Source organism: Brachionichthys hirsutus, chromosome 16 (genome assembly GCF_040956055.1).
Source record: "Brachionichthys hirsutus isolate HB-005 chromosome 16, CSIRO-AGI_Bhir_v1, whole genome shotgun sequence".
Taxonomy (NCBI): domain Eukaryota; kingdom Metazoa; phylum Chordata; class Actinopteri; order Lophiiformes; family Brachionichthyidae; genus Brachionichthys; species Brachionichthys hirsutus.
In genome coordinates this window covers 8,261,876-8,313,263 of record NC_090912.1, presented here as the reverse complement: position 1 = coordinate 8,313,263, position 51,388 = coordinate 8,261,876, and the positions used below count along the sequence as shown (strand labels likewise).

Genomic DNA, 51,388 nt, shown 5'->3' with positions numbered 1-51,388 from the left:
CGGCCTGTGAGGCAGGAATGCAAAGCGTCCAGGATCCGACCGGACTCTTCTTCTTCCTCTGGTATCACTGATTTGGCTTCAGCGCAGCGTTTGCTGCCACCTAGAAGCAGTCGGGAGTTGTCCAGTCAAAATCAGAGCTTTCTCTACTTGTGTGCCGTTTCTCAAATTGTCCTCAAGAATGACTGCATTAATTGTTTTGTTTTTTTCCATCCTTTCTCAACGTGGTCTGGCCTGCATTTTAATTTTTTTTCAGCAGCACGTAAACATTTTCTCTACTTAATTTTGGAGTCGGTGTAGTTTCTTCCATATGATGCACTCGTGATTTTCTTTCTTTCTTCTCTGGATTCCTTCTTCTGCATTACACGGGCAGTATGTTAAGGAAATAATATTTACATCTTCCACACAAAAATTATCTCCATGTTTTTTTTTAATGCAACAGGGCACTCTCCCAGCCTGGTGCTTGTTTGGTAGTTACTTTTAATGCAGCGGGACACACATAGACCAACACTCACAGGGCCAGCTGAGTATCATGCACCTGTTTTGGGCTGATTTGCTGTCAGGCTCCTCCCCTCAGGTTTCTGTGCTCTCCTTAACGTGGAGATCGGGCATTTATTTTTCCCCAGGTCGCACCCTCCTCGAGTGCTGCACCGAGAGCCTTTTCTTCAGTCCGTGGTTTTCAGTCATTATCTGGTCTGTCGGACCATACTATGCAGAGCATCTTCACCTCGGGACACACACAGCAAGAGAACCCCCCCCCCCCCCCCCCCCAACACGAGACGGTTTCCATGCTCCCAAGTGTTCAGAGACTGTGATGAAGATGGTGATGATGACCCCCCGCCTCTGTTCGTGGATGGCACTCTTTTGCCTTTCTGGTTTACACTGTAGTGCAACCTTTATCAAAAGTTAGGAGTATTTATGATTGTGAATAATAAGGGAAAGCTAGTGACACCGCAAAGAAGCTGCTGTTTCTTTTTACTTTGACTTTTTTTGTGTTTCTGTAGTCGGCCTTCTTTGGCTGGCCATTCCCTTGGTGTGTAAAAGTGAGTTTTTAACGCTAATCACAATGAGAATGGAACACTTGCTCTACCTCTTACTCCTTCACTCTGTTTACCACCTTTCATTGGGTGGAACTGACAAACTTGAACTATGGAACTGCAAAAAAAAATTAAAGGCTTTATTGTTCAGTATGTCAGTATTTATAGTTTTTTTTCCTTTGATGCTTACTGTAGATTTTGCAATTAGACCATTCCTGTTCATGGTTTATGGATAACATGTGAGAGAACTGCATTATAAAAGGGTACAGGGTATGAAAATGCCCAAACTGTCAATGACTCATTCCATTCACCAGCATTGCATGTTGCTTAATCCTCCATTGCCATTAACCCCGGCACAGGGAGTAGATTTCATTTCAGTCCGACTGACAGTACGGTCACTGAAGTCGTTGAAGAGCATCCACTGAGGATCATGAATATCTGTATTACATAGAATGTCATTTTTATTTTATTGTCAAATCGAAATAATGGCTAAAAGTTTGCCGCACACACCGTCTCACACTTTGAAGTCTGTACAAAACACACTTACAGACGTCTTTACAGGTCAGATGAGATTGATATTTAATCAGTGAATTTGATCCTGAAATGTAAAAGTTGTTTTCAAATTGATTTATTTTAAAGAATCTCAACAAATGAAATGCCATTTCTGTACTGGCATAAATATGTCTGGGCTATATATATATTTTTTAAACGTCTTCAATTTAATAAATGCTTACTTCAGCTTTTTCTATGTGGTCCAAATTCATTTCAAGTACCTCCTGTATGGAATTCATTTGTTCCTCTCCGTTACTAAAAGTTCTGACCGCGAAAACCCACAGACTGTGAGAACATATTTTTGGCACAGGATAGCCTTTATTTCTTCATTAAAAAAAAAAGGTGCAAATGGCCATTCTAATTGAGACGCACGATACCGGAGCTGACCGGTTCAGCTGATAACAAAATGTCGAGCCTTTGGGTTTCCAAACTCTCTCCCTTTTCCCCATCACGTGATTCTGTACAGAAGGTGTGCTGGCATGAAAGCGTGACTGAAGGAAGAGATGGAAACAGTACACCTGGACCTTCGTGGAGGATCTGAGGTAACTCAACCCAACATCCTGGGTAGATGCTTTATCTTCTGTAATTAACAAACCTGCACTCCTCACAATTTTCTGCAAATGATTACAACAAAATAAAAAGTCTAACCGTTTCCAGTGCAGCCCAGACTGTATATATCATTTGCGCCTGTTCCTGCTGCTTTAGTTTCTATTTGTGGAAATATCTTTATGTAAGTGCACAGAAATGAACGTACACTTCATGAAGAGATTCTCCAGTGTATGTGATGACTAAAGTGGTTTTTTTTCTTCTTTTTCTTTTCTGACTGGTAACAGCTGAGGTGAACAAAAGTGCCCTGAAAGACCAATGAGTTCATGCCAGAATGAGAAAACTCTATGCCACCGGGCTGCAGGCGATTGTCTGGTGTTGAGTGCATAGCTGATTTCCAGTCAATCCTAATACTCTTTTTTTGTTTTTTTAGGAAAGGAGGCCTTTGATGAGGGCGTATGAAATGTCGCTCAATAGGTTGGTGTGTGAGTGAAACAACAGCCGATACAGTAGTTTGTTGAAGTACAGTCTCTGTTCAGTGTGGACTGCGATGTAGAGGTGAATCTCGACCTCTTTAGCTGCAAATGAGCATCAGCAGGCTAGCAGTGGAAATTAATGGTCACCAAATTACACATATAAACCCAGAAATACTGTACGCATGTACACATTGTAGATTTTTAAATGTAATTGTTTGCCTCTTTATATTTCCATTATAATTCAGTTCTATTTTTTTCCTGTAATTTGTAATTCATTAATCAAGATGTTACACAGAAAGCATGACCTGATAGAATATTGACACAAATGTGCTAAAAATAATCATCCTGCAGATAAGCTACAAAAGTAAAATACTGTCATAGATGGATCAGCAGTAATAATCCAATAATAATAGTACTGCATTCACTGGGAACATAATGACCTATATTTATTTACTTGAACTTTGTTTGCTTGATTTTTAAAAATCTGCTTGAGCTTTTATCGTCATTCTGGAACACACAGAAATCTGCATTTAACAACACGAGTCAGAGTGAAATAATTTCCCTAATCTAATGCCATCTTCGGATGTGTAACGGAGATCAGCACCAGTTGCACACCATCCAAGAGCTTCCCCTCCACATGCAGGGTTCCATGACAGCATCCCTCACTGCTGCCATCATTGTTCCCTTAGATGGGAGACCTTCAACCAGCAGAATATGTTGGTTGAGCATCTTTTCTGCAGGTATGATGCAAGATGACCTTTGGTGGAAAATTGGAAGGGGAGGAGTCTTTATGGAACTTGAAGCACAACCTTATGCAACATCCTGGGAGGTCTGAGATATTGACTGGCATCATCATTGACATGAGGCAACACCATTTAAAATTTGGCTTGCTTCAATAGTTTCCAAATTTGACATGGAAAATGTACCGGTACCCAAAATTGATATAAATAAAGCTAAAAATATTATATTACTGGGTGGCATCTACATGGGATGAGGTGGGCAAAAAAACAAACAAGCAATCAAGCCGATTCACGAATAAAAAATAATTTATTAAATGGTATAAGTCAAATATGTGCTTCAATGCAAACAACAGGCAAAAGCTGCTTCGATACACACTCTGTGTTTAGTGCTCCTGCAGTGTTAACTCTGAACCTTCTTCCTTCTATCCACAGCCTCCGAGGCAGTGGCGTTCTCTCCGATTCAAAGGATTGGGTGACAAAGCAGCGGGTAGACATGAATAGCTCTGGCTCTCAGAGGGCTACAGTATGAGGCAATTACATAATTTTGGCGGCATCATGAGGAATAATAAACGGGCCAGTGGCTTGTTGGGGATGTCTTATACTGTATTGTTTTTTTTTCTTTTTCTTTTCAGGCTTCTCAGACATCTTAACCCACTTGGCAGCAAGGATTACGGATTTGATACATCTGGGTGTGAGACACGAGGTCGCTATACTATCGAATGTAAAGCTAAATCTGGATTAAGCATTAAACAGAACCGGTCGGGACTACTTTGAAACACGAGTAGTAGCACCTGATCAGGAGACATACAGTACCTTAACCTTGTCAACATGAGAGGACGATGTTCCTCACACTGACAAAAAATCAACACAACTTTCAAAATCATTCTAGACCAATCGGAAATATGAATAGCGTCACGCCCTTACAGCACAATAGTTTATCTTCACAGCTTTGTGCCATAGCAGTGCTTGTATAGACATAGCTTCACGTGGGGGCGGCGGGGGGGACCCATTTGCTCAAAAAGCAAATGACAGCATATGTAAAGCTGGCGAGCGTGATAGATAATCTGTTTCTTGCACCAGTAAATTAGTCCCGGATCAAAAACGTTGAGTGACACTCTGACACTTTTAGAACCCTCCTGATTGCCAGAATATTTAGTCGCTCCTCGTGGGAAATAACGCCATAAATAGCTAGCATGATGGATTACAGTCACAACATTCAGAAGATCACACAAGCTGGATAAAGGGGGGGGTGGGTGCGTTGTTTACCACATGATCTAGATAGAACATTTAGACAATTTCCAAACACCGGTGAGCCAAAGAAGGTGAAATATAATATCTCCAAATCCATTTCTGGAGGAGAAGTGCTGTGGACTGATGTCAACACATAGAGCAGCTGCAGCGAGGCAAGACGCCCTCTCATGTCGAACCGTGGCGGAGAGCCGTCGCCGTCGCCATCTAAATCCGGATGGACGAATATGTACTTAAGATCTAATACTATTACTATTTTCTAAAAAAAAATCTAAAATAAGAACAGGATTTGTGTTTGTTTTTTTGACTCACGCTTCCATTTGCCTGATTACATAACGGTGTTTTCCACTGATGACCTCAGTGAAGAGAATATTGATCTACCAGTAGTGTAGGCAGGTTTGCAAATGAGCAGATAAAGCTAACGCCGCTCACGCCATCTCTACTAGAATATTGTTGAACAACACAGATGTGAAAGACATTTTGGAGCCTGCAGTCTGCACACACACACACACACACACACACACAGACACATTTTAAGCGATGCTATCAGTGTGCCTCTGTGGATAATGCCCGTAATTGATCTCTCTCAAACATGTCAACAAGTAGTGGATGAATTATCATAACCTTTGCTCCAGACTCGTCCACCTTAGAATGAAGTTTAGGCTTAGTTCACAAGCCTAATTTGCGATCTGCATCTGATCTTTTCATGTCAGTCTGAACGACACAGATCCGATATTTTCCAAACGCGACCCAGGCCTCATTGATATGTGGTCCTAAATCCGATACGTATCCAATCTTTTGCACTTCAGTTTTAATCTCCAGGTTGCATTTATCCAACCTACATGTTATTGAAACCCACCAAAATAGTAGTGTAGAAAATAGGGGAAAAGTGATTTCTTTTTTTTTATAATGTCTCCTTTAAAGTAAAAACACATTTTTAGCATTCTACAATATAACCGTTAAGCTTATGACCACCTGTTAGATCAGCAATTGAGTGCTTGTGTTTGCGGCATCACGAGTCTCCTGGTTTCTCGCGGTAGGGGGTGAAGCTGGGCGCGCGGGACAGGAGAAGCAAAGAGGCCAGCTTGCATAATGGAAACATGGCCCTCCCCAGTGAGAGCAAGTGTAGAGAGACGCTTCTCATCAAGGCTGCCTTGATGCAAGTCTGTGCCTGTTAATGCAAAACAACCTGGACTATAAAAAGACCAGACCACTGTGTGTGTGTATAACATTATAAATGTGGAAGTACTTGTGTTCCAATCATATGATTCCCTTGCAGGAACAAAGCCAGACAGCAGGTGCTGCTCCCAAGACCCGCTGGGGAAGTGATTAGTGTCCACAACCTCCAACAGGGCCCATTCGCTTTGTTTTTATTGTTATTTTATATATACTGGCAAATGGAATTTAATCGTCCTTCATGAATGAGAGGGGATTGTTCCGGAAATAGACTCGGCAAAAGCATTGGAATTTTGTCCAGATTATTTCCGAGTCTGCCAATATTTAAATGACACAAATAATCCCGACTTCTCAGTAAGGGATGATGCCGCGTGTTGCCTTGTCTCCTTTTGGAGTAATCTTAAAAGTTGGCAAAACAGGGTCAAGCCTCACACGTGCGCCGGGACTCAGAATGGAAACTCGATTGAAACACAAACGCAGTCCCAGCGGCTCCTTTATTCCGCGGTGGCTCGTGTTGCACATCCTGTCCTGAGATCCGCAGCTTGACTCTTAATCGGCAGGTCCTCGTGCTGCTCTCCTGGTGTTGTAAGTTACAAGGAAAAGTCCAGAGATCAGAACACAACACTGATTACCTGAGCCCGCAGGTGTAACACCGAGCTGCCTGTCTCTGGTGCAACGATGCCCTGGAGTGGAATGCCTCTCATCTCTTGTTACCCGTTCCTCTCAGTGGACGTGGAAAACTTGCACTGTATTCAGTGCTCCGCCGATGTCTTAGGTGGGTTCCGTTACACTGATGGTTCTCGTGCACTGCTTAATTAAACCACACAAAACCTGTTCCAGGAATCAACATACGCGTCGTATAACAAAAACTGTTTTTTTACAGACACTAATTTAGTTCTACATTACAGGTAAATAGCAAGAGGTGCTCACTCTTGCTATTAAGTTGATACATGCCACTCTCTCTCTTCCTCTTCCTCTCTCCTCGCTCTCTCTCTCTCTCTCTGTCACCCAAGGAGTTTCTAATCAGACATCACATGTCGTCTCCCGCAGAGCGTGTGCTGCATTGTTTCTCTATTGGCAGAGCGGCTTAATCTCAGGACAGACAGGACAGGAAAGAAAATTGTGTCGTGACGTCAGGAATAATCCTCTTGTTGGGATAAATTGCATTCTGAGAGGAATTAAGAAATTGCTTCTTATTTTTAAAATGGAGTTTCTGTTTGCTTTTTAAAATAGCATTTGTAGAATATTGTAGAGTATGTCCAGTTTTCTTTTTTCTATCCCTTTTTTCGATGCGTTCCACTTTTATTGGCAATGTATCACATTCCCATGCTTTTCATTTCCCCTCTTATGTGGTTTGAACTTTACTTCAATGTGAGCAGGGGGTGAGGCTCCCACAGACCTTCCTGGGTCCCACCCCCAGCCTGAGCGGTAACACCACCAACGCATCCGACATCCACCCACCCATCTGAAGCCACAGAGATAATCCCACCTTGAATAGAGAGAAGATAATGTCGACCATCTGCTACGTCTGGGGTGGATTTGATTTTCTTGCTGGAGCATAATAGAGCGGTGGGGATGATTGGACCTCCCTGGTGTCTCCTTCCACAGGGCGTCTGGCTCAATGTCGCCACTGATTGGATCATCCAATCTTGTTCTTGTGAATTCAATCTAGGAGGGTGAACACATTCACTTGCATTGTGCCCCAATTATTTGTGTGTGTGTGTGTGTGTGTGTGTGTGTGTGTGTTGCTCTCAGACACAGATTGCAGAGGATAAGGATAAGGACCTGTAACCTTGTCACCATTTCTACCTGACGTTAACAGTCATCCATGGAAGAATGTAGTCAGCAAACTTCTTCATCCATCTTTGGCTTCTGGATAAACAACACCAGTTTGGTTGGTTCTCTCTCTCTCTCTCTCTCTCTCTCTCTGTCTGTCCATCGTCTGGGGATCTCCACTGTGGGTCTGACGTCGTCAGTTGCTCAGATATCGTTATAGTAACCCTCCCGCGGAGGACCTTCTTGGCTGTGTATAGCTTAGAGGGCCGATGCGCCACACATTCAGCGGAAAGCCATCAGATCTGCTCATGAAAACCGATTCGCAACATCCATGAAGCAGGTTTTGGCTTTGGACACAGAACAGGGCCGGTTACTGAAGCAGGCCCATGGCCAACGTGAATCGCCCAGGGACGGCCGGGGATATGTGAGCAGGAAGGAGTAGCTCTCACCTGATCGCTTTCACACCAGTGACTAAACGACTGATGCGATGAGTCATGTAAAGCATGATATCACTGGAAGGATTCATTATATCCTCAACCTGGACATGCTGGTAGATAAATAAATAAACACCGCCCGGTTTGAGCCTTCGGTGTGTGAACCTGGCACCTGGGGAGGAGTACCTTTGGCAATTGTGTGTGTGTGTGTGTATAGCATCTGTGGCTGTTAGATTGGCTCACTGAATAATAGATAACACGCCGTTGTAGAACAGCAGATGAAAATGTGCGTTTTATTTGTACTTTAATTCAGATCCACCTGTTATTCTCGGCGGACGCTCCCTCTCCCCCTCCCCTTTTCGTCTGCGTGTGTGGGATGGATTATCTGAAGGAGGAGAGGGACATGGAATGTACAATGTGAGGAATGTGAAGAGGACGGGTGGGTCTGACAGCGTGAATGAACTGAGCTGATGTGGATTAACTCAGTAACTGTTAGCGTTTGTTGTACTCAGTGTAATTTGTGCTGCATTTACCGCCACCAAGGAGGTTATGTTTTCGCCGGCGTTGGTTTGTTTGTCTGTCTGTTATCAAGATAACTGAAAAGGTAACAGACAGATCTTGATAAAATATTCAGGATATATTGGGAATGTTACCAGGAACAGATTATTAAATGTTGTTGATTATCCAGAAGAGATCCTGGATTCTGGATTTGCTTTAAAATATTTTTGAATATTGCAGTCAATGGAGCTTCAAGATTTGTTCCTCAATATCTCGGTTAATTATTGACCAATGTTTATGGAATTTGACACCGTCATGTAGGGTGAGGACCTCTATCTCACTGGCAATTTTTAAAAAAATCCGAATCAGATCTAGAATGAGGTCAGGAAAAAATAATACATTTTAACATTGAAAGCCCCAAATCCGTTACAAACACACATCAACTCTGATTCACTTTTGCTTCCCATGCATAAAGATACCAAGAACAACTTAGAACCTCTTGATGATGATCCAGCCCACCATGTGGACGGTGTAAATCCAATTAGGAGGGGAATGAGCTGCTTGGCGGAGGTCTGCGCTCTGTGAGTGCTTTTCTAGTCTATTTTTATTCCAAAGATTTTTTCACCTTCATGTGACGTTTGAAGGGCCCAAAAAGAAAATATAAAAATCTAGCAGAGGTCAGAGGTGCTCTGTGTTTACGATTGTGCCTCATATATATAGAGGCAACATAGAGCCACACCACAGGGACGCTTCTCCTTCTCTGCAACAGGCTGCTGGTTTAGAGCCAACCATGAGCGTAAACTAGGGAACACATGTTTCCTGGCTTCGCATGCATCCGTCCAGCTCAGAGGAGCCAAAGCCAGAATGATAAAGGTCAGAGTCGCGAATAGACAAGTAGTCACTGACAGAGATGCAGCAACCTCATTGAGAAATTGTAAATGTACACCGCTCTTGTCACAGCATCAAACGGCGGCGACGCCAACGTAGGAGAATTTGCAGGAAAATGAAACGCAAAGCATGAACAGAGTAGCAGAGCATCAGCCGCACATTCACACAATCAGAGTTAAATCATGGGGCTTCAACGGTGTGCTTTAAATGTCTTTTTGTATTTACACATGTGACCGGACACACCCACTGTAAACAAATACTTACATCGTCTTTTAATAGGTTCAGGGAATGGAAGAATCCTGAATCGCCTCCAACATTTCCTAGCCGCTAGATTTGTCTACACTGAAAAAATCTGAGCCTTTATAAAAGTTAGATGCTTTAATCTCCTTTATTTTAACAGATATGTATGTGCTTTTAAAGCCTATGTAACTGTCCAATTCAATTTCTATTCATTATCCAATTCTGGTAAGCAATTACCAGCCACAGCAAAAAAAAGGTTGCGTGTCTGAATCCCGTCCCAAGGCCTTGTCTAGACTTTGCCTGTTCTCTCTGGGTTCCCATTGGGATCTCTGTCTTCCTCCCACAGTCCAAAAAACAGGAAATATGGGAAGGCTAAAGCCTCTAGATTCAGCTAAAATTAAGAATATCGTTTAAAAAGCACAAAAATATCAACCATAAATGAAATGAAAATTAAACTGTTGTTCAACTTCTTATCACAATGAAATAAAATTAAATTCAGCAAACACATTTTTTTAGTGTGGCCTTGCTTGTTATAAGACACTCGCTGTCAACGATAGAGCCGAAATGAGTTTCAGCAGGTGTGTTTTGTGTGTGTGTGCATGTGCATGAAAGGGAGGAAGTGTGTGTGTAAAAATGTGTGTCTGTTCAAGAAATTAAGTAATAAAGTTTATTGAAATACATTTATGTATAAATTGATTGTAAACTCCAAATATAAAATATTTTATACAAAAAAATGGAATTCTCCACAGTGAGGCAAGAAGGCAGATCAATGCAGGGGTTTCTTCATCACCAGCCAGGAACCCTCCTATTCACACGCGCACACACACACACGCACACACGCACACACACGTGCACACACACAGCAGATGGTGGCAGGTGTTTCAATAAAACTACTTTGTCCAAGTTAGTTGTGGACCTTTATGGGTTCAGCATATCGTTAAAATGACGTGTCACATCAGGGCCAATCAGCTCACCACAGAATTTCGTGGGATTTCCAGACGAATTGAAGCTTTTTAAGCGTAAGAAAAAGTGTATTTTTAAAGGCATAAAACTCATCAGAGTCCTGATATCTTCCTTTACCACATTAAGCGCTGTATGCCTCGACGTTGTGCGTCGGCATTCGTGGGCGCTGCTAGTAGCATGTAGGCTGGCCCACAGCTGTGGCATGTCAACAGCGTGGATGGCAACATGATCGGGCCTTAGGCTGCGGTCTGGAGGGGGTGTCGGCGTTTTGCCCTCTGTGCAATGAGGTCCGACCTCTGCAGAGTCGCCCCCCGTCAGACGCCCGGGGCAATATCTGTGTCATCAGAATTGTGCAATTACCTACTTTGTTCCCATTGCGCTCAGGTTCATTTCATTTCATTCCAGTTTAACTCTGCATAAGGCTCTAGAATAGAATGACAATACTGTAAGTCAAAAATAATGACTTATGATTGCATTATAAGTTGTGATTATGGTAGTTCTGGTCTAAAGTGAGATCAATAAAGGCCTCACTGACAACATAACATGCTCGTCAAAGTTGAAACCTCTGCAGCCTTCCCTTCCCCCCCACTTCCACGCCCATAGAGGCAAAGTGTGACTGGCGAACGTCACTGCTGGGGTCCAGCTTTGTTTCGCTGCCAACACGTCACGCTGCTTTCTCGGAAGTAACATAAAAGTGAGCGGCCGAGTGGAACGCCACGTCTGTCAGATGCCTAGAGCAAAGCCTGTGATGATGGGATGGATTTGCTCATTCCTCGGGTCAGGTTTGACTGAATGGCCTTTTCACACTCCTAGAAATGATTCTTTCCTTTCCTTATCTGATTTTTCCTGTTGATATAAGTTCTGACCTTAGCACCAAACATAAGACATACATTTAGGCCAAACACAAAGTTGGAGGCTCTGGACGTGCCCCACATAAGACTAGAGTCAGACATTTTTTTTTTCCTGGTTTACCTTTTCAAATATGTTCAGGAAGGACTGTCCAGGTTGCATTAAGCAGAATAATGATAAAACATGTCGAGTGTTTCTTCCCTCTTTGGATGTCAAGCCAGTCACTCGTTAATACGTTCAAGGGAATCCATCCCTGTGACGTCGTCAGCGCCATCGCCGGCAGCGCTATTGTCCAACGATGGCTGTCGATTTCTTCACAGCAGTGTTCCCAGAATGGAACGAACAGCCGCTGCGTCATTCCATCATTGGAGAAATTGGAAAGTGAAATTTAAGTGATTTTCTTTTCTTCTAAAAACTAAACAGACAGTTTTCACTCCACCCCTGAGCTTTTGTGGCAGTTTCATTGGCTAATATGGAAAAAGCCCGAAGGCAGCACCCACTTCCTGTATGTACAGCAGAATCACATTGGCTGATTGCCTTCCTGCGGACGCATCCGATCAATCCCCCCCCCCCCCAAACTGTGACTCGTACTGATGGAAACTAGCCAGTGACTTAATTTACAGACAGATGTGTCATTCTGTGAACCCATATTCACGTCTGGTATTGATCATTAATCATATCAATTACTTTAATGGCATGCACTCGCTGGAATAGGGGCTCCTGTGGGCCGGTGTGAGCACTGCAGTATTATGCAGTATTATGCAACCTGTGCAACCATGTGGTTTAACAGACAGATCGCCGCCACATATTTAGAATCTAAAATGCAATTTAAAAGAGGAATCAAATTTCACATAACCATAACGCACTTTAAAAAAATATTTGCAGCCTTGATGCATCTATTAGACTGTATTCTACAGCTTATTCTATACATTAACAATATCCATCCAGCTTGCAGGGTCCACTGATTTTCCAGTTTGCTGCTCTTTCCTTTGCTGTCTTTGGAAATGACTTCCAGCAGAGCTGACCGATATAGCAAGGTGCCTCTGTGGGCTTTCACAGAACTGGAGTTTGTTAAAATTAAAGTAAATCATGGTGAGATATGATGGCCAGCAGCACAGAATTGGGGCCAGAGCTCCAAAATAGAGGCGCAGCTAAAAGGTCTCCGCTCACCATCTCCAGATGGCACACATTTAGGAGTCAAAAAGAAAATCATTTGAAAACCTTTAGCAGAGGAGACTGCAGATGCAAAGATGGACAGATAGCTAGTCATTGCTAATCATTCCAGAAGTGTCACCTGTTGTAGGTGATTGTTTGCATGCAATCACCGGAACAACCTCATCGTGAATACTTTTTTCACACTTTTATTGAAAAAAATGGACATAACCAGTTTTCAGCAACTGCATGATGAATGTACAGTATCTGCATTATTATTCACATGAGATTAAAAAATACAAATCTGCACAGTCTCCAGTTTGTGCAAGAAGGTGGGAAGACCTTGGTAGAAAAATATAGACCCAAGAAAAGAGAGTTTTACTAGATGTTTTACCAGACAGGCGGTGCAGCAGTTCTGGCTTGCACTGGTGTCATCTAAGCATTAAGGTGCCAGGAATAGTAAATAAAAAAAGGTTTACAGCTCAATCATGTCTAAGACTGGAGGCGAGTGTTGCTACGGCTTCACGGGTTTTGAAGCTGAGATGTTCAGCAGACGTGCCAGGTGATGAAAAACAAAGCAAAGGCCCATTCAGAAATGGCAAATAACTTCACGAGACCTGCAGGAAGGGGGGGGGGGGGATCCAACATGTCTGCCAAGCCAAGAACATGATACTATAAAGCAGTGTTCACCATCCCAAATAATCCAATGCTTCAACAGCCAGCCGCTGTTAGATGAGGAAAAGCTCGGGTTTAAAACCAACCATCGGCCCACAGATCATTCATGATTTCCTCTTATCAATGTACACATTTGGCTTTGAGTAATAAAATAGTTTGTGCTGTTATGGGGGCCGTTCACAAAGCTCTGCAAAACACAGTGACTCAATTAGGCTAGTCTACATCTAGAAATAGTTGCATCTGCCATCAAAATAGATACTTTGAAAGAGAACTAATACATGTTGGCTCTGAAATTCTCTCTAAACATACAATATGCAACGTAGCAGCATTTATCAATTCACATTCATGACAACCCCCCCCCCCCCCCCCCCCCTCACAGAGATGAGCTTCCGTTCTGCCACTGATCTTTATTGCACATTATGAGGACCTGCAAGGAGTGGCAGAATACTGCACAGCGACTACACTTTCTGCAACATCCACTGCAAAACGTGAGAAAAGATGATAGTCTGAGGACCGTAGAGCAGAGTGCTTGTAATCTGTGTATTTTGCTAAGAGACCAGCTCATTAACAAAAAAAGAAAACTCTGTGCAGGTGTAGATGGTTTTTCAGTTGTTTTTAAAACAAGATTCTCAAGATATTTTTTTTTTATAATTTCAACTTATTGAAACCATTATGAATCATTATGACTTATTGGAGTTCCAATGTTGAGTCTTGTTTAGACCACAAAAAAGACTGGGAAGACGCACTTGAGTACATAAGAAACTACATTCATCTGAAAAACTCTCTTCCAAAATCAAAGTTATCCTTCATCCTTCTCACTCCTTCACCACAAACAAAGAAAGATGTCTGACTTTTCATGGTGTTTTATGAGTGAACTCCTGCATAGTGAACTTCATACTCAGAGCTCAATATTTTATAATCTGTGATGCAGTATAAACAACAGAAGCCATTTTTAAAACGCACCCCATGGTAGTATCTGAGCTTATATTTCTGATTCTGTTGTCAAAGGCCTTGTTTCTGAAGGTAAAGAGTCCAGATTGGGTTCAGAGTCTGACACTGCGTTTGCGTCCTCTAATGCTCCAAGCTCAACATCCGTCATTTCCCTGATCTCCTCTTCCTCAAACTCCTCCTCCTCCATCTCAGCTTTTCGGAGAGCCACCTCATTTTCGTAACAGAAGGAGTTCTTCGAGCCGGAGGATTCTGACTTCCTCTCGGCTAGCTCCCTGGCACTGCAATCGGGCGTGCTGGGCACCTCGTAGGTGTTGTCGAAGCGCGAGTAGTCCACTCTGTAGTAGTTCTTTTCCTCAAAGAGCACCGGCTCAAAGCGGTGTCCCCAGAGGACCTCGCTGGCTACGTAGGAGCTCCGACACTGAGTGGTCATGGCCGTAGCCTCGACCATGCCCTCCAGAATTACGACAATCTCAAATTCTGAGGTCTGCAACTCCCGCTTGTTCATCTCATAGAACGGACTGTCCTCATCGATCTCATGCACAATGGTGATTGGAGACACCAAGAAGATTCTGTCGATGCCGCTATCGAAGCCGACATCCACGTCCACCTGATCCAAAGGGATGAACTCACCCTCAGCAGTGGTGCGAGATTTGAGCAGCTGGGCCCTAACATGGGCCTCCACCAAGTGACTCTTCCGCAGGTTTCCCACACGCCACATCAGGCAAAGTTTCCCGTCCCTCATGGCCACTGTAGCGTAATGGCTGAACACCAGCGTCTCGTTCCTCTTCTTTGGCTTGGCCATCTTGGCCATGACAGCGCCGATGATGAAAGCATCGATGATGCAGCCCACAATGCTTTGGAAGACAACCATGAAGACGGCAACGGGACACTCCTCTGTCACATAGCGATAGCCGTAGCCGATGGTGGTTTGGGTCTCCACTGAGAACAGGAAGGCAGCAGTGAAGCTGTCCACATTGGAAACGCACCTCTGAGTCTCGTTCTCCAAGTCCCCGTAAGAAAGGGCCACCAGCCAGAAGACGAGGCCAAAAAACAGCCACGACAGCAGGAACGAAAGACAGAATAGAAGAAGCATCCATCGCCAGCGGATGTCCACGCAGGTGGTGAAGATATCGGCCAGGTACCGCTGGCCTTTTCCACTCATATTGATAAACTGCACGTTGCAGTGGCCATCTTTCCTGACGAAGCGGCTCTGATGCTGCCGCTCCGTGTGCACCTTATTCACATTGCCATTCCCGTAGCCGTTCGGGACGGCAATAGCGGCCAGCTTCATGGCGTCTTCCTCAGAGGACACGATGCTGTACCGGTGGCTTCGCACACTCCCCATCACTTCCGCCTGGGAGGGCTGGGCCGCTTCTGCCTTGGAAAACAGTCTAAGTTTTTGGTAGAAGCGTTGAAGAAACAGGTTTGAATGATGCCGGGGTCAAAATCAAGCCGAAAATGTGTACAACAGGGACTGGATCCTGCAGGATACCGGGTAACCGGGCAGGTCCTTTTGCACGCCTGCTGCGCACCTTTTGGCGACGACAGATCACACCTCCCTGAAAAAGACTTTGGACTTCATCAGTGAAGTGGCCTGTGGAAATGATAGACAGAGAGAATAAGGGTTTTAGGATAATTGTGAGGAACCAGAGCATAGATCAGAGTGTTGTGGGTGTGTGGTTACTTCCTGTCTAAATAATGCATTGTACACTCAATTTTGTCCGCACTAAACATATAGAGACAATATACAAATGGTGGAAGGCAAAAGCACATTGACTTTCATTGTCAGTACTAAATTAAAAGTATTATTCTAGAACTTTGACGGCTGAGAAAGTGCAATGGATGTTTACCCTGCTTGGAATAAGTATTAATTAAATGGGTCAGTCCTCAGGGAGCTGAGTCAAATTACAGATCAAATTCACGTGAATCCAGCGAGACACTGGAGCAAATACAGGTAGCGGGACTGTGCAGAAGATGTGTCTATACAGCCAGAAAGACAGAAAGAAACTCGCAAAGTTGTAACATTTGAATGTCTTTAACCCTTTAATGCCAGAGCCATGAAATAATTGACAGAAAAAGGAAAAAAAAAAAAAAACGAATTTGGGGAAAATAAAATCTTTATTGAACCGTCTGACAAATTTGTCAAATGTTTGACGTAGAAGTCTCAAAATCCCGAAAGTGTATCAAATATGATGCACTCGGCTTTAAAGGGGCAATATGAATAAACATTAATACATTTAATGATTGTGTGAGTTATTGAGTGAGCAGCTTCAACATTACATGGCTTAACATGCACAACCAAAATGTCATTTCACCATGAAAGAAAACCATATATTTAATATGGGAGGAGCTTCTGACAGCGACGCCAACCTTGCATCATAATATATTAAAAACGCACGGAGAGCTAGATTAGAACAGTTATTGACTTTGCGTGTGCAAGACCTGAAAGTTCCATTCAAATGCAACGCCACAGGCGACGTACGCTTCTGACTTGCCAAACACGCTCTGCTGGAAACAGACAACTTTAGCCTCCCCCCTTTTTTTTTTTTATCACATCTTATCTGAAAAGAGACTGAAAACGTATTCAATATAATCTAGGGCTCATTTTCAGCAAATACTCTGATTCTATTTTTGAACGAGTCAAAAAGGAAACATTTTGTTTGCAAAAGTAATTTTTTTTATCCCATCCTCTCATTTTCTTTAAACTGTTGCTGAAAGTAATGCAACTGTAATAAAACAAGCAGGGCCTGTCTCTAATCCGCCCTGCATCATATATCTTTGTTTTTCTCGACTCCTAATGTCACTGCTGGGTCAACTAGAAATAGCAACCTGTCACGCACACGATCAAGAATACGGGGCTCCAATCTTTCACATCTCTAAACCTGCCAAATAATTGTGTTTATGAGACTATATACGATATTGAAAATGTCGCATCCTTCCCTTCAGCACTACGATGTTTTATTATTCAAACATTCTTAGTGAGACATCATATTTAAACTTAGATCGTGTAAACAGTTTCACTGCAAGCACAGTATCCAGTTTCCCCTCATGAGCATGCTGGCAATTTAGACATCTCTTTGTTTAATTTTGGCTGCACAGAGGCAATGTTCCCTCTAAGCTGCGAGCGCGCGTAATTGCGCACTGCTGATGCGTTCTTTGCGCAGCGAAAATCTCCGCTGCGCACAAAAACAAAATCCAACCTGAATTGAAAATAAAAGAAACACGTACAAAATCATCCTGTGCTACTTATCAATGTGAGCCAGTGAGTGACCGGCGACCGGCTGCTGCAGCTAACGATGAGTCACGTGCGTTTTTACGCAGCTAATCGCCGTCCGCCGCCACAGGTGTTTGAGCGAACAAAGCGGCGTGGCCGATGTGGAGGGAAGACGCGCTTATGATGCAACGTGCTGCTGATGTCGACCCTTTATAATGATGACAAGACGAACGGGCGGTGACGTCATCTCAGCACGCCAAGAGTGAAAAGGAGATGCGATTCTTTAACACTAGAACTACCAAGGCATCCATTTTGACTGCTTTCAAAATTTGCAACGTTTTAACTTGGTTTAAAAAAACAACTCTGTACCAATGGGATCCTGACTTTTCCTAAATGTGTGTATACATGATTATAACATTGTTTTATTACTACCTCGAATGACCATAGCAGTCAAATTGACTGCATGCTTTTTACAGGGCGTGTCCTGCTTTTTCTCCTGCTCTATTGTCTGTTTGTTCTTTAGGCTCTGTGAAGCTAAAACCAAGTTATAGCTTCACTCTTAACCCAAAAGAGATGAAAATGACATGTAGAAATCAAATGAAAGTTATGGAGTCTTTAGCCTTGCTTCAGAGCCTTGGTGAGGAAGACTCTGATGGAGGGTGACCAGTCTTCCCGCATCGTGCGGCATTCCACAGCATTTTTTATCTCAAATCCGGCATCACGCAAATAAGCAAAGCAAATTGGCATCGCAACAGCAGAGTGTCTTCAGTTGGCTGGCCGCCCCCTCACAGCATTTTGTAAAGTTCATAATAGTTAATAATTATCACTGTTAAGGTCAAATGATGACACCAACCTGTTTTAATTGTTCATAATAGTAATAATTATCACTGCTAAGGTCAAATGATGACACCAACCTGTTTTGAAAGCAGGATACATTGTAAGAAAAAAGGACACTTGTGTCAAATGTCGCAAGGTGGTGCGTGGGAGCTGCACATTTGCTTTGTTTTTCACTGAGATAATTGTTGCAGTTGGAGTTGGCGTGCGTCATTGCAGAGACGTTATGTTGCGTCAATGAAATAAATAAAACACTCGATCATTATAGTTTTCATTTAGTGGCCTGGTGTTTTTTTTTTTTACCCATTCCTCCGAGTGTTATAGATGGAGCGCAAACAGAAGAAGAAACGGCGAGACTGGGGGAGATGTTTTCCTTTTTCTGCACTGCCTGAGAAGTGTGAGGCTGTTCTGCAGCACCCATGTTCTGGTGGTCATTAGTGGTCATTCTCAGTGGAGACATCAGTGAATGTGTTGAATTCAAGTGCATAATGAGGCTAAAGCTTAAACATGGGTCAATCAGCACCTTCTCAGATGTGGTGGCTGCAGCACTAAAATCTAGAAGCTTAAACATCTCCACTGTTTGTGCTGCATCTCAAGCATCCAGTGCAGAATGTGAAAGATAACTTAGTTTAATGAACTGTATTAAAATAGCATCCAGAAATGGTCTTGAAGTGTTTGGACCAGCCGATGCGTATAAAGTCAAAGCTGCAGGCAGGCGAGGACGCCAACCTGAACATCAACCTTTTTTATACTCTTATGCACTTTGAGGTTTGCTTTCAAATGTAAAGTGCGTTTCAAATAAAATGTATTGTTATGATGCTGCTCACATTTGTCCGAGGGTCTGCTCAGGGAGTTCGTGTGTTTGCTGGGACACATGAAAAATGAGAGGAAACATTGCACAGAGGCCGAGTTTAGATGGCACCACTGGAGAAACGTGGAGTGGCTCAGAGGGCATCCGGGCAATAGTTTGATCTCACATCTTTCTATCTGTGTGAATGACAGAGTGAATGACGTGTGAAAGCGTTGACGCACTGAGCATCACAAACCGATCCAAGCCCCCCCCCCCCTGTGCACTTTGGGTTTCTCCTTCTTTCTTGCATGATGTAAGGCTTCCAGTGGCTGCACAACCTGACTGTTTGTTTTGTATGGGGCGCTAATTAAAGTCAACCCCTGAGACAGATGGTTACATAAAGTTGTTCTATCGTTACACAAATCAATACTTAAAGCAAAAGCTTTCAGCAGGAGGTATCGCTTGATATAAATGTGACTGTGCTATTTTAAAATAATAATAAAAAATAATAAACAAATTATTATTATCATCATCATCATCATCTAGCTGTAATATGTTTGAAGCTGCATTGAAACAAGTAACACTAACAGCATGAAAACATCTTATTATTGGCGTCATTTTTTTATTCTTTATCCCATCCCTCTATTGTATTTTTATTTTTTTTACACCTACCTGTTGTTCTTGTGGTAATTCCAGTCCCGCGCACGCCGGATACTCCCAGCGCGTCCGCTTTTTATTCTCGCTGCCCTTTTATTACGGTCACTTTGTTTGCCATCGAGCGGCGCAACTTCGGCCAAAGGCCTCTCGCAGCAAAGATGAAGAAGATGTTTGTCGTTGCAAGGACAAGACTTTAAAACGCGAGTGCCATTCCCCGCCCCTGTCGCGGCGGCGGCGTCGGCGTCCAATGAAAAGCTGCAGCGTCTCTCCGCGCGTTGGAGTCCTGTGGGTTTATGATTCTGCGTCTGACAGGAGGCAAAACCGCTTTTCTCCAAGGCAAGCTGGCACGAATGAAAAAAAAAAAACCGCCTCCGTGACAAAAAAACGTCATCCGAGCTATGAGCTTAGTCAAATGAGGCGTAATTTGCATATCATCATTAAATAAGCCATAATTAGAGCTGATTATGAGTTTCCATTGTCTGTTTATGAATAAAACATATTTGTTAGTGTGGACCAAGGATGACTTTCCAGTGATTAGTGCTGCTGGTGATGCGAGTGGACTCCGTGTACACAGGGTGGCGATGTAGCGCTGCAGACAGGATACATTCCACACGGTTGTTTGTTTGTTTGTTTGTCTGCCTATTTGTCCATAAGATGTCTTCAGAAGTTGACACTGGATTTGGGTGTATTTTGTGTAGTAGTGGAACTTTTTTGAGGTTAAGATTTGATGTGGATGTAGTTACAGATGTGGATTCTGGATCACCTTTTCTACTTTTTTCATCATAACATAGAGGGCCTTTTATTTAGACTCATGTTGTTCCACTGTCATGTGTAATTGGATCCATATGAGAGATTATATATATATACAATATATGTGCGTCTGTGTGTCCCACCTCTCCCCCGTAGACTGCTGGGGTAGGCGCCAGTATTTTATTTTATAACACATGATTCTATGTCTCGGTTTTTTAACTGAATGATGTCTTTAGTTTTTGGACCAGTGTTATCACTGAAATTGCACGTTTGTAGCATTTTATCGGGACAATGCAACTTTTATTTGTGGTTGTGCATTTTATTCCAATAAAACATCAACTCTGTGTATAAAATCACAATCATAAATATATTTACACGAACATGGGATCATTCCGGTCTATATTATGACTCCATAAAGGATGCTACGCTTTCACTGCGGCCCTTGGTTAATTGGCTGGCTAGGTTTTCAGCCAGAAGCCTTGGTGGAAGGGTGGGCCTTTAGCCAGAGTAGACCTCACTGAATGTCGGTGCTGATCTGGATAAAGGGCCGTATCTGCCCACCATTAATGGAGGTATGCGCTCTGCCTATACTTTCAGCTACAGACAGGTTTGTTGCATGACCTCTCCAATGACATCAAGATTCACCTGGCGGATGTGTCCATTTCTCTTGATTGATGGAAACCGCGGGTTGTGAGACTGACTTTGCTCGGTGGGACGTTTCCCACTGTCAAACTCCTCCGCATTTAGCAGCGGCACTGACACCCACGTTGTCTCATTGAACAGAGCGTAGTCCACCTTATAGCGCTTCTTGGCAACTTTCAGCATGTCCTGGAAGCGCTGGCCCCACCGGATGTCTGCTGGTGTGTATGAGGTTCGAGTCTGGTGCAGCATCCCAGTCGAGTCGCCGGTATAGGTGAAAGACACCACCAGCTCAAAGTCACCCTCCAGCAGGTCTTCGGGGCTCAATCTATAGAGGGGGCTTCCGGGTTCTAGCTTGTGAATAATGGTGGCTGGGGTGGCAAGGACAATGTCTCGATTCTGGATGTCCAGGTCGTGGTATGACATCACGATCGACCCCAGAGGTTGCTTCACATAGCGCACCAGCACGGCCCTGACGACACCTTCCAGGATGTGGTTGCCTCTGAGGTCTCTGAGTCTCCAGGACAGACACAGAACCCCGTCCCGCAGGTTGACCACGGCACATTTGCTGAACCCCACCGTCTGAGCTCTCTTGCGGGCAGACGCCATCTTAGCAATAACAATACCAATGATAATAGTGTCGAGGAGGCAACTAAACACATCCTGAACCGTTACCACCACAATGGCTACCATGCAGTTCTCAGTCATGCCCCTGAAGCCGTAACCAATCGTCGCCTGGGTTTCCATGGAGAACAGAAATGCACCAGTAAAGCCACGCACGTTTTCCACGCAGGGTTGGCTACCTGCACTGCCCGCATCGCCGTGCACATGCGCAACGAGCCAATAGCAGAGGCCGAATGTGAGCCAAGAGAGAATGTAAGAGAGGGAAAAGATGAGGAGCATCACCCTCCAGCGGATCTCCACAAGCGTGGTGAAGATGTCCATCAGGTAGGGACTCCATTCTCCCGGGGCCTTCTGGAAGATCACGGGGAAGCGTCCATCTTTTTGCATGTACCGCAGCGGCCTGGGACTCTTCCGCTTGCCCAGCGTGTGGACGGTGGTGCGGTGGGTATCGATGATAACCTGCTCCTCCGCCTCTGCGCTCATTGTGGCCAGGGCTGCCTTTTTCTCGTCTCCTGGAGAATGACAGACACACGGTGGAGAATGTATGTATTAGGAAGACACTCTGGAGCTAAAGGTGAGGACTGGTGGACAGGAGGGACAGCGTCTTACTCATTACAGGTGACTGAAATGTAAAAGGCTCTGAGAGTCATTTGCTAAGCTGATGTTTGAGCAAGCAGCCCCGGTCGCTCTGTGCCTCAGGCTATCAGCAGCAAGTGACTTGAGCGGCGCCCGGCGCTTGCATGTGAACAATCTCCCTTCCTTACAGGTTGATTATTTACCAGGGGTTTCTTTGCACTCTGTGGCCACTGTGCAAAACAGGCGTGCTATTAAAGCTCTCTGAAACCACTTAAGGAGCTGCAATGCAACAAGATGTCATCATACTTACCCAAATACTAAAGAAGCGCTATTAGAATACTTGACTTTCAAGCATTTAAGCTTAATTTACAGTTGTGCTTGTCTCATGAAATCTGTGACGAAATTTAAATACTATTTCCACACACCAAGCATTAGCTATTATAACATGTAGCTTCTCTACAGACACATAAAGTAGCACAGTCGCGAATGTTGGCATTCATATTTATCTTTTATTTTTAGCTCTCCCTGCTGTTTGCTTGATGCTTTGCTTAATTAAAGTCTGCAGGCATTAGAACATCATGTTTGCATCCTTTATCGTGTTGTTCACTTTAATACTGAAAAGACTCATTTACACTCACTCGCTTATCACCTTTTTTGGGGGGGCAAAGTCTGTTTCTTTCCAAGTGTAATGCAGACAGTGACAAACTTTGTGTTAGCATCCAAGCAACATGTTTTTAAACCGCTGTGAGGCCAAAGAATTGTTATAATTGAAGTAAAATCTGCCAAAGTTATTATAATAATGCACTGCTTATCACAAGTTAAAAAGAAAAGAGTATGTCTCGGTTGAATAGGCAACCCCTCCACCACAGCTATTAACCTCATTTAGTCTTCATGGGGGTAAATTATTATCTTCTAACCACCTCTAACAGCCTTCTCCTCCAAATGTCAAACTTCAGCCACGCCTTCTTCTTTTCCGTGACGACGAATTCGGGAATTATTTTTTTTATTGGTTTAATGTCCCGACAGTGGCATAAAATGTCCCTGAAGAAAGGGAGGCTATCTTGTTTATATGTGAGCATGTGATGCTGATTAAACTCTCTGGTGTCTTGTACTGCTTTTATTGCTTAATTGAGTCACCTGCGAACATGTACCGGTAGCCCTTTTTTCTTTTATTATCTTAGTTTATGATTAATGAGTTTTCATTTGTGTTGCTGAACCACTGTGACTGTAAGCTTTATGTTGTTTTATTATGCAATGGTGTCAAGTGCACGCTTTCAAACGCAGTGTTCCTGTTGCTCACGTAAATGTTTTGTCCAAATAACATTTGAATGGTGTTTGAATAGACAGATGAGCAGGAACTGAGTATAAACAGCAGCCACAATCAAATAATATGCTAACTGTAGTTTAAGAAGTTTGTGTGTCAAGGTATTGAAATAACCAGAAAGCACAAGTCACCAGGCCTGCATGCAGTTCAGACTCACTATTAACTGCGTCACAGTTTTTAAGGCAGTTTTAGAATAATTTCAACTGGAGGCAAGAAGATAAAGGTCAGCGGGGCGGCCTGCATATTCAGCACACAGGGTCATGAAAGAGGCAGTGAAAATGAGGAAGGTGCTCACATGGTAATATTCCGTCAACTCATTCTTGTTTGTTTAATCTGCACTATTATCTCTATGTTATATTCAGATTCAACTTTCTCCTTTCTTTCTTTCGGTAACAGATGAGGGAGTTGCTATCTGTTGCATCTCATTCACTTCATATACATCCCTGTTTTTATTTACGAGGTTTATTCTGGTATATTCTTATCATAATTCTTACATTGAATCTAAATTAGGACCACACTGCATTAATCATGTTAATATTTACTAATATTTTAAATAAAGTCACTGCAAAACACCCCCCCCCCTGCCGTCATGTCTTTGGTTGTCCTATCCTTTAAAGGTAAACAAGCAAAAATATATATATTATCCGTTGTATAACATTTATAAATTATTTCAGGTCTTAACAAATCTTAAAAAAAACAACTTGTCTTCAACATATATTATTGATATACAACAACAACTGTTGTATATCAATAATATATGTTGTATATGTGGTGGGTATTCAGTGTACTTTGCTTTATATGCTGCTGTAACATCCATATTCCCCAGTTTGGAATTAATAAAGTAAATCCGTTATCTTCACGGCAACAAAAAAGACAGATTTCTTTCAATTTAAACTGTGAGGATTCTTGGTTATAAGAAAAAGGCACACATTAATATCTATCTCAATCTTCATCTTACCTTTGTGTATAGGGCTTCTCAGGGGGTCACGTAAGCCCATGAGTTCTCCCGAGCATTAAACTGTGTTGCCTCAGTGGAAGTCACCTCTGAGCGTTGGGGGGGCCGGCCTGGTCCTGAAGCAAAGTCCCATTTTCCTCTGATACCACAGCAATCACTCCCCTTTCCATCTTATTGGACAATCGTAACGGATTTATGATCTGTGGAATATTTCAGACCCCCCCCCCCCCCCCCCTCCCCGCACACACACACACACACTGGACAAAACACCTTTTCTCTTAAGTGTTTCCAGCTGATGAAATAGCTGAAATAGCCTTCTATAGACTGATAGAAACATGTTATTGCTGTTTTTCACCAACGTATATTTGAGTAATGCTCCTTTCTTTTAACAGAAAGTTAACCTTAGTGCCACCAGGTGGATATATTTTCGTTGGCTCAAGGGTTTTCTGTCTTAGTTGCCCCCACTCTCCTTCTGATAGGAACACACAGATCAGAGCTGAACCGCTGGGACATGCTCACTTTTATTGCAGTTCCAGCATCTATAGCTGTTGTAAAAAGATTAACAACAGGAAAACAGCCTTTGTTGTGTTGTTAAAAGTAGAGCACCAGCTCTTCTCCTCGCCGACACGGCCATGATAAAACACGTATTGTTTCATAAGGTGTGTGAAGACAGAGATAACAGACATTCCTCTGCAAGATAAGAAAAGTTCGTCATATACAAGAAAAGCAACTGTCTGATGACAAAGGAAACTGTTTTACTTCCTTTAGTGGAATCATACCCATAAACGGAACATGCACAGGACACTAGATTGACTGTTTAAATTGATTTGTTCTGACTAACGTGCCAATGCAATAATTTCCAATGACGAATTAGAATTAATATCAACATTTTCCAGCCTTTCCTACTTTCCAGACTTTAATCAACACAGAGATCGAGTGGAAGGTATTGTTTGGTGTATTTAGGAGTAGAAAGGAAAACCTCAGGCCTGGCTGACTGATTGATTTCCTGATTTTTGTTCTGTACTTTACTAAAACAAGTTCCTTTCATTCTATGAGAAGTAATAACAAATATGCAATATTATGCTATATTTTATTGCACATATTGTTTAAATTGATTCAAAGCTGATTAACTTTAATAATGCTAATAATATTAATACTAATAATATATTAATATTAATATAATAATAAGTATACTCAATTAAACAAGTTACACACAGAAAATGATATAATAAATAATATAAAGTACTACTGTAATATAAAATGTTGTTTTATTATGAGTTTTACTTTCAAGACAGATTAAGGAGGGTAGGAGAGAGAGTTGGACGGTACCTAAACACTTTTATTTTATTATATTTTATTGCTTTATTTGGTAGGAATGGATGTCCGCATCATGGTGCTTATAGCAGCATTTGTCCCTAGATGGGATTTTATAAATCACAGACATACACAGTCTTCTGATGTTTATTATATATATAAATATATATGATTCATGACTGTAAATTTTCATTTTCTGATTTACACATACAGGTAGATCCTGTCCTTTTCTCTCTGTTTACTTTCTTTACATTACACGCTACATTAGAATTTATGTGAAAAAAAAACTATATCATACTGATACCTCCATCATACCTTCATAAATGTAAAAAAAATAATAATCGAAGTTAGATCCTAATTAACCTTATATAATCTATAGAACTCTAGTCACATTGTTAAAGCGAAAAATAAAACCCTGAACCCATCATCCAGCTGTCAAAACAAGGTGTTTTCAATGCCTGTCCTCCACCGCACGGAAACCGGAGCAAGCCAGTCTTTGTCCAGCATCCATGTCTGGGGCCCCGCGGCTCCTAAACTCCATCTCCGGCATTCAGCTCGCCCTCCTGTGTTCCAGCCACGGTTCCCATTGTAATGCTGAGTAGCAAAGCCAGCTATGAGGACAAATAGCAGCTGGAGCAACTTGCATGTTGTGGCAGATAAACAGACAGGTTGAGTAATTGCATTTGTGTCCTGAGTGTTTACACGAGATCACTGAGGGATGGGTTGAACACTAATTAATCACGCACTGGTGTCCTCGCACACGATCGTGAGTCATAGTCACATTGTCTTGTAAGCGTGGCTTCATGGACAACCTGTGGTTAAACGTCACAGACAGGTCTATTTAAGAGTGCTGCAGGCTAGCTTGTAGGAATGGTAAAAAAAAAAAACACAAAACACATTTCCTAGTCACAAGTGAATTTATTCTCTTTCCTGCTGTCAGAAATGTTGAGATTTCCAACCTTCAGTCTGTTGAAAGCAGCTTTCGTATTGAGTCTGCTCACAGGAGGTAAGTGTATAAAAACCACGTTCTGAAAGGTACTAGATTGGAGGAAGTATTCCTGAAAATATTTAAAGTCCTGGTTCACATTTTCGTCTAATTCTAGGAGCTTCTGAATCCACCTGCAGGACCCGCCGGTGTTTGGCTAATATGCTGATAAAGAAAGATTCTTTGTCTCAGCCGCAGGACGAAAACTGCACCCATGTGATTAATGTACCATTCCTGGAGTACCAAACTCTGTCAGTGGTAAGTATCATGGATTACTATCGAACATCTAAAGGTTTTTTTTATTTATTTTTATTTAATTCAGAACATTTATATTTATGTGTGTATTTATTTATTTCTTTTTGCATGCTTTTGGACAAAATAGTGCAACATGCATGTTGCATTTTACTGATGCAAATGTTAAAGTCAACTTTTGATGAGTTAATGAATTCATTTTCCATGTAATCAAAGTAAAACAATATATATTTAAATGCATTTTATGGTAATTTTCTCTGCCAATAGAGAACGGATAATTAAATTCAGCAGAACAGGGGATACATTCAATGGACAGAAAGGGTATGGAAACTTGACGCAGTATAAGCCTGAGTCTATGTAAAGTGAAATGGATTTCATTTTATTTCTGTTGGTGATCAATTTACACTTGATGACGATGCAGGTACAAAACAAAGGTTAAATCTTTTTCATCTGAGGAATAGTTTGCACTCTCAGTTCAGTGTTGGTGTCGCACCCACAAATCTTTTTTTCTTCTTCTTTAAACAGGACACAAAGAAGCTCCTTCTGAACGTTCGAATGCAAGCCTCACTTGTGAGCTTCAACACAGTTGTAAATGCAGAGAGTGTGTGTTTCAGGCCGCTCATTTTGATCTTCAACCACAGGTATGGAGCGACCCTGATATGGCATGGAACAGATCAGAATACCAATATGACGAAGCGATGCTGCCGGTCATGAAAGTCTGGACCCCAGAACTCCATGTGACAAATGGGTCAGTCCAATCAGAGCCAAGCATAAAAGCGTCCAACTACCACCACAAATAAATGTAGTCTGTGCCTCCTCTTGTAGAATAAAGACAACCATGAAGCACGCCTCCCGCGATCTCCTGGCGTACTATGACGGCACGATTAAGCACACTGTGATCATCAATGCAGAGGTGAACTGTGAAGTCGACATGTTCAACTACCCCTTTGCTGCTGACGACTGCCCCGTTGCCCTCCAAGCCTGGACCACCGACGGTGAGCGCAGCAATCCTCTAAACACAATGATCATACATGATATGATGTAATCCTCTTACAAACAGCAGAACAATAGATTTGGGTGGTGATGACAGGATTCATTTTACAGTCCCGCTGTTAAGAATGCATTTTACTCTTAATTACTTATCCTGTTACTGTGCAACAGTGAATTTAGCATTTGTTGGTCAGCATTAAATCGCTTTGTAAAGACTCGTTGCTCTCATTGATACCCAATAGCTCACTGGGTTTTAGAGGGTTGGTGTCACTGACCAAGCCAGCAGCTGCAGCTAGTTGCCGTGGCTTCAGTGTCCTCCAGCTGAGATGCTCCACTGGGGGGGCAGCTGGAGATGGAGGTGATGGGGATTTTTTCCGGACGATAGACGTAAAGATGGAATACGCAGGATGCTTCATGTTTTCAAAGCTTAGTTGTAGCTTTGCCTTACGTGACGTTGCAAAAGGCAGAGCCAGCATAGGATCGAATTCTAAAAAAAAAAAAGAAAAGATTAACCGTCCATCGCGAGTGTTCATTTCTTTCAGAATGTGGTACCCAGCTGACATTGGGCCAATTGTGGATGATTGACGGTGCCCATGGAGACTGGCAAACTGAAAATGTGCAGTACCTGCAGAGCGAAGATAGGACTGACCGAAATTACATCCTGGTAGGTTCATGTGTGTTATAATTATCACAGCATTTAAACTGGAACGCCAGATTCTAACCTGTGCTCATTGTTTTCTAAAATGTTATAGACTATTGGATTAAATTAGGAAATAATTCACCCATTCGTTCCACTAATTTGCAAAAAGACATGCATTTTTCCGCTCGCTTGTTTGCAAGCTGAAACGTCTATCTTCAAGCGTTTTCTGTTTGTTGTGCTACGACTGCATGTGTTTGTGTGCCACACTCAGGTGTCATTGAGGATCAGATATATCAACCCCTTCATAACGCTACTGCTGCCCAGCATTCTGATCCTCTTGGCTGATGTGATCAGCTTTGCTCTGCCGCTAGCAGGAGGTGAACGCAATTGCTTCAAGGTCACTCTGGTGCTCAGCTTCACCATGTTCCTCGTTATCCTCAACAACGAGCTCCCAGGAGACAGCCACTGCAGTCCCATCATCCGTAAAGCATCTTGCATGCATTCACAAACCCATTTGTGTTTTAATCTGGTTAATCTGGACATAACCATCTCTCGCTCTCTCTCGCTCTCTGCTGCAGGAACCCACTTCTGTGTTTGTCTGTCCCTCTTGGTGTTGAGCATGTTAGTGTCCATGATGCTGACGGGGTTGGCCCATGATGGCAAATTCCTTTTCTGCTGGTGCACCACAGGGATAAAAAAACAAAAAAACAGAGAAAACAACGAAGAGCAAGAGGTCGAGGGTGAGTGAGACGCGATCATTTAACAAAAAAACTGCATGTTGAGAGTCTGTGCTGTGATATTTGTTTTATTCTGAGTGAGGTCGTTTGATGCTCTGAGTGTCTCTGTCACTCTAAACCCTGCAGAAGTCAAACCTGACATCAGCGTCATTCAGCTCCATCCCTCAGACGAGAACAATCAACTGCTCAGAAAGGTGGTCAGCTTTCTGGATGATCATGAGACACAGAAAAAGGAAACTCAGATAGATCATAATCTTGCCAACAAACTGGATAAGATATTTTTCTTTCTCTATTTCATTTTCGGCACCGTGTATTTTGCTGCAATGTTATATGTGATGGTCAATCACAATTGTGTCGTAAACCATTTTAATTTCTGGTACTAATAAAACAGGGAAACTGCATGCTGATGTGTGGCGTTACCTTCCAGGAACACCTGGCAGGTTCTCATTTTTGTGAATTTAACTATAAATCTGAAGACTGACTCTGCATATATTTATTAAATGTGCTTAACCACTTTCAAATGTATGTGAAATATATATACATACTGATTTATACTTCAAACATAGCTCATCTCTGGATGTTTGATGAAATTAAACATGTTTCTGATAATCAAATAAAGACATTCTTGTATCCAACGGTATATGACTCGATCATTTCTGAAAATGGGACATGTAGCCACAAGATGTTTTCAGACACTCACCAAGTATTTTTCGCTGTTCCTCTGCTGCCACCTAGTGCTGTAACTATTCCCTGCAGACTAACGAGTTGGAGGTGGGGGGATCTTGGTTTCAGTATTTCTATTTCATTTATATCCATCATTAAATTAAAGTTGCATAAGGGCAGCAGCTGTGTGGTGAAAACTGTGAATACATAAATATGTGGAATTTAAATACTCACACAAGTATGTATAAATATACCATTGTTGTACTGTACTTCTGATTTTTACACTTCTATACACAGAAAGTCTCAATAATATGATATCATTGGTTGTTTGAACATGCACACAAGCAGGAATAACTACTCAAAAACACATCCAGTAAAAATCGTTATAAATATAATTTATTTGTTTAGCAAAAAAGCAGTTTCTCCAGAGATCCTGCCCCAATAGGACAAAATGAAAACCAAGTAGCTTTCAATATTTGAAAACATTAAAACCAAATGTCGATTGCACATCTTCCCGTCATCTTCTTTTTAATACCACACAACAAACAAAAGCATCATCAAAATAACATATCAAAGTCAGTAGTACAAACCACGCGATCACAGCCCAAATTTGAAAAGACTTTAAAAGAAAAAAAAAAGGTCAATATGTATTCTTAAGAGCAACTGTTGCATTTTAACTGAAGCTCATCAGAGGAAGCAACTTAAACATAAGAAATGTAAATAAAAAAACTATCCAAAAAGTAATTGTTCATCCATCCATTTCACTGTGCTGATGCTTGTCTCCACAAACTCAGGGGCTCGCCGTTTTCTTCACCTTTAGTTAAAAAACAAAAGAAATCATTTCCAAAATGTAAAAGTCAGAATACATCATGTCATTAAGAGAGAAATAATGTTCACATACTTGATCAAAAATCTGGACACCGACATAGTTCTTCACCATGGTCCTCAGGTTGGACGTTCTACCCACCTTGCATCTGACGTAGCCATACAGGTTGGCCCCCTGCAGGACCAAACCCATCAACACGACAACCTGCAGGGCAAAGATCACCAATTAGCAGCCAATTGGATTGAATTAAACGGAACTTACGCAAACACTGAACTGACCAGCCATTTAATATTGAAAGACAAGAGGGCGCTGAACAACAAAACCACCCAGAGAAGAGGACACACGACGAGTCCAAGCCAGAAGACACTTGATTCCCCGCTGGAGGCTGTGTTCCGCCTCTGTCAAGAAACCCAAAAAAGATTTTATTTCATGGTGTTTAAAAGAAAACCTAAAGATAAAAAAAAATAAAAATATCCTTTGGAAATCCATTTCTAATGTTGCCATTGTGATGTTTCAAAGACAGGACACTTGTGCAGTAAGAGCATGCGGCTCCATGACGCTGCGTAGGGGCTTTCAATATGCTGCAAGGTGTGCTTGGTCTGTGCCTTTGTATGTTAGATCACATAGTCGTCGACAAGATCACATTTAACTAATAAGAAACACGATGGCGTGAAGACGGCATTTCAGATATGTGTCTTCCATGTAAGAAACCTGCTTTGCAAAGATCACTTTTTTTTTTACTTTGCTCGACTCAAAAAACCAGCGGCTCGTTCCATCTTCATCCACTCGATTCCACCACCGAAGGCCCACCAACAGCCTGCCAGATACATTCTGGGGGGAATACAAGGACCGGTTTTTGAAAGCCTGCCACTTTTGATTAGTTTCCATTACAAGTAGTAAATATAAATAACATACAAAGTAATACTTTGACACGCGAGTGTTCCGGGACACGAGCAAACCTGCGGCAGTAACAAAACAAAAGACGCACGATGGAGATGAAAAGCATGCAATTATCGATCAACGTGACAAGCGATTTGGCAGAGTACATCAACAATAAGTATAATCTTAAAACAGAAGTGGGTACTGTCACGTCAAAGTTTATGCAAGTGTACGTGTAAGGTACAAATACTCGCTCCTCCTCCACACCGCTGTTAGCGTTATGATCTGTCTCGAAGGTCAAACTCATAATAAAACCACATTTTATTTTATAATACTTTATATCATTTTGTGTGTGTCTATATAGCAATCAAACACAATTCCCCCCATTGTTATTAGCCTTGATTTTACGGATTGAATTGCTTTCAGTTCTTTTATAATGGGAATTTTTTTTATTTGAGTTACGAGCTCGGCCCAGGAACGAATTATACTCGTACGTCAAGGTATTACTGCAATATCTTGTTAACAGTAAACTGAATAGATCAGGTTTGAAAAGAGACGTTCTTGACTGATTAGACATAACCTGATCTCCTCACTTTGACGGTCCAAAAATCACATGACAGCAGGAGAATGATGGTAACCATGGAAGCGATGAAACGGCTGCTCAGGAGGTCACACAGCAAGTACACGGCGATGGCACTGGCTCGGAAGAAGATATGGAAGAACGATGCCAGAGGATGCCTGAAAGGCAGGTAAAAGTAGATTAAGAATACCGGTTTTAAAAAGTGTTAATTTCATTAAGTACAAAGTTTTCATTGTACTTTTCTAGTTAAGCAACTAAAGCAGCAAACAATACAGCCAGTGAATAAAGCTGTTAGACAGGTGAAGTGAAGTATATTCTCTCTGCAAGGCAGTGAGTAGAAAGAGACAAAAGACGCCTTCAGTACTTCAGTAAATACTGTCTTTAAAGCCGAAAGCCTAAAGGTCAAATCAACAAGCGCTGGAAATATCACCTGACGCTGGGCTTTTGTTTATTGACGTCATAGTCATCGTCACCAAAAAGAGGAGCTTCTTTTGAGTCCTGAAAACATGAAGGCAACACGCAGGTTAATTAAAGCTAAAGCTGGTTTCAAAGTTTAAATTCTAAAAGTCATGAATAATTATTCTGAAATGCAGATTCGGGTGAGTTACATTACACGGAAGTAAACAAACCGAACTAATAATAGCTTACCTGTCGCCGCATTTTAATGCTTTGACGTTGTACTTCCTGGTGACGTGTTGGAGATTCTGAAAACAGGTGCGTAAGGACCCCAAGGAGGGGTGGCTGTAGCTCTGCCTGACTCCAAAGGGGAGGATATCACAGTAACCAACTCAAATAACTGAGGCATAGAGATCATGAAGTAATAAGGATCAAAGCTTTTTTATATATAAACTTTTATAGACTTTTAATTACGCTTTGGGAATCGCTTACAAAAGAAGAGTGGGGCTTTAAATAACACTTATTTGTTACTTTTTTTTGTCATTGAAGTTTTAAAGACAAACAAACTTTTAAGGCCAATTAAAGAATGGTGAATGATTTAACCAATTGAGTATTTTTTTCCAAACTAATTTATGATTCATTGTTTGATGATGCCTAATAAATTAAGCAACTAACTGTTCGAGCTGTAATAAAACGTTATTATTATTATTATTATTATTATTATTAGAGCTAATGGCTTTACTTTGGTTCTAGTACCAGCTCTGTTGAGGCTAGCTTAGCCTTTACATAGCCTGTAAGTATTTTTGTTATTTTTATTTACTATTTTCATTAGGTAATTAGTTATAATAATTGATGAGACAATGAATTATTCTCTTTCACTCAGCTTGTGGCATGACTTGTCTTTATTTTGTGCAAACAGAAAACATTTTTGCTCCACTTTGAGCTACTTTTAAACATCTGTTATATCATATACATTTACATTTTCAAATATACAGGCTATAAAGACAGAACGGGAAAAGATTACATTTGTTTATATCTGCCTTACAAATTTATGGAGAAACAGCAAATATTTATCAAAAATAACTTCCGTTTATTTTACTTTTAAATTGCTTCTGAATTTCATGACAGTTGGATGTAGACAACACTATATAAGTGCAGTCCATTTACAATTGGTCCTGCAACCTTATGCGGTCAGAAAAACCTCAAAGAGACTAGCAACAGAATGCATTCGGTAAAAGATGCCAAAAGGAAGTCCAACGTTCACAACAGCAGCCCACATGTTGAAGTTATAAAATTGAGTTTCACTGTCATGGTCAAACTGAGGACGGGCACCGAATGCTGGAATTATCCACAGCTGTCAATGAGAGAAACAAGAGAACAGGTTATTAAGTGAGCTTAAAAAAAAAAAAGTTAAAGGAGAAAATGAGGGAGAATGATACTCACAATAATGTTACCCAGCAGTAGAAACACAGAGACCTCCTTTAACACACGTCTCTTCCACAAGAGTTTGTGTTTATGATTAGCCACATGGTCGTGAATTCTTTCTATGGCCACGGGACTGGACTTTGTGTCCATGTCTGACCCTTCAATTGTGTTCAGGTCTTTGCCCGGCTGCAGCACATATGGATTTGCAACTACGGTTATCACTGGTTGCACTTCGTGGAAGGGCTCCCGATGCAGACCTTCAATAATGAAAAAGTTCTGCAGGCCAAGCTGGATCACCATCAGGATGGACCCGGTCAGGTTGAGCCTATTCAGGTGGCCTTCGGCCCCAGTTGCAACCATTGCCACGATAGTGAAATAGCTGATGACGATCTGTCCCAGTGAGGCTCCCACCAGCAACCCCACGTCCAGATTTCGGGTGGGGTTTTTGTCCGATACGTGCTCCCTGTGATCCACTTTGTAGATGACACCGCCGATCACAGTGGACACTGACATCAGTGTCAGTATCACTATATTTGTGACAAAATGCATCATCACTGCTCTGTCTCTGTCATCATCATCGCTGTCCTCTTTTTGCATTTCCATCTCGTACACAATAAAGGTTGTCAGGCCTGCCGCCACTAGAAGAACCCCTGCCACGGGCCCAACAATGAAGTTCTTCAGGCGGAATTTGATGTGATGATGGGCGTGTTCATCTGGCACTCGACCGACATTTTTCCACAGGACATGGGCCATGGCGGAAGCAAAGAGGCTGTACTCGATATTGAAGGGATACAGGTAGTAGTACGCCTCCTTGAAGAATTTACATGACGTGTGGCTGCACTTGCAGCTGTCGTCTCCGTAACCCGCTGTAAGATAAGACACAGGTGAAGAGAGAAGTGTTATGTCGTGGTGATCTTTTCTGATGACTTTATCGGTTTGCTTACCTTTCTCAATGTATTGGCTTCGTCCAAAGATTTTACTGGTGTTGCTTGGGTATTCTGGAATCGTTGTTTGGTGAACGGATTCCTCGGTGACTGCAGTCATCCACACGACGAGATTTGTGGCGAGGGTGAGCATCAGCCCGCAGCTGAAGCAACAGGACGCGATGATCAGGACAGCGACCGGAGAATGTCAGAAATTTGTCATGTCGGATTTTAAGGAGAGAAATTAGCTCTTTAACTTAGAGTTTAAACAATTGGTCCATATGGATAAAAGCAACCAGCAATGTTTACAATAGTGAGTATGCCACCACAGATATACTTGTTTGTTTCCATTTCAATGTTTAAATGATAATATTAACTTTATCAAAGTGATTCAACAAAAGATGAATGTTAATGTTCATAAAGACAGTAAAGGGTGTATAAAATATCAAACGATGATCCACTTACCGTGTAATGTTCTTTTGTATCTGTACACAGTCCTTAGCATGAATCCAGAAGAAGTATGTCTGAAAATGTATCGTAGCATTATTTTTATTACTTTATTTTATTTTATTACATTTTGCCACAAGTTACATTTCCAAATGATTTTTGAGAGAACTTTTTTGAGAGATTTTTACCTGCACAATTATAAAACCAAGTTGCACCACAGGGAATGCGACCTTGACACCAGAATCACAGTGGAGGTAGCCCACATAACTGGCTATCTTAAAAATATCCATGATAATACCGAGAATTCCAAAGAGTACAAGTCCTCCTGAGGGATAAGGACAATGTGATATGTAAAAAAAAAAACACAAATCACCTCACAATTGCTAAGAATGTTTAAAACAAGACCAAAAATATTTATTTATTTATTCTAAAGTACAACTTTGACTTACCCCTGAGCCATATAGGTCCAGCATGGGAATCCTTATAATCACCATTATCCTTCCTGGCCGTGTAGACGACATAATAAATCATCCATATAGAGGTGAGGAGGACGAGGATGATGAGAAAGATTTGCAAGTCAGGGCCGCTAATGTCAACATGAGTGCTGGAAATGCCGCTGGCCAATGCACACCCCAAGATCAAAATGTTGACGCAGATGATCGCAGAAAACATCCATCCCCAGTATTGAGTGTACTCCTTCTTGACTCCGCCCAAAGATGCCTTCAGGTCGGGTTCTGGGCTCTCCACTTGACCCGGTGCGCTGAGGTTGTTGGACAGCTGGGACTCCTCCGTCTCTGCGTCTTTGTCTTTGGCCATCATCCTACATGGTTCACAGGAACTGCCATCAGTCACACACTTGCATGGATAAAAAGTTTTCAAATACATGGTTCCTCCCTCCAAGATCCCTTCACGAATGAGATGCATCTGCCTGAAACATTATTGCTTTAGCCTCTCCTAGGCTCCCTTTAAAAGGTAGATCCCGCCCAAATGATGTCTTTCAATTGGCAGTGAGTCAATATAATTCTCGCTCTGTTGGTGCTACACAAAAGACCAGCTTCAGACATACAAATGGTGTTAATTTCCTCATTCTGGCAAGCAATGGCTAGAGTCAACAGTGCCCTGTTTAGCGAGAACTCACAGAAATTGCTTACAAGGCTTTTTTTTTTTTTTGCTGTACCTCTTTCGTCCTATCTGATTGCATCTTTAATAACACCAGGATTAATACAAGGAAATATTTAGCAGTCATGTACGGTAATGTAATATTACAATGTAAAAATGGCTTGTTGAATACCAAACTTCAGCTCTTGTGACAACTGGACAAAGCGGTGACCTTCTAAATAAGAAGATAGGGATTCGGGATGCACGTAAGCTTACCTGCTGCAGTGTGATCCTGTGGAGGAATCTGAGCTGTCATGGCTTTTATACGCCTTTGGAAAATACGTAGGCTTCCTGTACAGTCATAAATGTCAATACATCTGTTATGAATAACACATATTATCACCAAACACAGCATGTTTAGCTCAAAATATTCTTGCAAAGTTCAAAAGATGCTTCTTGGAAAACCCCTCTATGTCCACGTTTTACAATCTAAAAGAAACCTGTTCTTTTTCCTATTAGCAGCATTGTACTGTACTGCACTGTATTTATAACCCAAGAACAAAAGGCAATGTCATAAAAAAAAAAATATTTCTGGATCTTTTCATATTTAGGAGTATTTTTGGTTTGTATTGTCTTTGTCCTGTGCAATGTGATCCAATGTTTTTTGCAGCAACTTCCAGTATTTGTTCAGTTCATCTTTTTAATGCAGCACTTGAAGGGAATAATACTAATAGTTTAATGCAGTTCAATGATATGTGTGTCGGCATGCTTTCTCTGCAAAGCACCATGAAATACATGAAAAGTCTGGCCACCATCTACGTCCATTGTTCTTTGCGTTATTGTATCTGGGAACATCAGTCTCAGGTGTGACTATATGTTATTTCATATCTGTGCACATTTGAACATTTCACATCTGGGTAAGTCTAAGCTGCAGTTAGGTTTTCTTTTTATTGCAGAAGTAGATGACACTTAATAAAGACCTTTTTATTTCCACTCTCATTTCCTAATGCAAGGTGTCCTTAAAAACAAGTTTGCTGAAAAGGATAGAACAATATCACCAGTGTTGCTCTCCTTCTTCCTCGTTGGTCACATGTAGACATCTCCAGTAATACTTTTCTCAAATGTCTGCTCATCATTTCCTGTTCATGAAGATTCTCAACTCTGCAGGTTTAATGCAGTATTTAACATCAAATTGTAAACCGTTCTAACCGAAGTGCATGGAATTAAAATATGCATTGGCTAAATAGCCCAAATACCATTGCTGGCTCTATATAAGACTTTATCAGTGTGACTCCGGGGCCTATACTGTACATCTGTAAATGCTAACTGCATGGGTTTGTTTTAATAAACGCGTTGCACCAGTGTTGCATGTTTAACACTGAATATTCATTATTGAGACTCGACACAGTAAAAAATAGTTTAATAAATAAAGGCAAAGAGTCAACATTTGCATAAAGTTTTTATGCCTTAGAGCATGGAAAAACATGCACACACTGGAACCAAAGAAGAAGAAGAATTTGGGTACATTATAATATGTTAAAAGAAAAAACATTAATAAAACTGATGATGGATCGCTATAGATTTTAATTTAAATGCATCCATCCTTCCATCCATTTTCTTGTAGAAGAGACATCAATCATCTCGTCTACAGCCCCTTTTCCGCGTTTGCCGTTCACGGATGTTGCTATCACACCTACGGGAGAGAGGCGGGGTACACCCCGGACATGTCACCAGCCCATCCCGGAATTGCAGTGCAATGTTGCACGAAAAAAAACTAACACTATATTCACAATCCTGCAAATTCCTTCCGTTTATACATTATGCTACAATGTGCATATTTGAATTGTTCCAGGAGCCTGAACAAAATGAATTGGAAGATGTACAATAAATTGTTAAAATATACACCTAAACCACGTGACTAAGAAAGTGTCTAAGAAAAACAGAACGGTGACACTGAGAAAAGTGAGTGTGTGGGGATAATTTAAAGGATTAAACTGGGACCCTGGTGCGCCTCAGCCACCGGGAGCACTGTTACGCGTACACGCCGCGCATCTCGGCGTCCCTGGATACCAATCCGCCCGTCGCTCCTCCGCTGAGGGTGGTCTGCGGGTAAACTGCGGGACACCTAGTGCTGATCTCGACAACCGCACGAAGACGGCGATGTGGTTGTTGCTAAAACGGAATGGAGTCGCGCAGGGCGCGCTAAACCGTCGCCATGAATGACAGGTACCACAAGGCGGCCCGGGACGGCCACCTGCACCTGCTGAAGGAGGCGACGCGGAAGGATCTCAACGCGCCGGATGAGGATGGCATGACTCCGACGTTATGGGCGGCTTATCACGGCAACCTGGAGGCTCTGAGGCTGATCGCGTCCAGGGGGTTGGTAGACGGCATCCTTCATACTGTGTGTGTGTGTGTGTGTGTGTGTGTGTGTGTGCGTCATGCAGTCATGTTGGCGACAGAAGCTATTATTATTAGGCAGTTTGGCCCTTTATTCCACATTATTTTCAATGTTATAGAGCAAGCAATCTCTACATTGTTGACAAGTGAGATAAATTGATAAAATAATATTCAAATATTTGAACTAATTAAAGGCATTTTTCAGTCAAAGATCAGCTCCTAAAAACAATATTTATCAAATTATTCAGATAGGTATTGGGATAATCCTGCAAAAATATTTTATGATATGTATATCATGGTGTAAGATAAATCCGTGAAAGGGATAAATCAAATTAAAAGATTCACAAAATATTCTCCCAACTTAACACTATGTTAATACTAATAAAAGGCAGGATTTGATGACGCAGCCTTTTATGACACGAGGTCATGCGATCTCCTCTCCCATACAACTTGCCTGTAGAAAGTGCTAAAATCAAAAGAAGTCCACGAAATTCAACCCTTTCCAAAATCACAAAAGAGCGCTTTAGTGCTTTGTTTTGATTATTTGATAGATTATTTCAAAAAGGCAAAAGTCCATCATTACACAATTACCGATTTCACTCTATTTTAACAATAAAATTATCAATTTATCAAATTAACAGTGCATAACATCACTTTTAGGAGGGAATACGCCGTGAATGCTGGCATTGTTTCGGCAAAGCGAGTGGCATTCAAGGACAGTCGAGACTAGGAAACACGCAACAGCCGATTCCTCATTCTTTCTGGTTGACCTGTTTTTCTTGTCAGCCGGAAAAATGGCCCCATTATGATTCAGCTGAATTGGGAGAGCTCAGAGAAGGACTGCATTGTTTCATTGGTAGTTTACTAAATGCCTAGAAATGGAATTGAGGAAAAGCTAAGGGCATTTATTTTTTGTTGCTTCACTCAAAGCACACAGGTGGCAAAGCCAAGAAGGCCTCCAGTGCTGCAGGTATACGTTCAATTCATTATTTCCCATGGAATAAATTCAAACAAAGCTCTGAAGCCGTCCGACCCCCCCACCTGGAACACGTTCCTCTCTATTGGCAACACAAACTATGAACCTCAGATTGACACGAGGTACTAAAATTACACATGCAGCTGCCATAATGGTTCACAGAGGCGCCAAAATGATGGGCCCTTATTTAAAACCGCTTGACAATTTCATTGGAAAGATGTCAAGCAGGGCTCTGCTTGGCTGGTATACTGCGTTAAGATTAAACTGTCATAATGCCATAATTTGAGAAAGAGAAGCGGTGGGGGGGGGGGGGGGGGTAAGTGGGAAGGCCTATCAGCACAGCGGTCAACGTTTTATGAGAACGGGCATAAATCGTATGGCATAAAACTGCTGCATCAGACGAACTCCTGCACATCGAGCATATTATCTGTAGGTGATAAATGTGTCCTTACAAAAATGAACATTTCACACAGCTCATTTCTGTTTATCCTTCGATGCCACTTTATATAACTTTATGTTACCTTACTGTCCATTGCGTTGATGACCTCCATTTGAACACAAAACTGCTTTTCCTGTCTGTTTAACACTAAACTCACCTTGACAAAAAACAAAATATATATAGAGGTGGGGCTACAATCGGAATGGGACTTGGCTAATTGCTGGCTGGGTTGCGTTTAGTAGATCTGGCACATATTCCTGTGAAAACCTTACAAGACAATCCATCAATAATACATTTGCACTTTGACAGAGGCTTCGCGTCCGTCGTATCAAATGCCCAGCGGTCCGTGCACGACCACACCCGGCAGATGGGGGGGGGGGGTCTGCAAATGTTTAGTTTAAAGAAATGAAAAATAAAAATACATTGAATGAATTAGGAGTCGAAGTTAATGTGTAATTATACTCATGCTGTGGTTGCTATAAATAAGCTGTGCATCACAAATACATCTTTTCGTTGGACACCATTGATGATCCGTAGCATGCTTGATAAAATAATAGCTCTGATAACGAGCAAGCAAATGAGTATTCGGAAATTTGCGTAGCAGGCTAATAATGTGAAAGAGAAATAGGAAACTCCAGAATTCTCCAGCCAGCTGGAATACTGAGTGTTGTGACTTTAGGAATTCAGTGTGACATCACCAGTCATGCCCAGCGGTTCCTTTTGAGCGAGGCGCAACCTTTTTTGGTCTCCCCTGAAACTGGATACAGGCAGCATAGAAGTAGTGCCGGGAACGCCTGCGGTCATGTTACAAATCAGCAGCAGCGGTGCAGCGCACATAGTAGAGGTAACCCCGAGGTCAGAGATGCTGCAAGACAGCAAATTCCTTCTCAGGAACCATTAAAATCAAAACGTCCTGTTTGTGATTGGTCAAAGCCTTTTCGAATGTTACCCACAAGACCTGTGGTTGAATTTGTGAAAGAAGAATGTGGTGGCTAGACTGTAAATTATTAAATAAGGTCCCATTAACAACCCACAAATGATGCTGAAAAAAAGGTTTAGACAGAGAGGGGAAAACGTCCACCAAATAAAAGAAATACTCAACTCGGGCCATTCGAATTTGAAATGAAATTGGTATCAGCCATCGATTTTCTTCCACGGGTCAGGGGGACCGCTGGAGGCTATCCCAGATTGCAACGGGCGAGAGGCGAGGTACCATTTCACTAATGATGGTGATTTCTTCAGTGACTTCCTGTTTCATGCTAATCCATCAAATATGTTATGAGTAAATGTCAGTCTAAAAAGTTCAACGTTCTAATAATCCGAATTCACTTTGTTAAATTTAGCCTCTTTCCTATCGCCCCCCCAGAGGAAACCCTGATAAGTGTGACATATGGGGGAACACGCCGCTCCACCTGGCAGCCGCCAACGGACACCACAATTGCCTTTTCTTCCTGGTGTCTTTCGGTGCCAATGTATGGTGCCTGGACAACGACTACCACACCCCGCTGGACATGGCCGCCGTGAAGAATCACATGGACTGCGTCCGCTACCTGGATGTCGTTGCTGCCAAGCAGACGGGCCTCAATACCAAGCTGGTCAGCAAGCTGAAGGACCGGGCTTTCCGAGATGCCGAGCGGCGGATCAAAGAGTGCGAGAAGATGCAGAAGAAACACCACAAACGTATGGAGCGGAAGTTTCATAAAGAGGCCTCAGAGGCATCTGCCTCAGACGCCATGAGCTTGTCCAGCTTCAGCAGCAGCTCAATTAGCCACAAGCTGCGCAACTTTAGTGCCGTCAACGTCAGTGTGCCATATTCTCAGGTCTGAAAGCATTGTCTATTTTTAAAGTCCGTGTTTGCTTTGAATTTTTGCATGTTTAATCAGTTGCTCTTGCTACTTACAAATGACTTTTGAAATCCATGTTCATACTACTGTTTTGAATAGATGTTCAATCTAAATCTAAATCTCTTTACACCCTGTCAGGCTACTCTCCACGCCACAAACCGAGGGAAGGCAAAGATACAGAAGAAGCTCGAGAGGAGGAAGCAAGTAGATGGAACCTTTAAGATCTATGAAGATGGGAGAAAGAGCGTGCGCTCCCTCTCTGGACTTCAACTGAGCAATGATGTTATGTTTGTCAAGCAAGGCACTTATGTCAATCCAAAGGACCATGGGCACCGCAATGTCCACGACATGTTCCCCAGAGACAATTATGATGCCATTTCACGTGCCATGAGTGAGCCAGACCTCCACGGGCCTGATGTGGACTACTCTGAAATAAGCACAGACTCGGGACATGATTCCTTGTTCAACCGGCCAGGTCTGGGCACCATGGTTTTCAGGAGGAACTATGTAAGTGGGGGAATGTTTGACTTGGGCAGTGGGGAAGAAGCCAGCGTGGACCGGACAGGCAGTAATGTGCGTTTACGCAGTCGGCTGCAGCAATACCCAAGTCCTGATGCAGACAGCATCGGCAGTGCGCGCAGCCTACAGGAAAGAAACATGGAGGAGCTGCCTTGGGAAGACATTGAATTAGGGCTGGATGATGATGATGAACCTGAAAATAGCTCTCTGCAGGTCTTCCTCGCTACGCAGAGCATGGGCGAGTTTTTCTCCATCTTCAAGAGGGAGAAAATTGACCTTGAAGCTCTGTTGCTGTGCTCTGACCAAGACCTTAAGAGTATCCATATCCCCTTAGGACCAAGGAAAAAGATCTTAGATGCCTGTAAGAGACGGCAGGAGACCATAGAGGATCCAGAATGTATTGAGGATACAGAACTGTGAGTGACAATATTTTATGTTACAACACGGAGTTGTAGTGGATATACTGTCTGGATGAGTCCTTTTCCCGTCTTCATTATGCCTGGCAGATAATAAAAGTTGCTGCACACGACCCTCCTACATGTTGCTCATCCAGCCTTAAAAGGTCAGGGGAGCCTTTCGGAGTGAATGTCGCATACGGACAGGACGACTTATGCCTCTCCCAGCGTCTCAGTCTAATTGTTGGTCTTGTTGGGATTTGTGAAAACAGCTGCACACAACGATTGGTTTGAGTCCCGTGTTTTAAAGGGTTGCTTGTGTGCGGTTGTGTGAGATGCTCATTCGTAGTCAGTGTTCTGCTGACAATCAATGTTGACTGGCATTCTTCCGGTTTTGGGAAGCAGCAAGAATATCAATGTCGGAAGTCAAGCGATGGGACAGCAGGGACAGCAGGGACAGCAGGGACATGAAATGAAGCTGAGCCACCGGGACAGTCGTTACCACTTGGTAATGTGCCTCCATTGTTTATAGACCTTCAGCAGGTCAGATGTTTGAGAGCCAGTTCTCATCTGCGAACGTGGCCTGACCATCTTGTGCCTGTTTGCGTATTTCAGTCTTTTGTCATGGACTTCAGAACCCACTGTGTACTTTGGCGTACTTGTACCTCATGTTTACATACAGAACCACGCCGGCCGGTCCAGGTGTGGCTCACGGACAATGCAAGCCAGTTCATTAAGACTGGTGTGATTTGCTGCAGCGTTGTAATCCATGTGAAATCACAGTATCATTAGATGCTTTTATAAACACAGTATGAAATGGTTGCAGGTATATTGTGTGTTGTATATTCTTGCATGCTCAGGCCATACACGAGGAGATTTACAAACCTTTATACAAGACTCATGTCAGGTTTGGCATTATGACAGGCCAACTTATTGTATAGTTTTATGAATGTACATCTGCACATATTCTCATTTACCTTCTCAACTTTTGATGTTGTAAATTACTTGTTACTAGTGTATTCATATTATTTGCTCACTGCAGTAATTTTAGAACATTTCAGTCATATATTTCTGGTACATATGGATTAAGGATTAATTCGTTACACAGACCATACCCTAATTATTTCGGATTCTGATATATTTCTAATCAAAATTAAGGTAAAGGGGGATTTACAGATAGCATGTAGAGGGCAAACAGGAGGATACTTTAGACATGGCCTTGTGGGATTTTTTGGCATTGTTGGTGATGACTGTTGATGTTTCTATGCTTGCAAACAAAGCTGTGTGTTACGGACTGGTGCGAGAGGGCCCCAAGAAACAGAGGACGGAGACAGTACAAACGTGACTATAAGCTTTGCTGGAATGTTCATCAGCCGAGTCACTATCCCGGAGCTGCGCACGGGTTACGGGGTGGCTGGAGCCCAACGAAAATATCTTGTTAAACAAAAAGACACAGCCAAAAGAACAAACCAAATAAGCAAGCTCAAAATACAAAACTCTAACAAAGGCAGGTCCCAGGGATGAGGAGCGGCAGAAAGACGTTCCGTACGCAGGGACGCGATCCACGAAAAATAGTCCGACCGGGAACAGCGGGCGGAGCAGGGCTTATGAAGGCCGGTCGTAATCAGCCTCAGGTGTGTCTGGGATGAGAGGCAGAAAACAGGTGTGAGTCGTAGGCCAATCAGCCAGTGCAGCCACATGACCCTCACACTGTGGCTGAGTAAACAGGATTCTTTTAGGTCTTCTTCTAAAGAGGCTAGCTCATCGTAGTCACAACCACTCAACATTCTGACATTCTGAAAGGCTAGGTAGAGTTTGTTCAAGAGTTTAGGGCTTGATGATGTCGTTCATTTCTTGGTGATGGCATTCATTTCTTGGTGGCTCATGATCTTAAGTGCAACTCAGTCCAGCTTTCTGTCAGTCCCTTAAACTGTGATTATTATGGTGGGAGATCCTGGGCTTTGTAGTTTGTGCCAAGTAATGTATAACATAACCCCCCCCCCCCCCCCCCCCCCCCTTGCGTTAAGTTTCCAACAAAAATGCCCCACTCTTTGCAAGGCCAATGAACTTTATAGATTTGTAATTCGTCTGATGCTGTAGATCTGAGACATCTGGTATAATTTCCATCCAGAAACACATACAAGTTAAAATATGGATGTTTATGCATTAAATGTTTTGACAAATAATTTACTAGAAATTTGAATGTGATTTCATTACTAAATATCGTTTGGTTGTTAATGTTATATGGGCGGGATTTTTAACTCTTTATTGTCCCTAAAGCAAAATAAAAGAATCATTATCACTTTAAAATGAACAACCATTTAAATTAATAAAGTGCTACTCATTCAGAGTGTAGCCAATAGGCACTGCTTGTATGCACTTTACAGATCAATGATCATCCAGTGATCATACAAAGACACCGTCACTGACATTAGAGATCATTTCTCACCAGACTTCGGTGTGAGGAAGCGGAACCTATTTGTTTTGCCTCTTTTAGCCATTGTGATACTCCTCATGCTGACGTCTGTCTTTCCACGTGTGTTGCATGACATGAAGCCAGGAAGTTGTGTTCTAGATAAATGTCCATGTCTCGAGGAAACACTGTTCGCTTCTTTCACATTGATCCTTTAGCAGCACCTTCTACAGGCTAAACTGGTGATTGTGTGCTGATGTTTTACAAAATAAATTGCCTTGTTGCTTTCCAAAGGTCGTGAAATCATTAAAACCGGGTCTTTGACACGGACAGAATAAAAAGTAAGGACGTTCATTTCCCTGTCTGCATGGCTCCTCTACAATACGTTAGTCATTTCCTCCCCTCGTGTGTGTCTCATCTGCTGTATCTCAAGCTTAGAGAAGAATTTGAGAGAAAAGAGAAGAGTAGCCCGAAGGGAGGGGTGGAAAACATTCTTCAGCAGGCTGAGTACAAAATAACTTGGGCGGGGTTTGAAATGTTTTCCTTATGCACTCTGAGGGTCTCGTATAAGACAAGGAAAAAAGAATGCCTAACTGTGGAGTGGGAATTTTGAGTCTCTGCAGCTCAAGCAAATCGTCTAACGTGACTGGATATTCGCTGGAACATGGCGACGCTCGGCAGAAACACCGAGGAGAATGTGGAGGAGAGTCAGCACAGCTCAAATCTGAAGGAGAAACCAAGGGATGTTCTCTCGGATTTGTCGGAAACCCTTCTCTGCCCGGCTGTGTTATGTGATTCCTGCATAGACGGTCCGAGCAAGGCCCTAAAATCCTGCCTGACCTGCCTGGTTTCTTACTGCCAGGCCCATCTCAGGCCACACCTGGAGAACAGCAAATTCCAAAACCACCGTCTGGTGGATCCCCGCCACGACGTCGACTGTCAACCCTGTGAGGCTCATCAGCTTCCTCTTGAGCGCTTCTGTCTGAGAGATGGGTGCTGTGTTTGTCGTGACTGTGAGAGCCTGGAACACAACGGACATGCAACCGCATCTGTGGGGGAGGCAAGAATACGGATTGAGGTCTAAACACAATTCAGTGTTCTTTTTGGCTAAATTTTACATTGTACTATTGTGCATGAATTGCTTCACACTGTCCCCTTGTCATGGCTGGAAACCCTTTATTTTGCACACCTGAATAATATCTTCACGCAGGATTTTTTTTGCAGCTGTGATAAATTGTTTGTAGACTGAGCTGCAGGGGAAGAGAGAAGAGATCCGCCATCGCTCATCAGCTGCTGAGGAAGCAATTGAAAAGCTGCAGAGTAACAACAACGTGATTAAGGTATATGTGCCATGTCGATACCTCACATAAGTCAAATGAACCTTTATTTAATGTGGCCAAAGTTTCCTTCAGCATTACATGATGCCTCGATCTCCCCCCCACCACCCCCACTCCCACCCCCGGCTGGTCCTTCAGTCATCAGTGCAGGAGATTTGTGTTATTGTTGAACAGCAGTTTGCCAGGCTGCACACATCTGTGGAAGAGGCCAGAAAAGTGACAATGCAGTCCCTGGAAGTGGAGCAAGGAATGGCGCTAAAGCAGGCAGAGAGCATCCGAGCGCATCTGGAGCAGAGGAAGACAGAGCTGGCGAAAGCCATGGCTCAAATAAACAAAGTGTTCAAGAGCAAATCCGATGCTGACTTCCTGCTGGTAAAAAAAAAAAAAAACACACATATGTGAACTATTTAGAGACAAAAATACCAGGAACTGTTGAAGCCATGTCAGTCCGACTGTAATATGGGATTTGCCCAGGATGTTTTCAAACATCAAGAGTGAGTTTATTTTGGACACTGACGTGTTGACAGTGCAAACAGAGCAGGCATTATATTCCATGTTTCTGGATATTAAAATAGGGGTTGCATGTAATGAACCAGCATAACATCACCGTCATGGAACTTCAAAGATTGCTTTGCTTATTCCAGGAGTATTCCGAGTGGAAGAGAGGAGCTACAGATGCGTGTCTACCTGCTGCGTGCACAAACCACACGGGCCATCTCGCCTCTTATGTCCGAGTGGTAACTGACACGACCCGGGAGCTGTGTGACCGGATCCTCTCCTCCTTTAGGGACAGACTTGACTTAGTCCTGAAAAGTGGTGAGTGTGTGTGTGTAATATTCCACATTTGACATCTTCTGGCTTTTTAACGTTTAAATTATTTGACAAACTGCAGCAATATTTTCAGTAAAGCATTCCTTACGAATGACTTTGGTGATTTCCCAACTGTTCCTCAGTGGGTCCAGGTTTTCTCATATCCTGTGAAATATCTCAACAGCTGCTGAATTAATTAGAATTTGATGACCATTGGATGGATTTCAATGAAATCCGCTTCATGAAAAAATAATGAATAACATAAAATAAGATGATGAAATATACTAAATATAAAATCTTTTCTTTACAAAACCGTAATTTAGGAACTAAATCCCTGGTGCCAGAATTTCACCCTTCATCCCTGCCTGATCCAGAGACGCGGGAAGATTTTCTGACATGTGAATAGTCTCTTCTCTATATTCTATTCAGTGTTCTGTGGTTGTTAGATTATGGACAAATAGCATTCTTCTTGTACCATAGACACAAGGAGATTGACCTTTGACCCAGACACCACCCATCCCTTCCTGCGTGTGATGGAGGACAGCAGAAAGCTGACCAACACCAGCCCCTGGCGTCACAGCTACCCAGATCACCCTGATCGCTTTGAATACTGGCGTCAAGCAGTGACTGTTGAGAGCCTTTACCAGGGGAGGCACTACAATGAGGCAGAACTGAAGGGGGACGGCGCTCACATAGGAGTCACGTACCGAAGCATCGATCGCAAGGCAGAGCATGGCACCAGCTGCATCACCGGCAGCGACGTCTCCTGGTGCGTGGGAAGCAACAGCCGAGGCTTCTTTGCTTGGCATGCCGGCGAGGAAACTCCCTTGGAAGCCGCCGACGTCACAAAAGTCGGCCTGTATGTCGATTTTCACCGATGCTCTGTGTCCTTCTACGACGTAAGCGGTGCCATGAGGCTGCTCCACAAGTACACGGCTCATTTCTCGGAGCCCTTACACGTCGCAGCCTGGCTGTCAAAGAAAGACAACACGGTTCTTCTGCTTCGTCACACAAAATAATCTGTCCCCTCTGTTTTTCACGTCAATAATTATCGCCTGCCTTCACTGCGAGCTTGTAAAGGCAGAAATAGTGCGTTATAAATGCTAATTGAAGTTGCATAACAAGGCACATGAAGTTATAGTATATCGAGGATTTTGTTTTTCACATATGTTTCCCCGAAGGCTCAATTTACTACCCTAAGTGCTAAGTGTGCAGCATGAGTGTAGGATACCTGTAGCAGGAGGGGGGGGGGGGGGGGGGTGTTAGGAAATCACCTCGGATTTACTGCTCCTGTCCTGTATCTCCCCTGAATGACAGGAATGAGGAAAAAGTACACAAACCTCTGGCAACCTTTTTTTTTTATTTTTTTGTTCCACAAGTTCATTTTGTGATTAATTCTTCAGTGTCTGTCAGAATGTTTCTGGGTTTACATTGCTGAATGATTATAAAGCCATAAGAGGATTTATTACGAGGCTTTTTATGATCATAGCTTCAATGCGGAATTACTTTGGAAATAAAATAAAATAAAATCAACTCTTCTCTTCAGGCATTAAAGTCAGTCTCATTCTCATCATACGCCGGGTTTACAAAGTGCACGCCTGTTGAAGTCAAAGTAATTGTGTTAATATTCTTAGTGCCATACAGGTCAACAATATCGGGCAGCATGCTGGGATTATCAAACATAGGATTATCATATCCGAGGTCTGGAGTCCCACCAAGATTCCCGGCATCACTTCTTCTCTTAAAGCTTCGTAGGGACGCCAGCGAAGGCAGCGCTGGCATTCGAACGACCTCTTTATGGACCAGGAAAACCAGGACGCTGATGAGTGCAATCAGGGCTAAAACTCCAAACACAGCTCCAGTCACTACCCCAGCAGGGACTCCAGGCCGATCACTCCCAGAGGAGGCTTGAAATTCAGCCTTAACTACACCAATGTAAGAACCATGAGATCGGGAGTCTCTAATAATGTCCCGGGCCAGAGATTCCGCTTGTTCTCCATCCTCTCCATCAAGGATGACCACCTGGATCACGGGTGAGGTTCCAAAAGGGACGATCCCCATCAACTTTTGTGACTTCAGGACTTTAGACATGCCCAGGTGAATGGATTTATATTTCGGCAGGGTAAGAAAGAGATTGTGGATTCGATCCCTGTAAGTTTGCAGGTTGAAATTAGTAGCGTAGTTGATTGTGACGATGGCTCCGCAGATATTACAGCAGTGCCCTTCCGGGAGGAGAGGCTTCTTACAGCTCACCGTGGCGCAGGTTACAGTGCTGCAGATCTGCTGATGGTTGGCAGTATTCCCACAGATACAGCCGGAAAGATCGTCACAGCCCAGCTCTCCGACGGCAACCGCAGAGGACCCGTGAAACTGCAGTCGGCCTGAGCGTGAGCCGAGATACTGGGAGAACTCAGACTTCTTGTGAAATACCTTCCCCAGCACCGACACAGACCTGACAGGAATGTTAGTCTGAGTGGAGCTAGTGTCCACCCGGAAAGAGGCTCCGTCTTTAAAAACCACATCGTCGTACCTACAAGGGACACTTTCCTCGTGGACCGAGAATAAGACATTCCCACTTTGCAGGTCAGCCATACTTGAAGCCGCTTGCCAGAGCGCTGGGTCGAACCACTCAAGAGACTCTGAATCTTTGAACTTGGTCGTGACCCCTGCCCCACAGCCTGGGTCTTGTCCACTCACAACATAAAATCCGGCCCCTGGATTCAGGATAAACTCCCCATTAACCGGCAGCCTCATCTCGTGCACGGCGTGCGCGCTCTCCACAAAGACAGACACTTTTCTCTCGGCTGAAAAGACAGCTACGTCGCTGCCACACGGGACGTCCTTTTTGTCCCAGTTGGTCTTGTTCTCATAGTTGGTGTCAGGAATCCACTGTTTGTACAGGGCATCCACTGCCCCGGCGAGACACAGGAGAAGGAGCACGTCTGGCATTCTCGGCATCCTGAAACGTTACGATGGACTGAGGGAACCTCCGGTGAACTTTGTTTCCAGCCTTGTGACTAGCTTGTGCTAAAGTAATGGGCTGTGAACCGCAGCAACCCGCTCAAGCAGATGACCTGTAAAAGATTGACATTTTCTACAGCGACAGTAAACAAGTTTTATTATTATTAGGCCCGAGCGCCCAACTGGACGTGAGGGCCTATTGTTTTTGCAACGCAGTGAATGACGAGTGACAAACCGACGCACACACACACACACACACACACACGCTGACACCCACGCACCCACAGACACACACGAGTTGATGAGGAGCTTGCATGTCCAAAAATATATAGTATGTGGTAGCCATGTCAACGCCTATATTGTCATTGCATGGAAATGCATGGGGGTCTATAAGCCAACTGTCTTGTAAATACAACACCCATAGATTTATGGGTGTCGGACCCACACATTTCATTAGTCATAGTCTTTAGTCATTAGTTATAATTAGTCATAAATTGATGACTACCGGTAATTAAATGTTGACATTGAACTTGTGTTGATAAATTTTAACTTCACAATTCTGTTTGACTTAAAGTTTT

General features: G+C 42.7%; 8 protein-coding genes across 8 annotated transcripts; 3 read left to right on the top strand and 5 right to left on the bottom strand.

The window, feature by feature from the left end:
- Positions 1–14,229: 14,229 nt before the first annotated feature.
- On the bottom strand, positions 14,230–15,543 carry LOC137906169 (inward rectifier potassium channel 2-like). Its single transcript, XM_068750473.1, has one exon. The coding sequence runs from the start codon at positions 15,541–15,543 to the stop codon at positions 14,230–14,232; it is 1,314 nt and encodes a 437-aa protein (XP_068606574.1).
- A 5,497-nt stretch (positions 15,544–21,040) lies between these two features.
- On the bottom strand, positions 21,041–22,189 carry LOC137905786 (inward rectifier potassium channel 16-like). Its single transcript, XM_068750045.1, has one exon. The coding sequence runs from the start codon at positions 22,187–22,189 to the stop codon at positions 21,041–21,043; it is 1,149 nt and encodes a 382-aa protein (XP_068606146.1).
- Positions 22,190–27,022: 4,833 nt separating this feature from the next.
- LOC137905587 (5-hydroxytryptamine receptor 3A-like) lies at positions 27,023–30,069 on the top strand. Its single transcript, XM_068749833.1, has 8 exons — positions 27,023–27,118; positions 27,638–27,682; positions 27,754–27,860; positions 27,938–28,153; positions 28,610–28,766; positions 29,014–29,224; positions 29,321–29,482; positions 29,606–30,069. The coding sequence occupies exons 1-8, from the start codon at positions 27,023–27,025 to the stop codon at positions 29,860–29,862; spliced, it is 1,251 nt and encodes a 416-aa protein (XP_068605934.1). The 3' UTR covers positions 29,863–30,069.
- A 479-nt stretch (positions 30,070–30,548) lies between these two features.
- LOC137905756 (Golgi apparatus membrane protein TVP23 homolog B-like) lies at positions 30,549–33,087 on the bottom strand. The gene is made up of 7 exons (XM_068750014.1): positions 33,076–33,087; positions 32,858–32,925; positions 32,441–32,585; positions 31,710–31,799; positions 31,247–31,366; positions 31,044–31,172; positions 30,549–30,956 (listed from the first exon to the last, which is right to left on the bottom strand). The coding sequence occupies exons 1-7, from the start codon at positions 33,085–33,087 to the stop codon at positions 30,933–30,935; spliced, it is 588 nt and encodes a 195-aa protein (XP_068606115.1). The 3' UTR covers positions 30,549–30,932.
- A 630-nt stretch (positions 33,088–33,717) lies between these two features.
- otop2 (otopetrin 2) lies at positions 33,718–36,503 on the bottom strand. Its single transcript, XM_068750342.1, has 6 exons — positions 36,068–36,503; positions 35,807–35,943; positions 35,637–35,695; positions 35,193–35,335; positions 34,267–35,114; positions 33,718–34,177 (listed from the first exon to the last, which is right to left on the bottom strand). Exons 1-6 carry the CDS (start codon positions 36,501–36,503, stop codon positions 34,007–34,009), a joined length of 1,794 nt encoding a protein of 597 aa, XP_068606443.1. The 3' UTR covers positions 33,718–34,006.
- Positions 36,504–38,931: 2,428 nt separating this feature from the next.
- ush1ga (Usher syndrome 1Ga (autosomal recessive)) lies at positions 38,932–43,314 on the top strand. The gene is made up of 3 exons (XM_068750116.1): positions 38,932–39,095; positions 41,898–42,351; positions 42,514–43,314. Exons 1-3 carry the CDS (start codon positions 38,932–38,934, stop codon positions 43,312–43,314), a joined length of 1,419 nt encoding a protein of 472 aa, XP_068606217.1.
- A 3,052-nt stretch (positions 43,315–46,366) lies between these two features.
- Positions 46,367–48,868, top strand: LOC137905586 (tripartite motif-containing protein 16-like). Its single transcript, XM_068749832.1, has 6 exons — positions 46,367–46,780; positions 46,947–47,042; positions 47,178–47,411; positions 47,684–47,855; positions 48,173–48,247; positions 48,330–48,868. Exons 1-6 carry the CDS (start codon positions 46,367–46,369, stop codon positions 48,866–48,868), a joined length of 1,530 nt encoding a protein of 509 aa, XP_068605933.1.
- A 303-nt stretch (positions 48,869–49,171) lies between these two features.
- On the bottom strand, positions 49,172–50,807 carry amn (amnion associated transmembrane protein). Its single transcript, XM_068750370.1, has one exon. It carries the CDS (start codon positions 50,805–50,807, stop codon positions 49,392–49,394), a length of 1,416 nt encoding a protein of 471 aa, XP_068606471.1. The 3' UTR covers positions 49,172–49,391.
- Positions 50,808–51,388: the final 581 nt, after the last annotated feature.

Excerpts from the sequence above, each read along its gene's own strand:
- LOC137905756 (XM_068750014.1), bottom strand. Across the intron at positions 32,586-32,857 it reads AAACAAAAGCCCAGCGTCAG|GCATCCTCTGGCATCGTTCT; the intron begins GTGATATTTCCA and ends CCTGCCTTTCAG. Across the intron at positions 30,957-31,043 it reads GTGTCCAGATTTTTGATCAA|GTGAAGAAAACGGCGAGCCC; the intron begins GTATGTGAACAT and ends TTTTAACTAAAG.
- LOC137905587 (XM_068749833.1), top strand. The coding sequence starts at position 27,023 with ATGCTGATAAAGAAAGATTCTTTGTCTCAGCCGCAGGACGAAAACTGC. Across the intron at positions 27,119-27,637 it reads AGTACCAAACTCTGTCAGTG|GACACAAAGAAGCTCCTTCT; the intron begins GTAAGTATCATG and ends TTCTTTAAACAG. Across the intron at positions 27,861-27,937 it reads GAACTCCATGTGACAAATGG|AATAAAGACAACCATGAAGC; the intron begins GTCAGTCCAATC and ends CTCCTCTTGTAG.
- otop2 (XM_068750342.1), bottom strand. The coding sequence starts at position 36,503 with ATGTATTTGAAAACTTTTTATCCATGCAAGTGTGTGACTGATGGCAGT. Across the intron at positions 35,696-35,806 it reads TTGGTTTTATAATTGTGCAG|ACATACTTCTTCTGGATTCA; the intron begins GTAAAAATCTCT and ends ATACATTTTCAG. Across the intron at positions 35,336-35,636 it reads ATACAAAAGAACATTACACG|CTGCGGGCTGATGCTCACCC; the intron begins GTAAGTGGATCA and ends CTGTTGCTTCAG.
- LOC137905786 (XM_068750045.1), bottom strand. The coding sequence starts at position 22,189 with ATGAGCGCAGAGGCGGAGGAGCAGGTTATCATCGATACCCACCGCACC.
- ush1ga (XM_068750116.1), top strand. The coding sequence starts at position 38,932 with ATGAATGACAGGTACCACAAGGCGGCCCGGGACGGCCACCTGCACCTG. Across the intron at positions 39,096-41,897 it reads AGGCTGATCGCGTCCAGGGG|AGGAAACCCTGATAAGTGTG; the intron begins GTTGGTAGACGG and ends TCGCCCCCCCAG. Across the intron at positions 42,352-42,513 it reads TCAGTGTGCCATATTCTCAG|GCTACTCTCCACGCCACAAA; the intron begins GTCTGAAAGCAT and ends ACACCCTGTCAG.
- LOC137905586 (XM_068749832.1), top strand. The coding sequence starts at position 46,367 with ATGGCGACGCTCGGCAGAAACACCGAGGAGAATGTGGAGGAGAGTCAG. Across the intron at positions 47,043-47,177 it reads GTAACAACAACGTGATTAAG|TCATCAGTGCAGGAGATTTG; the intron begins GTATATGTGCCA and ends CTGGTCCTTCAG. Across the intron at positions 47,412-47,683 it reads CCGATGCTGACTTCCTGCTG|GAGTATTCCGAGTGGAAGAG; the intron begins GTAAAAAAAAAA and ends TGCTTATTCCAG.
- LOC137906169 (XM_068750473.1), bottom strand. The coding sequence starts at position 15,543 with ATGGGGAGTGTGCGAAGCCACCGGTACAGCATCGTGTCCTCTGAGGAA.
- amn (XM_068750370.1), bottom strand. The coding sequence starts at position 50,807 with ATGCCGAGAATGCCAGACGTGCTCCTTCTCCTGTGTCTCGCCGGGGCA.